The 72,089-nt window shown below is 35.3% G+C and overlaps 2 protein-coding genes and 1 non-coding gene across 4 annotated transcripts; 1 reads left to right on the plus strand and 2 right to left on the minus strand.

Annotated features, from left to right (window-relative positions):
* Positions 1-24,844: 24,844 nt before the first annotated feature.
* LOC148584890 (uncharacterized) lies at positions 24,845-26,374 on the minus strand. Its single transcript, XM_088517557.1, has 3 exons — positions 26,203-26,374; positions 25,565-25,875; positions 24,845-25,462 (listed from the first exon to the last, which is right to left on the minus strand). Exons 1-3 carry the CDS (start codon positions 26,372-26,374, stop codon positions 24,845-24,847), a joined length of 1,101 nt encoding a protein of 366 aa, XP_088373683.1.
* Positions 26,375-32,378: 6,004 nt separating this feature from the next.
* On the minus strand, positions 32,379-32,486 carry LOC132188879 (small nucleolar RNA R71). Its single transcript, XR_009440939.2, has one exon. It is a non-coding gene; the product is annotated as a small nucleolar RNA R71 (small nucleolar RNA).
* A 29,165-nt stretch (positions 32,487-61,651) lies between these two features.
* LOC132187171 (uncharacterized) lies at positions 61,652-71,988 on the plus strand. 2 transcript variants are annotated; one of them, XR_015912701.1, is made up of 5 exons: positions 61,652-61,756; positions 63,013-63,279; positions 67,279-67,430; positions 71,145-71,402; positions 71,635-71,719. XR_015912701.1 is itself a non-coding variant. In XM_059601382.1 (5 exons), the coding sequence occupies exons 2-5, from the start codon at positions 63,020-63,022 to the stop codon at positions 71,800-71,802; spliced, it is 717 nt and encodes a 238-aa protein (XP_059457365.1). In that variant the 5' UTR covers positions 61,652-61,756; positions 63,013-63,019; the 3' UTR covers positions 71,803-71,988. The 2 variants fall into 2 exon arrangements, 1 of the variants encoding a protein (XP_059457365.1); XM_059601382.1 differs by having other exon boundaries at positions 71,145-71,281; positions 71,635-71,988.
* The last annotated feature ends 101 nt before the right edge of the window (positions 71,989-72,089 follow it).

The raw sequence follows: 72,089 nt of genomic DNA on the forward strand, positions 1-72,089 counted from the left end.
AAATTATAGTTGATTGACAACAATTGCAGAAAACCCTAAAATTACATACTTTAAGGACAATTATACCAGGCCCATGATTCTTAAAGCATTTACAAATTACAAGCAACTTCAAATTAAAGAAAAAAAATTAAGGAAAAAATATAAAAAAGCCATTCAAACTAACACTCGTTTGCGATAGAGTCTCATAATGTTCAAAAGGTACTAAAATAGCTCATCAAACTACTAAAGTGTGTTAAAAAGGTCCCATCTGTTTTTGTATTCCTATAATACCCCTAATCTTTTAAAAACTAAAAAAAAAAATTAATAAAATAAAAAATAAACTAAACTATTTTTTAAACAAAAAATAAATTAAAAAAAAAAAAGAAAAAAAAAACAAGGGGTGAATATATATATATATTTGGAATGAATAAAAAATTACTCACTATTGTTGGCTTAAATTACAAATAGCTCGTGTGGTATAAAAAATAGGGATAAATGAAAAATCAAACCTTGTGGTTGGCTCAATTGGCAGCCACCCCTTTCCCCATTTTTTTTTTTAATTTTTTTTTTTGAAAAATTAAATTTTTAGTTACTTATTTTATATTTTAGTTTTTAAAAGATTTGGGGTATTATAGGAATATAAAAGAAGATGGGACCTTTTTGACACACTTTAGTAATTTGATGAGCTACTTTAGTACCTTTTAATTTTAAACATTATGAGGCTCTATCGCAAACGGTTGTTAGTTTATGGGGTTTTTTTTTTTTATATTTTTCCCAAAAATTAGATTACAAACAGAAAAGAAAATGAACAAAGAGAACAACAAGATTACATAAATGACCAAAATGCAAAATACAACTAAAATTACAACTTCATCTAAAGAGACTACAGTCTTGCACCAATCGCCCACACAACACTACATTCAATGAAAAAAGGTGTTAAATATTTGTAACTCCCTTGCAAGTTGTCAAGGGAGCTTTATCACATAAGATTTAGAAATTACAAATTTCACATGGACTTTCTAATGATTCTTCAAATATCAACTCAGTAAAAACAAGGCAGGGCAGAATGAACATAAGTTGAAGCTTGAGCTAATTCATATAGGATATAGCTAAACACACATATAACAAAGATGAAATTGTATACATCAAATTATAATAAAGGGTTAAATACATTTTTGCCCTCTGTGGTTTAACAACTTTATTTTTTGCCTCCTAAAGTTTAGTTTTTATCACAGAAGGTACCTCGGGTATACATAAAGACCGAGATGGTACTTCCGTCTAAATCCCGTTTAAAATTTGACGAAAAGTCACGTCAGCAACATTAATTGACACGTGTCCATATACCTAATTAAAAAAAATTAAATTAAAAACGTTAAAAAATTAAATTTAATTAAAAAAAAAAATTGGTGGTGGTTGTAGCCACCCTCTTTGGCCATTTGGGGGGATGGCCGGCCGGATTGCCACCCCCACGGCCCATTGGCTCCGCCACCCCCAAACCCATTGGTGGCTCAGCCACCCCATATGGCCAAGCAGGTGGTCGAGCCACCCCCAAATGGCCGGATTGGGGGTGGCCGAAACCACCTCCAATGGGTTTGCGGGTGGTTTCGGCCACCCCTATTTGGCCCCTTAGGGATGGCCGAACCACCCCCATGGGCCGTAGGGGTGGCTCACCACCCTCAATCCGACCAGATGGGGAAGGCCCAGCCACCCCCATGGCCAAAGGGGTGGCTACGACCACCCCAAATTTTTTTTTTTAATTTAATGTTTTTAATTTTTAATTATGAATATGAACACATATCGATTTTTTAATGGTGTTGACGTGGCTTTCCGTCAAATTTTGGACAGAATTTAGACAGAGGTATTATCTCCGTTTTTATGTAAATCCAAGGTACCTCCTGTGACAAATACTAAACCCTAGGGGGAAAAAAAAAAAAAAAAAATTGTTAAACCACATGAGACAAAACTGTATTTAACCCTATAATAAAATATGCTGTAAAGTGTGATGTACATGAAAGCAATAGATGGTTTTTTATTTTTTATTTTTTTAAACTAGGCTTTGCATATGCTTGAGCAAAACCACCAAATCATAATCCTCGGAGTGTAATAAATTATTGGAAGCAAATCATAAGATTAAGAACCAGGGAAATTGGGAAAATATGTACTCAAATGTTCAAAACTCAAAAAATAATAGAATCAAGTTAATCAACCAAAACTACTAATTATAAACTACCTATCAGCAGCATAAAGAATAGTGTATGATAAACGACAAACAAATAGACATGGAATTACAAAATGAATTAGTAGGTATAAAAATAATTTTCTAGAGTAGTAGCATAAAGAACTAAATATTATCCCAATAAGCACAGTTTTTAGAGATATTTAGGCAATATAAAATGCAGAAACTTAAAAATACCAAACTAGCAAGCGCAAAAATGTTGCAGCTTTTAATGAAGGTTCTTAGTCAAGGGATATGCACTACACACATAAAAACAAAAAATTGTTAGACAATTTTACTCACTTGCATTTAGTTAGTCAAAGATCAAAGTTCTTTGACCTTTAATAAACGAGTCAAGGGAAGTTCAAATAAACAAATTTTTGTTGAAAACTATAAAATGAAAATGAAAAAAAAAAATATTACCTCAACTCCAAGTCTCCATGCATTAACTACTTGCTTTTAAATACATGTTGTCCAAGTTTCCAACAAAAGTATAATACAACACTTAAAAATAAAACATAGTAATCAAATTTCATACTTAATAAAGAAAAGGAGACTGAATCAAAAAATGTAGTAATCAAATTACATACTTAGTAAAGAAAAGGAGACAGAATTAGTTCAAAATACAACTACCTGTCTGAATCTGGTGAGTGTTTGTCACTTTATTTTAAACGAAGTCATTTCGAACTCTAAAATTGCACCGTCCAATTGGAATAAGATCTTTTTATTTTTTACTTTTTATTTTCGAAAACTTTACTTACCTCATGATAAATAGGCACTTTTGCAATTATATTTTCAAAGTTTATAAATTTATAATGTCGGTACCTCATGTTTTAACTCTTTATTAATTACACCCTCTATTATGATTGTGGTAAATTCCTAATAGAGGACACCAAAATACCCATGTTTTGAAAAAAGAAAAAATTGCAATGGGCAGCCAGGGATGTAATTAAGTGAAGTTTCTAAAACCAATTAAAATAAAAAAAATAGCGGTGGGTTGAATGTTTTTAAAAAATAATTATTTAATTAAAGTAATTTTGTATTTATATAAGTTTTACATAAATATATAGAAAATTTTACTTTTTTTTTTTTTTTTTTTAACATGTCCTCACAAGGGAAGGGGGAGGGAGAATTCAAACTAGTGATTACCGTTTCATGAAGCATGGACTACAACCGATTGAACTACCCTTAGGGACAAGAAAATTTTACTTGTTTACTATTTGATTTACCCCTAAACCATATCGATACAGTGTAATTAATATGGATTAAAATATGGAATACCGACATTGTAAATTTTTAATTGCAAAAGTGCATAATACATCAAGGGTAAGTTTTTTTATTTTTTTTTTATTTTTTTATTTTTATTTACAATAAATCCTCCATATTTTTAAGTGAACAGTAGAGGAGCTATTTCATTATGACACTATATTTAATAAAGTCCAAAGTATATGATGCTCCCATGTAAATTTTCAAGATCCTCCAGGAAAATATCAATTCAATTTTTCCATCTCTAAATGGTATGTTGTAGATGGATATATAACTTAATTTCAATTAATTATTTGATAGCTATAATTACCTTATAATAATCATTTTCGGAATAGCAAACATTTCCCATTTCAAATTCTGAATGTCATATTATAAAGATAGGAAAAGATTTATTAGACGATGCTTAATTGTCATGGTTACAAGTTGCATTATAACGCCAAAGATAATAAGAGAATACATGCTAATTATTCTTCTTGCAATTGTTGTAGCAATCTTCCACATAACCTTTCACATAAGCTTCCACTTTATCTTCGTCTTTATCTCCATCTACCAAATATAAACGATGAATATAATTTGATAATACAAAGAAGAAAAATTGATTTTTTTCATGTTTTTTTCGGTCTCTCGTCAATTTCCATATAAGAGACGGACAAATCCAACATTAAATTTGTAGGTGAGAGCTCCACATATTCAATGGTAGATTTATAAAAGAGATAGGTTATAGATGAATATATAACATGTATTTAGAAAGAAATTTATAGATGAGAAATATTTGTTTTCATTCTCCGGCACATCTCTTGTCCATCTCTATATATATAAGAAATGTGCAAAAGACCCAATTGAATGATGAAATTCTATCATTTCTCTTTTATATATATATATATATATATATATATATATATATATATATATATATAAATACTTGAGAAGATGCGTGAAAATTCTAAAACGACTCCAAACGACACCTATTCAAATGTCTAGGTGATTCACAAATATTAAGCGGAATAAGATCTGACCTAACAATTAATAATCAACCAAATACAGATATGTAATGAAAAACAAGAACACAGATATTTGGTTACGAAGAGGAAACCATTTAGAGAACTCTCTAAATATAAAACCTCTCTGGGGCAGCCAAACCCAGGAAATCAATCCACTATAAGAAGAATAAGGAATACAAGAAGAATTACAAAACCTTTGCAATTTACTCTTCCTTGTACACGACAAGCGACCCACTTAATTTCTACCGCAGTAGCCCTTTCCAGAACATCTGGCACAATTCTTCTATAAGATTTTCTTTCACAGGAACTCCGATTGGCTTCACGTATTTAATCCTTACTCACAAAAACTAGAACAATATCTCTCTTTAAGCTCTCTGTATTTGCTCTCAAAATACGTACCAATATTAGGTAAAACCTATTGTTTAAATAGAGAAAAAACTAACAAATTAGCAGCCATGTCCGGACAAGGATAAGTGGGTGTCCGGACATGGCTAGGGTTACATATGCGCAACCTAGTGATGTCTGGACAGGCCATATAAAATGGGCTTTCTGGAAATTGGGTCCCGACCCAGCTTCTGGTGGTCCGGACCTCTCCTTCAAAACACGGTTGCTGGAAATTGGGTTCGGACCCAGCTTCTGGTGGTCCGGACATGCATTCTGGAAATACTGTCCAGTTTTGATCAACAGCTCTGATCGATGGGCGTTTGTGGTCCGATTGAGCTAAAATTTTGCAAGGACATTCATGACACATGAATCTACATTATGAACGATGGAGATTGGATTCTGAGCACTCTATATTAGTGTTTGAGCCTATGAACAGTAGCCTCTGCATTTTGAAACTGAATTAAGCCAACACAAGAACTAACAAACTCCCCCTTTGGCAATTCAGTGACAAAACCAAAATGCCGAGCCAATCCCATTATCTCCCCATATTTACTCCCCCTTTTTGTCACAGAATGACAAGAGGTCTTAATGTTTCCCGAAACACTTCACAAAATACATCAAGGCATATGTGGAACAAGAATACGTAAATAAAACTCATGAAAAAAATGACGTAGAATGCAAGATCATAAAGAAATATCAGCAAAACTTCCCCACAATGGATGACTCAATTATCAACAAGAAACTGGAAAAGCAAAAACATGTTTCTCCCCTTCAAAGGTCAAATGAACACACATGATATATACATCAATGACTCTTGTATTGCATAATGAATATCCCAAACATGCTCCAAATATGCAAAATATACGTGAGACTAGAAATGGCAAGAAACTCATATTGCTTAACCCAAGCAAAGAAAAATGTTCCATTTAACCCATGCTTGTGTGGTGTGTGTGTAAGCCATCCAAAGAGAAAAATTTTCAACTTACAAAATGAGGAGAAAATTTCACCACCATGAGATTTTGACAAGTATATCAAATCAAAAGTCAAACCTTATCATACTAGGGCCTAACCACTCTCATCCTATACATTTCTCTTTGTAATACATTTTGCACAAGTTTGACACAGTGAAATAAATTCCTTTTGAAATATGATCTTTTGATTTTATTTGTTTCACTATCTTGTTTATTTTTCTCTTTGAGAAAGTGTCCTTAAACTTTTGGTGCTTATCACAAAAGAGAAAACATAAATTTTTAAGCCCTAGGTTCAATTAGCATATGGTCAATTTGAAAAATATGACTAGTCAAAAACCTCATATGGTTACCTAACAGACCTCACAAATAAAGTGAAACAAAACCTCAATTTAAGCTTAAATGTGCACAAGTGATAAATCATAGGCAAAATGTACCACATAAGCTCAAGTTTTAGGTAACCACAAACATAAGTTCATTGACACAAATTTTCATCACATGCATATTAAGAACATTCCAAGACGCAAGGAATTAAATCCATAAAAAGCAACATGAGAAATTAATGGACTATCTAAGTGCATAAGACAAAAGAAAGAAAAGAAAACAATCAAAGTAACATATTTTTGTCTTTTTGAAATTTTTCACAAAAGAAATGTACATAAACGAAAACAAATGCAAAACAAACAAAAATGCAATGCATAAAGAAAAAACAACATGCTTGAATTGAGATTACAACAGGCAATACATGAATGTCCTTTAGCATTAAACTTTCATCACATCTTATAGGTCCCACTACAAAATAATGATTTGGTTTAATAACTACTTCTAGGTCTTCACAAGACATTACACATTCATGAACACTTGATTAGCAAGTAGACCAAAATCTTGGTGGTCCGCACACAACATCTCATCTATAAGCCTTTCAAAGATCATAACATATGAATTTCTTGAAAAGTCCTTTATGAATATGCCTTATAACAAGAATCTCCAAACAAACGTGTATACACTCTTCACACAAAAAGTGTAACAACAAAAAAATTGCAATGCATAAACTAGAAAGCGAAAAACAAAAAAAAAATGCAAAGCAAAGAAAAACAACATGCTCTAGGATTTTCAAAAATAAGTAAAACAACAATTCCTAGACATGTTATTTACTCACCTAAATTTAGGTGAGATCACTACCACTCCCCCTCAATGGATGAATGGTATCAACCTTCTTAATCCAAACTTTCTTCATATTGGGGACAAATGTACAACTCTTATCCAAATCATTTAACTGGGTGATAACACCCCTTAGCATGTTGAATAATTCCTCACGACTATTCCTAGAACGAAAATAATCTCTTTTTGACTCATGATTATTCAACTAAAAACAATTAGGGCGAATATGCCCAATGTTACTACAATGATGACATGTAGGAATGAACCTTTGAGAAGGTTGGTTCCTTGCAAGGTAAACAAAGTTGGAGTTGCTTCTAGGTAAAAAGTGCTCAACAAAAGAGTACTTACCTTTCTTACCCTTCTTACCTCTTGAGGTCGCAGTGGCTGTTTTCTTCTTTTTCTTTAAGACTTCTTTTCCTCTTCTTCTTGAGGAGTGAACAGCAACTAGCTTATCTTTATCCAATGGCTCTTTCAAGTTTTTTTGTTTCAACAAAAACTTTCTTGGAAGAAGAAGCAAGGTTAGAGGAATGAGCAATAATCTTGTCAAGATCAATCCCAGGTCTATCACAAGTAGATTTTTGGGCATGCAAAATTTTGTCAAGATTATCATTAGAGAATTTTTCCAATAGCTTTTTGGACTCCTTTAATTCATTCTCTAATGACTCAACTTTATTAGCAAGATCATGATTTTCAGATTTCAATGTTTTACACAAATCAAGAGAATCGTTCAATTCACCAATTAGCTCATCTTTATCATGTTCAGCCTCTCTGAGTTTCTTTAGATTCTTGGAATGAATAACTTGTAGCTCAGAGAATTTCACAAACAACAAATTATAAGCCTCCTGAAGATCAATTTCATTATCAGAATCATAATCAGAATAATACTATTTATCAGAAGACATAATAGTTTCAAAACAATCAAGAGTTTGGGACATCTAGAAAGTATATAGGATCACACTCAGGAATTTAATCCTTTGATAGAGTGAACCCGCTCTGATACCAATTGAAAATTCTAAAATGACTCCAAACGACACATATTCAAATGTCTAGGTGATTCACACATATTAAGCGGAATAAGATCTGACTTAATAATTAATAATCAACCAAATACAGATATGTAATGAAAAACAAGAACACAGATATTTGGTTACGAAGAGGAAACCATTTAGAGAATTCTCTAAATGTAAAACTTCTCTAGGGCAATCAAACCCAAGAAATCAATCCACTATAAGAAGAATAAGGAATACAAAAAGAATTACAAAACCTTTGCAATTTACTCTTCCTTGTACACGACAAGCGACCCACTTGACTTCTACCGCAGTAGCCCTTTTTAGAACATCTAGCACAATTCTTCTATAAGATTTCCTTTCACCGAAACTCCGATTGGCTTCACGTATTTAATCTTTACTCACAAAAACTAGAACAATATCTCTCTCTAAGCTCTCTATATTTGCTCTCAAAATACGTACCTATATTAGGCACAACCTATTGTTTAAATAGAGAAAAAACTAACAAATCAGCAGCCATGTCCGGACAGCGATAAGTGGGTGTCCGGACATGGCTAGGGTTACATATGTGTAACCTAGTGATGTCCGGAGATCCAAGTCTTGTGTCCGAACAGGCCATATAAAATGTGCTTTCTGGAAATTGGGTCCGGACCTAGCTTCTGGCGGTTCGGACCTCCCCTTCAAAACACGGTTGCTGGTAATTGGGTCCGGACCCAGCTTTTGGCGGTCCGGACATTCATTCTGGAAATGCTGTCCAGTCTTGATCAACAGTTCCGATCGATGGGCGTTTGTGGTCTGATTGAGCTGAAATTTTGCAGGGACGTTCATGACACATGAATCTACGTTATAAACGGTGGAGATTGGATTCTGAGCATTCTATATTAGTGTTTGAGCCTATAAACAGTAGTCTCTGGATTTTGGAATTGAATTAAGCCAACACAAGAACTAACAATGCGTATTGAGTGTGTACAATCAGAGGTACAATTATAAAGGATATTTGAAGGAGATTCTATACATTTTAGCGTACAAAGATCAGAGCAAAGCAAGTATAGTAGATGACTCTTCTTCTTCTCAAGAAAACACTCAGCACCACACTTTACCGTGCAGGGAGAGTCATCATCGGCTTGTGCAACAACAAGCACAAGCATGATTAGCACTATCATCATCACTATAACTCTTATCATCTTAACTCCTTCTATCACTCCAAAATCTCTCTCTCTCTCTCTCTCTCTCTCTATATATATATATATATATTGAAACTATTGTGATTTAGAAGTTGAGTACAACATCACCATTTAATTTATAGACTTGAAACACTTAATTTGTCATCAATGAATGGACATAAAAATGAGTATTGAAGTTTTGGCAATCTATACAAATTCCATTAATCTATACACGCTTAGATCTTCTTGCCTTTTAGTAAATATCCAATATTGAAGATGTTGGCATAATTGTATAAAATAGTAATTATCTATGAGAATTCGAGAAACACATTAATTAAAAGGACTTTAAACCCACATCAATATATCATGGCCAGCTTAAAATAATCTAATTAAGATTTTGTTTGTTCCGATTGAAAATATTTGTCATAGAAAAATATTTTTAGTGAAATCATTTTTCAAGAAAATGCTTTACGCACGCTAAAATCATTTTATATGGCATTTGACGCATATGGCTACTTTTAAGTTATCTGATGAGACCAAGCGTTTGTGGCAGGCCAAGAATGTACTACTTACTTTCTATGGTCCTATAGAACATGGAGTAGATTAAGTAGTTTCGTGGGAAAAAGGTTCAAGGTATATTTTCCAAGATTCGTCCAGGAAGCCAAAGCTCGATTGTATGCCGCTAAATTTGCTAAGTAGTCCAAATTTGTTGTGTATCTCATGCCGAATGAAGTAATCAAGAAAGCCCTTATACGAATGTTAATGGCATGCTTTGACATCAGAAATTTCACACAACTACGGGAGAATTTCTGACTCAACAATCAGCACTGAACTACTTGACTCCTTGGTAAGTACATCAGCAAGTTGGCCATATATAGACACATAAGGTGTACAAATCTATCCGCTCTCCAACTTTTCTTTGATGAAGTGTCTATCAATTTCAATGTGTTTTTTTTTTCGATCATGCTGTACCAGATTATGAGCTATGCTGATTGCGGACTTATTATCACAACAGAGTCTCATCGGACCATCCTATTTAATCTTCATAGCGGCTTGAATAACATGCCACATTTTTAGTAAGTGGTATTTTTCAAGAATTTTGATGCCTAGAAATGGCATAAATTCTATAATTTGAGAATTTACAATTTCAAATAAATTATAGGGGATCCTAATCCGTTTTCGGTGAGTGTTTGTGACTTTATTTGAAACGAAGTCATTTCGAACTCTAAAATTGCACCGTCCAATTGGAATAAGATCTTTTTATTTTTTTTATTTTTTATTTTTGAAAACTTTACTTACCTCATGATAAATAGGCATTTTTGCAATTATAATTTCAAAGTTTATAAATTTATAATATCGGTACCTCATGTTTTAACTCTTTGTTAATTGCACCCTCTATTATGATTGTGGTAAATTCCTAACAGAGGACACCAAAATACCCATGTTTTGAAAAAAAAAAAAAATTGCAATGGGCAGCTTGGGATGTAATAAAGGGAAGTCTCTAAAACCAATTCAGTGTGTATCTTGCGTACCTCTGAAGTGAGGTCTTTTATAGTTGGTCATACTGGTGCAGCCATGATGATCGAGCAGAGCCGAGAGAGTTAATATTCGTGTCCCCTATCATTACGATTGGTATGAAACCATTGTCGTCGTTAGTAGGATTCCGAGGATAGCTCGTAACTGTCAAGAGTCTTTTAAGAATGAATCATAACCGTCCCGATGATCTTGCCATGTGTGAGATGTTCATGTAGTCGGAGCATATCCTAATTGTGATGGATGCATCTGGACGTTAAGTGTAGGAGGTTCATTGTGGTAGAGCAGCTGGTCTTTGGTTTAGCATAGATCGACCGAGAGTGTATGAAACGGCACCGCATCTGTTGTTCTATATTGGGTCACATCCATAAAGCCCATTTGGGTGTATTGGGCTTTCTGGGGATGTTGGGTCCTTGGCTCATGGGTTCAAGTGATGGATTTATGTGTAATAATTAGCACCATCATCATCATCACTATAACTTTCCTCATCTCAATTCCTTCATATTCACTCCAAAATCTCTCTATCTATCAATCAAAACTATAACGAATTTAGAAGTTGAGTACAACATCATGATTTATACACTTGGAACACTTTGTCATGAAAGTGGGAATAAATGAGCATTCAAGCTTTAGTCATCTATAGAAATTTCATTAATCTCTACACAACTAGTTTAGTCTGTTTAGTGCTCTAACCTTATGGTATTTAGTAAATATCCAATAAAGATGTTGCCAAAATTGTATGAAATAGTAAATGCTAGAGAATGAGTTTAAAATAACCTTAAACCCATGTCATGGCTTAAAATTATCTACTTAAGTAATTCTTCATAAAAGCAAATTTAGTTGAGTTGTCACCACAGCTGCTAGAGAAAATTGTGTTGAGGTTGTTTTATGATAAGCTATAGCTTCTACATGTAACTTATTATTTTTATTTATTATATCTCTTCCATTAAAAAATACAGTTTCAATTTTTTCTTGTCATAAAAAACCCTAGAGAACCATTCTAGGAGGAAGAAAAAGCATTCTTCCCCCCTCCCCCAACTTTTCCCATTTCTGAATAATATAATGTTGTGTCTAATGATGCTCAGGTTCTATAGCTATTCATGTTTGTCTTTTCTTTAGATTTGCTTTCAGCAGCGATCTACAAGGTAAATTTTTTTCGATTTCTTTGTGTTTCGATTCCCTATAGTCGTTTTCTAAGGTTTTCTTTATACAAAAACTTCAGAGTAGCGATCAAAGATCTTTGGTTTGTCTTTTGTTTTCTCTTTGATTCTTTTCCTTGAGCAAATTTCTAAACAATGGTGGAGGAATTATCAGATATATGGAAGAATTGTCACTTATGGTAGAGCAGCAAAGGACGTTGTGTTTGGGAATGCGCACAACGGAAATGGAAAAGGCAAGGAAATCACTGTCTAGTTGAGAATTGAAAGTTCTAATGGATGGGGCAGTGGCCAGGGATGTGATTTGCTGAAACATGCTGCAAATCTGAAAACTCATTGGGACTTTGACATTCAAAGAGTTAAACAAAGCATAGATCATATTTGGATGGAAGACACTTCTCATTGTATTTTATGAAATTGTTTTGTTAGAGAAACACTCTCTATTTTTATGATATGAATAAAGAAGAAGCATTGTTAACAAAAAAAAAAAAAAAACTTGGACTCTAGGCTGTGTGAAGTGGACATGGGAGTTCTTTTAGAGATTATTTTCAAATCCCTATAAAATTATGCCATATTGAGAACAGGCAAAAAAATAAAAATAAAATAAAATAAAAAATAATAAATAAAAGTTTCATAACTTTCTATTTCTCTCTCCACATCTTAGTCCATAATGGACTTTTAAAAATAAAAAATAAATAGAAATTAAGAGAAATTATGTCACAACCTTGGCGTTTTCGAACCTTTTGACGATAATGAATAAATTCATGAATGTAACGGAGATTAAAGGAATAAAGAAATAGATATATGATTTTAAGGGTGGTTCAATATTAAACATTTACGTCTACTACTAGGGTAAAGTCCTATAGTGCAACATTGTACTCTTATTGATTGATTTGCTTGTGTATAAAGCTTACAAAGGATTTAAAATGTTTAAATCCAATCTAATCTTAATCAAATCCATTCATTTAGGATAATTTAATCTCATCAAATCCCAAAATTTAGAGTGATCCAAATATACTCTAACAATGAAGATCTCATTTTTCAATTTGATAAAATACTTTGAGTATTTATAAATTGAGATCGTTAGTATTTTTGGTTAGGCCCAGTCAAGACCGTGGTTGGAACGTGCTTAGCCATGGCTGGGTGACATAGCGGAAGACTTGGTAATAACAATTAAAAGCGTCTGCATCTTTTAAAAAAAGATAAAACAAGCCCGCATGCTTAAGAACGATAAACTCTGCAAAGCGTTTGAAAGAAAATTCTCTGATTTGATAATGATGAATTTTACATTACAAACTAACATATTTATAGAAGAGAAATACTTACAAAGAAAGTAAATCTACTTCTAGCAGTGAAAGTGAACATAATCTTAGTAGCGAACTGAAATAAAGTCTTATTAATTATAAAATAAAATAAACTTTCCTTAGCCTTTAGTGGAGTCACGTTCTACATCACTGGGCTAGGTGATATATATAGCACTCAGCACCTTTTCTTTTTTTTCTTTTTTTTTTTTTTTTTTTTTTTTTAATTTTTGATTTTTTTTTTAATTTAAGGGATATAGTTGTTTTTCATATAGTTTCTCCTGCGGATCTAGTTCGGTTTTGACAATGCCTCTTTTTCAATATTTTTTTTGAGGTTCCTAAGGGATAGCTCAAATGGCTACAGACCATGTCCCATGAAATAAAGGTCTTTAATTCGAATCTCTCTCCCCTTTTTGTGTGAACATGTCAAAAAAAAAAAAAAAAAAAATCGTTTTGGCAGTTGCTCCTGCTTTCTAGTGAGAGTTTGAAAATGATTGAAGGACCTTTTGAAGTTCGTCCCTCATTATGAAGAGTTGAGGGACCTTCGAGATTCGTGACTCTTCCCTTACCCCTTTTGCTTTAGTTTTTGCTTCTGCGGCTCATTTCTTGACTTTGTTCATGATACAGAGGACTGAGTCATTTTTTATACCAATTTTTTTATTATTTGTTTGTATTTGTATGCTTTGTATTTCATTTTTTGGCCTTTTGTTGATGAGTCTATTTTGCAGAAAATACTAATGGCCGCTTAGATTTATGAAATTACTCATGAATGGCCGCAGAAAATACTCACAGGTTTAATTTCATGAAATTGAAAACTAGTAAAAATATGAGGAGATTGTGACATATTTTCATTAAATTTAACTACTTGCAAGCTCGTAAAGATTTGTTTTCTACCTAAATATAATGGTCGATCAAACTCCAAATCTCAAACTCATTTTCCCAAAAAAAACCATGCGTAGGTAATCCCGATAATCTATATTGTGGATTTATGAATACAGTGGATATATGTTTTAATTTATAAAATTGATGTATGCCTTACAAAAGATTTGCTGGAAAAAATTTAGAGATTTTATGTATTAAAAATCTTTTTCTTCCCCAACAATTTTATCAAACAATCAAAATTTTAATCTCTTTTTTGAATAATTTGACTATTCAACTATTCTTGTAAACAAGCTCAAGCTATTGAAAAATTGATAGACCTCACATTTGATGATTCATCTAACTTAGAACTCGGAAAGGCAAACACTTGATGAGTCTACGTTATAATTATAACGTTGGGTTGAACCCTTGATTATAATTCATCCACACACACACACACACACACATATATATATATATGGGCCCCTTTGCATGTCTTAATAGGTACCTTACTCACTATATATGATCAATTTCTCATGTAAATTTTCACGATCCTCCATGAAAATATCGATTCAATTTTTTAATGTCCAAATTCTTGGGGCTTCAACGACTAGTATTTTGTGGATGGATAAATAAGTTAGTCTCAATTAATTATTTGTTAGTCATAATTACCTTATGATCAATTCCAAAATTGCAAATATTTCCCACTTCAAATTCATAATGTCATATTATAAAGGTCCGAAAAGATTTATTAGACAATGCTTGTCGTCAAAGGTTACAAGATGCGTTAATTATAACTATATAACCAAAGATATATAATAAGAAAATATAGCCCCCACAATATTATTGAAAACATAAACTGGTCTTTATATGAATTTCACTCTTCTTTGTTTTATTGCAAATACATGCTAATTAATAATTCTTCTTGCAATTGTTGTAGCAAGTTTCCACATAAGTTTCCACTTTATGATCTGCATCTGCCAAATATAAAACACAGAATGAATATCATTTGATAATAGAGAAAATTTTATAGATATGGGAGCCAATAGTTTCTAAATATATATACCTGAGTTTAAATTGGTGGGCATTGATTGTGCACAACCGAAGGTGCAATTATAAACGACATCTTGAAGAGAAATCCTGCATTTTAGCATACAAAGATCAAAGCAAAGCAGATATTGCCGACGATTCTTCCTCTTCTGAAGAAAGCACTTAGCAGCACACTTTGGAACACATTGACGTTTAGGTTCTTGTGGTGCTGGTGGTGCTGGCGGAGGGGGAGGATTAGCATCTTGTGCCACAACAAGCACAAGCATGATTAGCACCGTCATCATCACTATAACTCTCCTCATCTTAATTCTTTCAATCACTCCAAAATCTCTCTCTCTCTATTGAAACTATAATGATTTAGAAGTTGAGTACAACATCATGATTTATAGACTTGGAACACTTTGTCATGAATGAGTGGGCATAAATGAGCATTCAAGTTTTGGTCATCTATAGAAATTCCATTAATCTCTACACAACTAGTTGAGTGTTCTAATTAACCTTATGGCATTTAGTAAATTAAATATCCAATGAAGATGTTGCAAGAATTCTATGAAATGGTAATTCTCTATGAGAATTTGAAAAACACATTAATTAAAAGGGTTAAATACCTCATACCCCCTAGGGTTTGCCAACTTTTTTTTTTCCTTCCTAGAGTTTCATTTTTATCACAGGACCCCCCTGGGGTTTTGATGAAGGACCAATTTAGTCCAGCCGTTAGTTGACCGTTAAGACTGACACGTCGAACAATCAGATGTTGACACGTGGCATTTATTTATTTTTTTTAATTTTTTTAAAAATGTATTTTTTTTTAAAAAAAAAAAGGAAAAAACTGGGGGTGGCCGAGCCACCCCCAAGGCTCCATGGGGTGGCCAAGCCACCCCCAGTGGGTACTGGGGGTGGTTTCGGCCACCCCCTTGGAGCCCAAGGGGGTGGCCGAGCCACCCCCAAATGGCCAAGGGGGTGGCCGAGTTTTTTCCTTTTCTTTTTTTTCTTTTTTTTTTTAATTAAAAAAAAATTAAATAGGTGCCACGTGTCAACATCTGATTGGTCCACGTGTCAGTCTTAACGGTCAACTAACGGATGGACTAAATTGGTCCTTTATCAAAATTCCAGGAGGGTCCTGTGATAAAAATGAAACCCCAAGGGAAAAAAAATAAAGTTGGTAAACCCTAAGCGGGTTTGAGGTACTTAACCCTAATTAAAATAACCTAAACCCATATCATGACTTAAAATTATCTACTTAAGTTATACTTAATTCTTTGAGATAAAATCAAATTTAGTTGAGCTGTCACCAAAGTTGCTAGAGAAGATTGAGTTGTGGTTGTTTTGTGATAAGCTATATATAGAGTCTACATTTAACTTTTATTATTATTATTATTATTATTATATCTCTTCCATTAAAGAATATAGTTTCAATTAACTTCCACTAAAATCCTAACTGGAATGGACAATTATTCTTGTGGTTATTCACTTAGTCATCTCTAGCACCCACAATATCATAATTATTAAATTAAATTAAAGCTCTTATGTGACATGTGAGTCACCTTAAATCTCCTAATTGAGACATGTCTCACATTCTATACTACATTATTAGACAAATATTCTCACTTTTTATTTATTTTTATCAATTTTTTCTCTCTCTTCTTTATTGGTCTTCACAATTCCACCCACATGAAGTTATGCAGGACCACGTGACTTCCCTTAACACAATCTGGTTTTACACAAAAGATGGGAGACGTGATTACACATGTCTAGACTGTGGAATGTTGCGCCTTGCCAGATGACCCATGCTGCTACAGTAACATGAGAAATTGACAACATTTTTTTTTACCCTCATTTACAGTAGCCATGATATGAATCTTTTGTCCGTTGCAAACTGTCAAATCTTCCCCTTTTATTTCTTTTTCTTTCTTCTCTTTGCTTCTTATTTATTTATTCTTGTTTTTCCTCTATTTTACTCCTACACAGAAAATGATTCTATCTCTCCAAATAATTATTAGATTTTTCTTCCTCCTCTTTACTCCTCTCTACATAATCTTTCTATCTCAGATTTTTTTTTTCCTCCTCTATCATCCACTCTATAGAATCCTTCTCTCTTTCTCTCTCTCTCCCTTGTTCTCTTCTCCAGATCAATTTCTCTTTCTATTTGAACCTTAAAACCTATTGAAAGAACAATATCGCAAAATAAAGTTCAAGCAGAAGTTGGACTTACCACAATGATTGTCACTCCAGTTCTCAAATTTGCAACTATGAGACATAAACAGCCAAACTCTCCACAACTCCCAAATCTGCAGGTCCCAAATTCACAGAATGATAAAGGGCTTAGGAAAGATGGGCATGGGAAAGATGTATATTACTGGTATTGTTGAAACTATGTTAAATATATATGGATATTTTTGACAACTTCATATTTTCATAAACCTAAACTGCGGTACACCTTTTCATTTGAAAGTGCGATTGACAAAAAGCCTTGTTTTTAAGCTTTTGGCTAAACGTGGTTTTGGGCTTTTTAGACCCTTAAAAGTGCTTTTATTTTTTTTTTTGTCAAACGAGTATTTTTTTTTTTCTTCAAACAGACTTTTAGAGTATTAAATGCACTTTTAGGTTCTTTAAACACGCATCCAAACATGCACTTAATGCTTTGATTAAAACAAATTGTTATGTGCCTATCAGCGTATGTCTATTTATTATTCCATTACGTTATTATTCAAGATTCTGTTAAGTGTTAACAATTGCTCTCTGATTACTTAATGCTTTGATTAAAATAAATTGCTATGTACCTATCAGCCTATGTCTATCTATTATTCCATTATGGTATTACTCAAATTTATGTTATTGATTGTTTAAAACCAGCCATGCTCTTTGTTTTTATTTATTTATTTATTTATTTTTAAGTAGCCATGCTCTTTGCTAGTGAACAATTAACATAATAGAATCTTCCATGTGTTTAGTCTTTGTTTCCTGATAAGTGCTAAAATATATATAATTTACATATGTTAGGCTCTTAGTTTTTTTTTTGTTTTTTTTTTTTCTTATGTTTTTAGGGTTTTTGAAGAAAATCAAGTGTTTCCAACAAGTTTCAAACTTAAAAGACAAATTGGGAGAAAGCTGGAAGCCATAGGATCGATCGTAGCCCAATCTAGGCTCGAGCGCAAGATAGCCAGAATCGAGCGCACCAGCGCTCAATCACATATCAAGCCAAGCGAAAGCACGGCATGCGCTCAAGTACACAACACAAGGATCGATCGCAGAAGTGCGATCGAGCGCACTAACCTGCGATCGAGCGCACTCGCTCGGCCCAGATGTGGAAAGAGTCCTTTTACACTTTAGTTTAGGTTTCTTTTATTATCCTACTTGTACTAGGAAATAAACTTACAATTTTGCTAGGGCTTCTAGGATTTTTCAAAGCCTATAAATAGACCTCTAAACCTCTAGGAAAAAGTGTGGAGAAGCAGACACAAGCTCTGGAAAAGAACTGAAGGCTAGATCAAGAGGAGTTTGGGTTTTTCTTCTCTTCCCCTTTTATTTTTGTTATGTAGTTTTGTATTTTAACTAGGGCTAATTTGAAGCCATAATCATGTCTCTTTAGAGCATTCTCAACAGCTTCCCTCTCATTTTCCTTAAATTTAGGGAACAAAACTACTTTTTGCTTCCTTACTCAAATACACTCCACAATAGCTTCCCTTTATATTTCCCTATAACATTAAAATATTATTTTGTTTACTTTCTTTTTGTTTTTATATTTATTTATTTTTCATAGGAAAGTGTGAGAGGAGAGAGAATGTCCTTTTATGATTATAATAAACCATGTGGATTGCTATAGTTGAACCAAATACATTGGATTCAACTGTAGTAATCCTAATGTACATGGAAGACAAAGGGCAACTGCTGTAGATGAGTTTTTGTGATTTTTTTTTTTTTTTCATTTTCCCTATGTGTAAGGAAAGGAAGCAACTTTAGGGTAGCTGCTGAGAATGCTCTAACGGGTTGCAATATTGGTGCCTTTACTACAATTATCTTTTGGGTGTTTAATTGGATTACTTCTTGTTTACTTGAATTCTTCATATGAATGTGTTTGATCATATGCATCTGTTTGGATTTATGTTATTTAAGTCAATTTGGATGGCCAAGTCCTGGGCTTAATAAAGTGACAAAAGAACCCAATCACAAGTTCTTGGGCTAATCAACATGGGGAACCGGGAGTAGATACCATGCCCTAGGTATTGTGTGGTTGTCGATTTCTATGGATTTATGCTTCCTTAAAGAACAACTTAGTAGATACCATGCTAAATCCTTTGGGGAAGAAAATAACTAAAGTAGACACCATGCCTAGTTTGTTGTTTAGGGAATCAATAACTTAAAGAGTAGATACCATGCCCTTAGGTTGACAAACATTGGATATCTAAAGATAATTGGAATATTGGTATATTGTTAATCTTATTTGAGTATGGTTGGCGGTGGATTTCAAAACCCTAATCCTTTTTAGTTTTGATATTTCTTTTACTTTATTTCTTTAGTTGAATTCAATCTATGACAGTTGAGTTATTTCCAATATTTAAATAGGAAATTACATTCTAAGCATAATTTACCAATCCTCGTGGGAAGGATCTCGTATTTGCCTGTTATACTATCGTTTTGATCTTGTGCACTTGCGAGTAAAACGTACCGGATATTCGCCTATTAATTTAGGTGAATATTTGGCACAACAAGTTTTTGCCGCCGTTGCTGAAGATTGTGTTAAATTGTGTTAAATTGTGTTTAGAATTATTTTTCCTTTAGTTTATTTTAATTTCAATCTACTTTATTTTATTTTCTCTGTTTTTGTTTAATTTTAATCTCTGTTTATTTTATTTTCTTTGTTTATGTTTATTTTTTTAAATCCACTTTTTTTTTTTTTGTGTTTTTAATTTTTCTCTATTTCTTTCCGCAAGTCTGTTCTAATTTGCGGCAATGCGATCGAGCGCAGGTTCACGGCAATCGAGCGCACCACTGCCAGACAGTAGTATTGATGCTGTTGTAGCCGCTATTCTATTTTCATCTACAGCAGTGCGATCGAGAGCATGTCTTCAGCAATCGAGCTCACCACTGCCAAACTATTTCTGTTTTGCTGCAGTGAGACCTAAAACCCAATCGGAGGAATCGAGCGTACCAATGCGATCAATTGCATGTCCTCTGCGATCGAGGGCACCTCCAGGCAGTAGTACTGAAGCTGCTTAAAATTTCGAATCTGATTGGTTTCTTTTTCATGCAGGGTCGTCAATCTCTGCACTTGAGCCCTCCAATAGGCCAAGGTACATGATCTCCTTCTACGTTCTATTATCTCCATTGTTGTCAATTTTTATTCTTTGAACACTTGTCATGGAATGGGGTGCCTCTCAAGAGCGTTAAGTTTACTTCTTTAGCCAGACTGTTGATAGTATCTTTAGTGCTATCATTCTAGATGTGGTATTTTTGTGTCCAAAAATATCAATTAAAAATAACCACTCGCAATAGGACGAATCTTTGTAGGATACGGCTATATTGAGGGTGTCGAACCTCAAGGACTGCAGGGGTTTAATTATCAAAATTTGAAATATTAAAATTAACTTAATTAAAAGAGAGTGATTTGTTTGTGTGAATTTAAAGTGCATAAAGTAAACGGAAATAAAGGAAGTAAATATATGAGAGAGAGAGTAGGGTATTGATTTCACTACTATCCGCACATTAATGGTTAACCATATTTAATTCCAGCAATTCTTTCTACGCATGTTATAATTAAGAAAACATATGAAAATAAATTCATGCAATCAACGGAATAATAGCATAACCCATCTTCGGTTGGCACGAATCGTCTACCTAAATTACACTAAACTAAGGTGTAGTACGATCCGTCTTTCCTAGGTATGGTCTATCTAACCCAATTGATTACATGCCAATTAAGAACCATTGTATAACCATCATTCTTATAATCACAGAAAATAAGAATGATTTGAGTTCAATAATAGTAAAATAATTTCTAAGACAAGATAAGAATTTTACTAATATTGAATTGGAATTAAAAACAATTGCATTTAAGATGAAGAACAGAAATCAATTGTAGCAATCCTCAGAGTTATAAAATCAACATGCATAAATTGAAAAACTATAAATTAAATACAATCAAACCATTGTGCTTGGAAAGGGTTACATTAGTACCCCACAATTGGGTTTAGCCACTCATGATCTTCTAAGCTTCACAAACAATTTACTGAAATTTTAACTCTAGAAAGTGGTGTATCTGTTTACAATGTTTAGAGCCTTATTTATAGGGATTAGGAGAACCCTAAAACCCTAGAAATCCTCAGAAAGTCGGAAGTCAGTCTCCTAGTCCAATTGGGAGACTGAAAACCAAGTCCATGCTGGAAAAGGATCGCCGCCGTGCTGTACACGCCCGAGTGCACTCGATCCAAGGTCTTGTGCGCTCGAGTGCAATGCGCTCGAGCTTAACTGTTGTGCGCACGAGCGCAGGCATGCACTCGATCCCAGGCCGCAGACGCTCGAGCGTAGTGCGCTCGATCCCAAGAGTGCTGCGATCGATCCTAGATCCAGAATGCTCAACTTGTTGTCCTTTTAAGCCCGATTTCCAATGGCTTGTCAAATGTGACCTGAAACACAAAAACAAAACAAAATCAAACAAATAACAATGCTAAGGAATTAACATATGTAAATTAAGGGGCTTGAATGTGCAACATTCGACGCTTAACACACCCCCCAACTTACATATTGCTAGTCCCTTAGCAATACAAAACGAGAAAATAAACTGAAAACAAAAAGATAAATCTAGCTTTCGTGGGATGTACGGTTGGATTTAGCGTATGCAACAAGCCTTTTAAACTCCTAGGAGTTCCCTAGAGGACGAGTGAAGTCTCGTGAGGGTTTTCCAGGAATGATACCCACAAACATTTTCTAACCATGTAATTCCTAAGAATGCAATATCATGACCATCATGGTTCTCAGTCATTAACAGGCTTAATGAAACAAACACCATCTTCACAATTTTAGGAAATTACAACTTAGCTTCAATCATGGCAATTATGAGATATTATAGAATTCAACTAGTGTATGTGAACTCAACACATAGTCATGGGATTTCAAAACTACCTCAATCATGCATGGATCAATACTCAAAATTCATTAGACTCCCCATCGGATAAAACAACCAAGGCAACAATTTCCTTTTTTTTTTTTTTTTTTTAAGCTCACTTAGCTCCCTTAAGCTTTCTGATTGACCCATGTATTGAGCGGTAAGCCAATGACTCCCAAACCATATGGTTTTAGGGCATTAGGTGTAAAGACACCCCTAAGGACTTACTAACTCGAGTCAAAAAGGCTACAAAGGTAAGCTACTTTTCTTTTTCTTTTTTTTCTTTTTTTTCTTTCAATCAAACCAAACTTCTCACTTTTTGACGTGAACACTCACTGCTTAGTGAGGCAAGAGGTCCGGTTACTTGGTGGAAAGTTTAAAATGATTATTTTCTGTTTTTCTTTTTCTTTCTTTTTTTTGCATAAATTTATGCCAAGGTCATTTTCCCAATAAGTTGCCCAACTATATTCCGAATATTAAAACCAGACATTATTGATTCTAGATTTTATGCCCCCACAGACTACATGCTAGAGTGTGTGTGAAAATCAAATTGAAACAAGTAATATTTCATGCTGCCAATGAGAGTAACACAATTTTAATTCCTTAATCAAGTGATCATGTGTTGGTCATATTAAGCCCATCAACGAATTTCAAATCACAACAGGAAAATCAATTGCATGCTCAGAATTAACATGTATGCCCACACCTCCCAACGTAAAATGCACAATGTCCTCAGTGTGTGGAAAAGAACAGTAAAATAGGTCAAGGGACAGAAGTACCTGACCTATCACTGTGGCGCAGAAGAAGATACCCCTGAAGCAGGCGGCAGCCGTGCTAAAATAGCGCGCAACAATTCTTGCTGGGCTTCAAATCTTTCATTTGCCCGGCTCCTGTCCTCCGCCCTCTGGGTAGCAAGCTCAGATCAGAGCTCCCGCAGTTCTTTCTGGAGTGACTCATAGTGTGACATGGTCAGAGTGACAGTCGCTGCCGCTCCCTCTCTGGTACCAGCTCAACTGCAGATGGCTCATCATGTGTAGGCCCAGCAACCTCCCTGACGACCTCAGCTGCTGCGGGCTCCCGACGTCGTCTCGGCATGTGGGAATAGCTCTGGTTCCACTGGATTAGGCCGAACTGAGGGTGAGCAGAAATTGGCCCATCAGCGGGTGTACCCTCAATGCCTCGCGTTTGAAGGATCTGGGTGAGGAGAAAAGGGAAGGAAAGTCCCCATGAAGACGACGACCCCTGAGTGCACCTCACAATCGCCCCGTCCCAAAACTTGTGTATCTGATCCCAAATGAGCTGAGGGATGAAAATTCAAAAGCCTCTCTGAAAGGCATAGAGGGCCGCAAGGCAGGGGCCGCGCCTCTGAGTCTTATGTCCAAAGGGACACACATTCCGCTGCAAAATGAAGTCCACAAACCATAAGCGGGAAGGTAGCAGGACTTTGCTTGTACAGTTGCGGAGGTCATCGGTGTAACGGCCGCGGCAGAAGTCATCCACAATAAATTGCAGTGTGAGGTCGGGCGGCAGGTTTGAGTACCGAGGGGAGCCATCTCAAGCCAAAATGTCAGGTGGGCAATCATGAGAACATTGCAAAGCAGCAGCAATGTCGTCGGTGGTCAGCTCAACGTCCATGCCCGCCACCGATGAAGAGAGGATGCCCGGTCGAGTACAGTCAAAGGTGAGATGGGCATAAAATTCCCGGACCATGCCTTCGTAAGCAACGGGGCTGATTGGCTGGAACAGTGCGGTGAGGCCGCGTCGTTGACATTCTTTGACCGCCCACTTTGTTGCTTGGAGGCTTCGGAAGACGGTGTCGATGGCAAATGTGGTTTCCAAGATGAGCTTTTGTTGCTTCCCATGGCGAGGTAACGGCTGGGATGGGGCCTCGAGGGTGGTTTCCTGAGTAGGGGAAGACTGGGAAGTGGAACCGGGGGCCGGAAGCATGATTGGGCTTCGTTGAGGCTATTTGTCAAACACTTGGTGGGCACTTCAAAATGAGAGTGGTAAAGAACCACCCCACTCGACTGCCCAACCCCCTACAAAAGAAGAAAATACCAACCCAAAGCAGTCCGTTTACCCACGGACTGCGATTTCCACAAAAAATTGAAAGAAAATGGGGACGGGGAGGTGTTTGGGAGAATGGGAAATGTAAGAGAGAAAAGTGGTCGGAGAGGGAGAAAGAGAGTGGGGGAAGGTCGGTGGTGGTGGCTTGTGGTTGTGCGGCGGCCGTAGGGGGTACAGCGGCGGTGAGGTGGCATGTGGTGGAGGTTCGGTGGTGGGTGAGGGTAGTGTTGGGTTGCTGCACGAAGTGGGTGCGTGGGGGATGTGGCGCTTGGAGGAGGAATCGGGGAAAAGAAAAGGGGGTGTGACCTAAAAAGGTCACGTGAGACCCCTAAACGTGTGTGCTCGAGCGGCACTAGCGTACGCTCGATCGCACTTGTGCAGAGGGTGAAGTGGATGGGCGGGAGTACGCTCGAGCATTCCTAAAGGTGCGCTCGAGCGTACTCGTGCAAGTGTGTGTCTGTGTAGAGCGTCTGCGCTCGATCCCACTCATGGTGGGCTCGAGTGCAGGCCCGTGCTCTAGGATCGAGTGCACAGTGGGTGCGCTCGAGCCCAAGGGTCTAGTGCCTTAATTAAAAGAAATAGACGGGATCCGTCAAATCGACGGATTCCACGTCTGTACCTGGCTCGAAATTCTAGATGCAGGGCTTCAACCTTTGACCATTGACCTTGAACAGAGTGCCATCCTTTGGGTCCCGCAATTCGACGACGCCATGGGGCAATACCGAGGTGACTACGAATGGGCCGTCCCATCTAGAGCAGAGCTTCCTAGGGAAAAGTCGGAGTTTGGAATTGAAGAGCCATACTTTCTGGTCCCGTACAAATGTCTTGGGCAAGATATGTTTGTCATGAAAAGCCTTAGTCCGCTCCTTATAAAGGCAAGCACTATCATAGGCATTTCGCCGCAACTCCTCCAACTCTGTCAACTGAAGTTTCCGGTAGGGCCTGGTTGCTTTCATGTCGAAATTGAACTGCTTGATTGCCCAAAGAGCCTTGTGTTCTAATTCCACAGGGAGGTGGCACGCCTTGCCATATACCAGCCGATAAGGTGACATTCCAATGGGGGTTTTGTAAGCTGTGTGGTAGGCCCATAATGCATCATTGAGGCGCAAGGACCAATCCTTTCGGTCGGGCCTAACCGTCTTCTCTAGAATATGCTTCATCTCCCGGTTAGAAACTTCCACTTCGCCACTTGTTTGAGGATGGTAAGGAGTGGCTATCTTATGTGTGACAGAGTACTTGAGAAGCAAGGCCTTGAAAAACCGGTTGCAAAAATGTCTACCTCCATCACTGATGATAGCCCAAGGAGTACCAAATCTGCTGAAAATGTTGGCTTGGAGGAACTTCACCACAACCTTGTGATCATTGGTCTTTGTGGCAATGGCTCCTACCCACTTAGAAACATAGTCCACTCCTACCAAAATATACTCATATCCACAAGATGGTGGGAAGGGTCCCATGAAGTCGATTCCCCTGACATCAAAAATCTCAACAATAAGGATAGAGTTCAATGGCATCATGTCCCTATGAGACATAGATCCTAGGCGTTGACATCTCTCACAAGCTCGGCAGAATTCATAGGCATCTTTGAACAAGGTGGGCCATGTGAATCCGCTTTGTAGAACCTTGGCTGCTATCTTCTTGGCACTGAAATGCCCTCCACATGCTAGAGAATGACAAAAAGTGAGAATGCTAGAAAATTCACTCTCAGGGACACAACGTCGGATGATCTAATCAGCACAATATTTGAACAACTCTGGATCTTCCCAAAAATAAAATTGAACTTGCTTGAAAAAGCAATCCTTATCTTGCTTAGACCAATGAGAAGGAATCCGTCCGGTGGCTAAATAATTGACAATATCGGCATACCACGGTGGATTTTTCGGAGTGATTTCAAGTAGCTGCTCGTCTGGGAACGAATCATGAACAGGAACCGGATGTGGTGTCTAAAATAGGATTCGTGACAGATGGTCGGCAACAACATTCTCAGTACCCTTCTTGTCCCGAATCTCAATATCAAATTCTTGTAGAAGTAATATCCAACAGATCAATCGGGGCTTTGTTTCCTTCTTGGCCAGCAAATGTCGCAAAGCAGCATGATCTGAAAAAATGATAACCTTCGATCCCAGAAGATATGAGCGAAACTTATCAAGAGCAAAGACCATAGCTAGCAATTCTTTCTCGGTGGTTGTGTAATTGACTTGAGCATCCATGAGAGTCTTGCTAGCATAATAATTGACTTGAGCATACTTACAGTACCCTTTTTCACACAAATTTTTGTATCAGCAGTTCTCATAAAGGGTCTTCCTAAAATGATGGGTAAGGGCAATGGCATAGGAGATTCTTTCATATCCAATACAATAAAATCAGCAGGTAAAATAAATTCTCCTACCTTTAGCAAGACATCCTCAAGTATACCTCTTGGTCTTTTGATGCGTCTGTCTACCAATTGCAAGGTGATAGAAGTTGGTTGAAGCTCCCTCAAACCTAGGGTCTTAGATATAGTGTATTGCAGCAAATTGACCTCTGCTCCTAGATCCAGCAATGCATGCTCAAAAAGATGGTCTCCTATCCTGCAAGGAATGGTAAAACTACCTAGATCTTTTCGCTTCGGTGTTAGTTTTCTTAACAACACCGCACTTACCTCCTCTGTTAAAGCCACTGTCTCATGCTCCTGAAACTTCCTTTTATGAGTGCAACAATCCTTTAAAAATTTAGCATATGAGGGAATTTGTTTAATTGCATCTAACAAAGGAATGTTAATCTCTACTTTCCTCAAGGTCTCACAAATGTAAAGAAGTTGTTTTTCTTTCTTTGGCTTTACTAACCTTTGAGGGAAGGGTGGTGCATTCACCTTCTCCATTTTAGTTACCTTGGATGTTGAGGCTTCATCTGGAGATGCTTGAGCTGTCTCTTCAGTTCCTATGACCTTGCCATTTCTGAGTGTTGTGACAGCTTTCAATTGTTGGTGATCGCCTGGAATAGGTATTGTTTGGGATGAAAATTCACTCTGCTTTCTTTCACTCGGCTCCTTAGCCATTTGCCCCATTTGTACTTCCAGTCTTTGAATAGCTTGCTCGTTCTTTGCATTAGCTTCTTGTTGCGCAAGCATAAATTGTTGTACCAGACTTTCCAAGTCATTCTTCTTCGGCTCCTAAACTGGTTGGGCTGCATGTTGGGGACACCTCCGCTGCCCTTGAGGGTTTAGAGCATTCTGATTGTTACTCTATGAGAAATTGGGGTGGTTGCGCCACCCTGGATTGTAGGTGTTGGAGTATGGATTGTTCTTGGGAGGATAACTGTTTTATCCCACATAGTTCGCCTCTTCTTAATCTGCAAATGGAGACAAAGGACAAGTCTCATTGGTGTGATCAAAATGAGAACATATGGCACATACCTGGAGTTGTGCGTCTTGTTGACTAGGTGAGATGTTTTGAGCAGTCATGGCTTTGACAATCATATCTAACTTTCTTTCCATAGTAGCCATCTAATTTGGAGATCCACCATTTAGGTTCACTTCATACATGCCTTTACTTTTTACTCCTCGTCTTCCTCTGGAACAAAATTGTTGGGAGTGCTCACTTAGTGTTTCTAAGAGCTCCATGGCTTCCTCACTGCTCTTTTCCGTAAGTGCGCCTCCACAAGCTGAATCAATCATCCATTTGTTAGTGTCATCTAACCCTTCATAAAATATTTGCATCTGGTCATCTTGAGGGATGTTGTGATGTGGGTACTTCACAAGCAGCGCATTGAAGTGGTCCCATGCCTCAAAGAAAAGATCTTCATCTCTCTGTTGGAACGTTTGAAGTTCCCTTTTAAGTTGCTTTGTCTTTTGAGCTGGGAAAACCTTCTTTAGGAACTTAGTGGCTAACTCTTCCCAAGTATGGATGGAATATGCAAGCAAGGAATTATACCACAATTTAGCTTTATCTTTCAAAGGAAAAGGAAAGATGACTAACCTGAGTCTCTCCAGAGTTAGGCCCTGTATGTGCTGAATCTTACATAGATCAAAGAATTCCTTAAGATGCAAGTTAGGATCATCAGTAGCTGTGCCCCTGAAGTGAGTCAATGCATTGAGTATCTGTGGGGATATATAATAATTGCCTTCCACCTCTAGTTGATAGGCTATGTATGATGGCTGGTTAAGGTTTTTTGGGAAGAAAGCCTGTTTCATGGGTCTTCGCACTGGTGGTGGATTCGCCTCTAGTGGTCTTTCCACTAGTGGTGGGTTCTCCTGCAGATCTTCCATTGTTTCCCCAACTTCTTCCTCTTCTTCTATGTCGGAGTTGTCTCTACGCCTTTGTCGAATTGTCTGCTCAATTTCGGGATCGAGTGGAAGGATGGTTGAATCTTAAGATCGTCGACCTTGCATAAGTTTAATTGCCTCTACAGTCACAGCAGCTTCAGTGCTGCTGTCTAGATGCTCCCTAGAACTGTGCTCGATCACAGGTTAGTGCACTTGATCACATTATGTTCGATCACACTTGGCCTCCACTCTATCACAGTAACAAAATGTAGGTGCCGCAAACTGAAACAAAATAGAAAACAGAAAAATAAGAAAAACGGAAAATATTTTTGATTTTTGATAAAAACAGAATTCAAAATTAAAAATTAAAATAACAAAACTAAAGGAAAATAATTCTAAACAAAATTTTCCGCAATCTTCGGCAACGGCACCAAAAACTTGTTGTACAAATATCTACCTAAATTAATAGGCAAATAATTATACGTTTTACTCGCAGGTACACAAAATTAATATTGTAGTATATGATGCAAGTACGAGATTATTCCCATGAGGATTGCTAAATTTTACTTAAAATAAATTCCGTAAGTAAAACAAAACAAAAATTAATTTTGAGTTGATAATAATAAAGAGGTAGGGCTTTAATATCCACCATTAATCATGCTTATATAATATAACAATATGCCAATGCTTTGTCCCCAAGGGATAGCTTAATAGGCTGGAGACCACGTCTTATAAAGCGGAGGTCACTAGTTCGAATCCCCCTCCCCCTCTTGTGTGGACATGTCAAAAAAAAAAAAATGCCAATGCTGTGATCATGTTATACATACCTAATGTTTGTCAACCTAAGGGCATGGGTGCATACTCCTTAAGCTATATATTTTCCTAAGCAACGAGTTAGGCATGAGTGTATGCTCTAACTTTTTTATTTTTTAAAGGATTTAGCATGAGTGTATACTAAGTTGTTCTTTAAGAAAGCATTAATTTATGGAAATCGACAAAGGCTCCAATATTGAAATATTAAATAAACATAATTAGGGCTTCAATCTAGCCCTACTAAGTAATTTAGTTACACATGAGTTTGATGTTAAACATCTTCATAAAATAAAATAAAAAGGAAAAGAATAAACCTGAAACTTGAACAGCTCCAATTTTTCTCCTTGGAAATTGTGTGTCTATTCTAAAGATTTAAGGGTCTATTTATAGGCCTTAGAAATACTTTAGAAACCCTAAAAAATGTAGGGTTTGAGCCCTAGTTCGCACAAAGCTTCAAAACCCTAAAATCAACACTTTCCGTAAAAGAGCTGCGGCTGGCTTGCTCCTCACGCACGGGTGTGCTCGATCGCATCCCGTGTGAGATCAATCGCAGGACTGTGATCGATCATCTGTGTTGGGCGCTCGATCGCAGGTGCGATCGAGGCTGCTTCTTGTGCGCACAAGCGCACGCCTTGAGCTTGTATTGGTCCTTCCCTATAGTGCGCTCGATCGCAACTCCATTGTGATCGATCGCACTACCAAAGCCTCCAGCTTTTCCCAAAATAGCTCTTTAAGCCCAAAACTTCTAAAATTGCTTATTTTCCTTCCAAAAGCCCACAAAAACAAAGAAAGCACATAAAAGAACTAAAATGACATAAATTAATCAAAACTAAGGAATTAACAAATATAAGTTAAGGGCTAAAATATGAATATTTTAGCACTTAATAGAATCCTATTCTGATTTGTACTAGGATTGCTTCCTAATTTGACTAGGAGATTGAAGTATGATTTTTCTTGGATTCCTAGGGCTTCTAGGGTTTGTTTTTTCTCTATAAATAAACCCCTAAGCTTCAAGAAAGGGGAGGAGGCTACAGGGGCTGCATAGTCCTAAATTTCACACATTTTCTCTCTTTTAGCTTAGTTTTTCTTTAGGTTTAGGATTTATTTTCCATAGTCATGTGTAACTAAATTCTCAAGTAAGAGTGGAGCCTCACTAATGAAGAGCAACAATGTTTTATGTAAGTTAATATTATCCTATTTTATTGAGTTTTAATATTTCAATTCAATTAGTAGGATGATTCTTGGATATCTCTTATGATTTACGGATACATTTGATGATTTGAGATAGTTTCATTTAATTAATTGCTTGGGTTTTAATTTTTAAAAATATTGGATATTCGTGTTTCGTTCTACGGATACATTTGATGATTTAGTTTAAATTGGATATATTTTGTTATTTACGGATATATCTAATGATTTAATTTAAATGGGATATCTTCTGTGATTAGGGCAAAGAACGGATTTAGTGAATGATTTAATTAATCTTTGAAGCATAGTAGAACATATATAAAAGATTCTTACTGTGAGAACTTCGTATGATATTGATGATAAGTGCTAAAATATTCATATTTTAGCCCCTTAATTTACATTTGTTAATTTCTTAGTTTTATTAGTTTGTACAATTTTACTTCCTTTTTGTGTTCTATGTCTTTTTATAGGTTTTTGAGGAAAATGAAGCAATTCTAGAAGTATCGGGTTTAAAGAACAAAATTGGGAAAAGCTAGATGTTTTGGACCAAGACCAAGTATTTAGGTTCAGCACTCGAGTGCACCACACCTAGGCTCGAGCGCATCCGCACTCGAGTGCCCAACAACAGAGATCGATCACAGGTGTGCAATAGAGCACACTACGCCTGCGATCGAGCACACTCGTGCCCTGGAGAAAAAATCAAAGGCAGTCAGGACTCCTTTTCCTTTCCAAACTTGGATTTTCAAGTCCTAGTTGTAATAGGACCTAAACTCTGAATTTCCTAGGATTACTAGGGCTTCTAGGACTCTCCTAAGCCCTATAAATAGACCTCTAAGCCTCACAACTCAAGACACCATTTAATAAACAAATTTTTATATGCTTGTTTGGAAAGGAGAATTTGGAGGCTACTTCTAGGAGCAGTTTTCAGTTCTTTCTTTTCTCTTTATTTGAATTATGTGTAACTAAATACTTTACTAGGGCTAGATTGAAGCCCTAATTATGTTTCTCTAATATTTCAATATTGGCACCTTTGTAATCATCATATTGTGATGCTTAACTTGATTAATTCTTGTTTTATCGAATTCCTCATATGAATGTGCCTGATCAACATATGCATGTGGTGTAGATTAGTTATTTAAGTCAATTTGGATGATCGAGTCCTAGGCTTAATAGAGTGACAAAAGAATCTCCTCACGGGCTCTAGGGTTAATCAACATGGAAAACCGGGAGTAGACACCCATGCCCTAGGTTCCATGTGCTTGTTGATTTCCACAGATTTATGCACAGGGTGTATTGAGTGCACTGCTTCAGGGCAACAAGCGCAAAGTCAGACAGCCGCTCTGAAGATGCTGTGTTTTCTTTTCTGTTTTGCAATTTTTCCCGAGTGCAATCGAGCGGAATCGAGCGGCCTACCCTGTGCTATTGAGCACACTACCAGATAGTAGCTAGGTTCCAGCACTTCGGGCCGTTTGTGAGTTCTTACTTTTATTTTTGTTTTTGTTTTTTGTTATTTAATTTTCTTTTTTGTTTTAATCATGCTGGGAGACAATACACCCCTGGTGCAAAGAACTATGAAAAGTTCATTCAGTCCCTAAATCCTCGACCAGCGATCCTGCATTAATTTCCAGCCCATTGTGTAGAGCAGTTACAGTTTATCTCCGTAGCTGCTCAGTATGGGTCCACACTATCAAATGCACACCTACAGAGGACCCATATCGGCATATACAGGAATTCTTTAATCTCTGCAAGACTCAGAATGTCCAAGGTTTAGCTCTAGAAGAAATTAGGTTAATCCTCTTTCCTTTTTCTTTAAAAGATAATGCTAAGTTATGGTACAATTCTTTGGCTGCAGGTTCTATTCGTAACTGGGATGAGATGGCCACAAAGTTCTTAAAGAAGTTTTTCCCAACCCAAAAGACAAGGCAATTAAGAAGGAAAATTCTGACTTCCCAACAAAAAGATAGAGACCTTTTCTTCGAAGCAAGGGAGCACTTTAATGAGCTACTTGTCAGATGCCCTCATCACAATTTATTTCAAGACGATTAGGTACTAGTATTCTATGAGGGTTTAAATGATCCTAACAAGAGCCTTGTAGATTTATCTTGTGGTGGCATGTTAATGGAAAAAAGCAGCGAGGAAGCCATAGAACTATTTGAGACCATAAGTGAGAACTCCCAACAATTACCATCTAAAGGGAGACAAGGGCTCAAAGGAAAAGGCATACATGAAGAGAGCACTAATGGTGGAATTCAAGCTCAAATGGCTGCCATGGAGAAAAAGCTAGACATGCTCGTGAAAGCCATGACTAATCATAGCATTGTTCCTATTCAACAAGTTACACAAATCAAGGTATGTGCCATATGTTCCCATATTGACCACACCACTGAGACTTGTCCCATGTCTTCAGTTGCAAATCAGGAGTCATCTCCCATTAATTTGTCCCAACACTATCATGAAGAAGAGCCCTCTCCCATTAATTGGCCTCAACAATGCCAGGAAGAAGAGTGTCAAAGTCAGTTTGTTGCCAACCCTAATGGATACTACATGGAGGATAAGTGCACTTACTATCATGAGCAAGAGATCACCACATTGAGGAATGAAGAAGTATTTGAAATTCAAGTGGAAGAGAGGAAGGACGAGCAAACTGCAGTTCGACAAGAACCACATCGGGAAAAAGAAGAAAGCACTGAGACTTCGTCAACTTCAGCTCCTATTCCTAAATTACCAAGAGTCCAAGAGAGAAGTCTGCTGGGATTATATGATGAGCAAATTGAGGACAGCAGGATAGAAAATCTCCCTGAGTATTCTTCTTATTTTATTCCAACTCATAATTCCCTTCCTGATGAGAAACTGTTTGAGAAGACTCAGAATGTTCTACCCTGATCTATAGACATTTGGAATCACCCTCCAATAGGAAGAATTCATTCTTTGGTGCAAGAGAAGAAAAGACTGGTGCTTCAAGTTTAAAACTAGACAATAGTCTGGCAAAAGACATTAAACTTAGCGCTCATTGGAGGCACCCCACAGCATATCCTTTTTATTTCTTTGTTTGTTTATTTGTTTTATTTTTATTTTTATTTTGTTTTTGTTTTCCATGGTTACTTTTAGTGTTTTGCTATTCATGAACAAGTGTGCTTGCATTCAAGTTTGGGGGTGTGCTATGAGCCATGCTATTCTAGATAGTTTCGTCCATCTCCCAAGTAAGATCTTTCTATGTTATACAGATATTGGAGACAATGTGTAATTTAAGTTTAGGGGTATAGGGGACGTTTACATACACTTTGTCCCATATATATATATATATATATATATATTTATATTTATATTTAAATGCATGTTCATGTTTGTCTTAAAACTTTGGTTGATCAGAAAGAATTGTGATTTGATTTCATTGGTGAGCTTAAAATTTTGAACACATGATCTGATGATAGCATTTTTAAGTGTGGTTACTTGCTTTTGGCATCTGAGAATTCACCTGTTTAATCTTATCCGACACAAACACATTAGCACATAATTTGTGAGGTATGTTATGAAAGTGTAATGTGTGTGTGTATATATATATATATATATATATATATATATATATATATATATATATATATATATATATATATATATATATATGTCTTGAATGAAACTGGATGACAAAAGGTGAAGAATTTTGATTTGGTTAATGTCATGGTTAGTTTGGTTTCGTAACCTTTTTTACTCGAGTTAATAAGTCCTTAGGGGTGTCTTTACACCTAATGCCCTAAAATCAATATATATATATATATATATATATATATATATATATATATATATATATATATATATATATGTCTTGAATGAAACTGGATGACAAAAGGTGAAGAATTTTGATTTGGTTAATGTCATGGTTAGTTTGCTTTCGTAACCTTTTTTACTCGAGTTAATAAGTCCTTAGGGGTGTCTTTACACCTAATGCCCTAAAATGATCTGATTTGGGAATCATTGACTTAACACTTTTTACATGGGTCAATTAGAAAGCTTAAGGGAACCAAACATTACACAACCTAACTAAAAGGAAGTAGCAAGTTATGCCATAGTTATTCATTCTGATGAGGATTTTAATGAACTCTGAGATATTGATACACTGCACATTGAAAATAATAGGAAACTTCATATTTATGTACTAGTTCACTTTACACTGTTTCGAACTTGTTATGCCTTAGCCTGTCTTTTGTAAGTAATTAGACTTTAAAATTTCAATTCATTTAGAAGATTGAGTTTATCTTTTTATACTTGTTAATGAATGAAAATCTTGATTTTGAGTGATACTTTAATTTTTGGATAACATGAACTTTGCATAATGTTTGTGGGTAACATTCATGGAAAACCCTCACAAAAGTTCACTCGTCCTCTAGGCAATGCATAAAGGTTTAAAAGGCTTGTTGCATACGCTAAATGCAATCGTATATCCCACGAAAGATCGATTTATCTTTTTCTTTTATGTTTTGTCATTTTGTTTTTAGTTTCGTATTTCTAAGGAATTAGCAATATGTAAGTTTGGGGGTATGATAAGTGCTAAAAAATTCATATTTTAGCTCATTAATTTACATTTGTTAATTTGTCAATTTTGTTAGTTCGTGCAATTTTACATATTTTTTGTGTTTAATGTCTTTTTATAGGTTTTTGAGGAAAAGGAAACAATTTTGGAAGTATCGGGCTTAAAGGACAAAATTGGGAAAAGCTAGAAGTTTTGGACCAAGAGCAAGTATTCTAGTTTAGCACTCGAGCGCACCACAACTAGGCTCGAGCGCATCCGCGCTCAAGCGCCCAACAATAGAGATCGATCACAGGTGTGCGATAGAGCACACTACGCCTGCGATCGAGCGCACTCGTGCGCTGAAGGAAAAATCAAACGCAGCCAGAACTCCTTTTCCTTTCCCAACTTGGATTTCCAAGTCCTAGTTGTAATAGGACCTAAACTCCAAATTTCTTAGGATTACTAGGGCTTCTAGGACTCCCCTAAGCCCTATAAATAGACCTTAAAGCCTCACAACTCAAGACACCATTCAATAGACAAATTTTTATATGCTTGCTTTGAGAGGGGAATTTGGAGGTTACTTCTTGGAGTGGTTTTCAGTTTTTTCTTTTCTCTTTATTTGAATTATGTGTAACTAAATACTTTAGTAGGGCTAGATTGAAGCCCTAATTATGTTTTTTTAATATTTCAATATTGGCGCCTTTGTAATAATCATATTGTGATGCCTATCTTGATCAATTCCTGTTTTATCGAATTCCTCATACGAATGTACCTGATCAACATATGCATGTAGTATAGATTAGTTATTTAAGTCAATTTGGATGATCAAGTCCTGGGCTTAATAGAGTGACAAAAGAATCTACTCACGGGTTCTTGGGTTAATCAACATGAAAAACCGGGAGTAGACACCCATGCCCTAGGTTCCATATGTTTGTCGATTTCCACAGATTTATGATTTCTTAAAGAACAACTTAGTAAACACTCATGTTAAATCCTTTAAGAAAGAAAAGAATTAAAGTAGACACTCAGGCCTAATTCGTTGCTTAGGGAAATCAATAGCTTAAGGAGTAGACACCCATGCCCTTAGGTTAGCAAACATTAGGTATTCTTGATATGATTGGAACATTGGCATATTGTTATATTATTGAGTATGATTAGTGGTGGATATCAAAGCCCTACCTTTTCATTTATCTTTAGTTATTTTCATAATATCAATTTCTTGACAATTTTGGTATTTTAATTTAGAAAATTAATTCAAAGCAAAATCAACAATCCTTGTGGCAATGATCACGTATTTACTGCACTATACTATCGTTTAATCTTGTGCATTTGCGAGTAAAACGTAGCAAATATTATTTGTTAATTTGGGTAGTATTTGTCACAACAATTGGAGAATATGTTGCTATGATTTGGTGGGTGTGGATTCCAAAACCTTAGTACTTTACCTTTTGATTAATTTTACTTTATTTATTTTATGTTATATTTACAATTCAAAAATCAAATCTTTTTCGGAACTAGGTTAGAATTTAATTGATTTAGATATAATTTCTTTTCATAAACATAATTCCAAGTGGGTTCAACCTTGCACTTGCAACACTATATTGCAAAACGATTCGTGCACTTGTGGATATATTAAAATTTTCACAACACCGTTAATCTTATCCTCCGCGTGAGTGATTGAATATCAATCGTCAAATGAACTCAATTAGGGGAAGCCTACAAAGATTCTGACACACCATATAAATCCTTTGTGATCAAATGCTTCACATCTGTTTATTGTGTCAAATACCCACCTAAATTAATAGGCAAATACTTGGTACGTTTTACTCGCAAGTACACAAGATTAAACGATAGTATAGTGCAACAAGTACGAGAACGATCCCATGACGATTGTTGATTTTATTTAAAATTAATTAAAATATCAAAATTGTCACGAGATTGATATTATGAAAAAGAAACAAAAAGATATAAAGATAAAATAAAGGTAGGGCTTTGATATCCACCACTAATTATGTTCAACTAATATAACAATATGCCAATGATCCAATCATATTGTGAATACCTAATGTTTGCCAACCTAAGGGCATGGGTGTATACTCCTTAAGCTATTGATTTCCCTAAGCAACGAGTTAGGCATGGGTGTATACTCTAACTCTTTTCTTTCTCAAAGGATTTAGCATGGGTGTATACTAAGTTGTTCTTTAAGAAAGCATGAATATATGGAAATCGACAAACACACGGAACCTAGGGCATGGGTGTATACTCCCAGTTTTCCATGTTGATTAACCCAAAAATCCGATGTGGATTTCTTTTGTTACTCTCATTAAACCCAGGACTCGGTCATCCAAATTGATTTAATTAACTAATCCATACCACATGCATATAATGGCCAATCACATACATATAAGGAATTCAAGAAAACAGGAATTAATCAAGTTAAGCAACACAATATGGTTATCACAAAGGCGCCAATATTGAAATATTAAATAAGCATAATTAGAGCTTCAATCTAGCCCTTCTTAAGAGTTAGTTACACATAATGAAAATAAAACTAAAAAGAAAAGGGAAAGAAAGAACAGAAAGGTAGTCTCCAATTCCTCTCCCCAAAGTTGTGTCTTTTCTAGCTTGATTATTCTCAAGGGTTAGAGGTCTATTTATAGGGCTTTAGAAGTCCTTGTTATTCTAGTAAACCTAGAAAATTCATAGGGTTTTAGTCCTATTACAAGTGGGACTTGAAAAACCCTAATATGGAAGGAAAGTGAGTCTGGCCGCAGCTGATGTGCCACCAGCACACAGGTGCGCTCAATTGCAGGATTGCGATTGATCCTATGTATGCAGCGCTCGATCGTAGATGCTGCATCACTGCTTGTCTTCTCTGGTAGTGCACTCGATCGCAGGTTCCCTGCGCTCGATCGCACTATCAAGGACTCCAATTTTTCCCAATTTTCAATCTTTGAGCCCAAATCTTCCAGATTTACTTCCTTTTCTTCAAAATCCTACAAAAGCATGGAAAACACATAAAAGAACTAAAATAGCATACATTAACCATAATTAAGGAATTAACACATATAAGTTTAAGGACTAAAATATGAATATTTTGGCATTTAACACTATCATCCATTACATGCATCCAACGGCTTATATTTCATCAAAAACATTGGACAGCTGAGACAGCCCCCATGCATATCGAGACTCCAAACACCATGTCAGTCTCGTAAACCGTGTGCATGTCGGGAAGATCGCCGAGACTGAATTTATCCTCCGCATATGTGAGATGGTGAAACCAGTTCCATGTGAGCACATTAAATGATTTTGATCGTTCATTTTTATCTTTATTTTCTCATTCAATTCAAAACATTCGATTAGTGAGCTCATGGTGTCATGTGGAACACCATATAACTCTCACGTTTAGAATGGCTTACAGCTGTATTCCAATAAATGATTTTAACTGTATTTTGATCTCTTGTGATCTTGACCGTTCAAATCCAATGGGCACAGATTAAATCAAATTAAATCAAACGGATAAAATTCTAAGATGAAATATTTCAAATTTCAAATAATAAGAATAATCTAGTATGTGTAATTTAATGTGAGCTCACATCTTAGTTATCCACTAAATGATCTAAGCTGTTAAACTTAAATACAAAATTGTATCAATTAAATCCTAACCGTTTAATTAGCTCAAGTACTCAACAAACCGTGCGTGTGTAGTACCCCATCAAAACTCTAAAACAAACCATTTTTAAGTAAATAGGTTTAAAATTTGTAGTATTATTTAGCATTATTTAGTATTAATCACACACTAATCAATAGTATTATCATATGTTAAAACAGTTAAATTGTTAATACTTAACACCATTAAATCATTTGATCCAAAAAAAAAAAAAAAAAACTATTAAGGCATTAACAATGTTAGTCGTTAGTTGATATCATAAATTAAAAAATTAAAAAATAAGCAATGTAAACATTAATAAAGCAAATAAATTACTCACTTGACTTAGTGTATATAAATAATAAAATATATATAATATACTAACTTACTAGTTACTAAGTTACTAACTATTATTCTAATAGGTTTTTTTTAAAAAAAAAAAACAATAAGTAGTTAATAGTTAATAACTTAATATCTAAATATAGTATATGTAATTATATGTCAAGTTCTTAAAATTGAATTATAATATTTTAATGTAAGTTATAACGTCACACACTATTAAGTTATTAACTAACAAACAAGTAACATAGTTAGTTAATGTCAATTGTCACACACTATTATCAAATAATGTCAATATGTCACATACTAATCACTATTATTATATAACCTATAGTATTATTTAGAATTTTACTTAATATGTTAAATTGTTAATACTTAACACCATTAAATCATTTGATCCAAAAAAAAAAACTATCAAGGCATTCACAATGTTAGACGTTAGTTGATTCCATAAATTAAAAAATTAAAAAATAATGTAAAAATTAATAAGTCATTAATAAATTACTCACTTGCCTTACTGTATACAAATAATACAATATATATAAAATATAATAACTGACTAAGTTACTAACTAGTAGTCTAATAGTACTAATTAATAGTTAATAATTTAATATCTAAATATTATATATGTAGTAATTAATAATTTAATGTTAAATTCTTTAAAATTAAACTATAATAATTTGTATATAACGGCAAACACTGTTAACTAACAGACAAGTAACATAGTTAGTTAATGTCAATTGTCACAGACTCACACTATTATCATATAATGTAATTATTTCACACACTAATCACTATTAGTCTATTATCATATAACATATATTATTATTTAGTTATCATGTTAAATTGTTCACACTTAACACTATTATACAGTTTACACTTAATTAAGTGTCCAACCACTAAGTCAAAGTGTCACACACACACACACTAAGTGCCCAACCACTTATCAACCCCTTGGGCTTATACGCTTAATTAATACTTAATAGAATTATAGAAATTTCAAATTTGTATACTTGTATTAGTTTTATACACTAACAAGTAACATTGTTCATAGACATAGTTACATTTACATATTAAATTTGTAATTAATATTAATATATAATAAATCATATATGATATACGTAATCATTTATATAGTTGTTATACTATATGATCATATGATCACAATTTATGACATATGATCTAAATTCAAGTTATTAACTTTTTACTTACAAATTGTGATTATAATTTATAAGAAACACATTAGTTACTTAATTAATAATCACTTAATCAAAAAATTTATGAATAATGTTGTGCAAATTTATTTAACTCGCAAGTGCACGAATCGTTTGTAGTTTAATGGATTGCAAGTGCGAGGTCGATCCCACAGAGAATTGTATTTTTGAAAGAGTAATTTAAATCTAAATTAATTAAATCCTAATCTAGTTCCAAAAGGATTTTGATTTTGGTTTTAAAAATTAAAAGACAAACATAAACTAATTAAAATAAGCTAAGAAATAAAATACTAATGTTTGGGAATTCACACTCACCGAATCATAACAACATACTTCCATGTTTATCAATATTAATCTAAAGTTCTCACAATTAAAATCTTATATATGTTTTACTATGCTTGAACAGTTAATCAAAACCATCTCATGTATCCATTTATTGCACAGATTACAAAAGGAATCCAATATCAATTAAATCATCAGATATATCCGTAAATCACAAAAGACATCCAATCTTAATTGAAACACTAAATGTATCCGTAGAACAAATCACAAAGGATATCCAATTATTTAGGCAAATAAAATTAAGCAATCAATTATGTGAAATTATCTTAAATCATCAAGTGTATCCTTGAATCACAAAAGATATCCAAGAATCACTCCACACATTGAAAAGAAGTAAACCAATTGAAATATTAAACCCAATAAAATCAGATAAATAAAGACTTACATGAAAGTATTGATGTTCTTCATCGGTGAGGCTTCATCCCCAACCTTAGTTGGGAATTTAGCTCCACTTAAAAATAAAACATAAATATAAAGAAAACCTAAACTAAAAAGAGAAAAACTGTAGAACTTTGCTCTCTCGAATTCTCTCCTCTTTGTTATCCACAATTTCCTCACTCTCAAGTGTGATGGTGACTTGGACATGCTCATGATAAGAATTTTCAGAATCATCCTCATCAATCATGTAGTGCCTTTCAGCCATCAACTGACTTTGAATCTCTTCTTCCTATATTCCGTTGAAGTCAGGAACTAGGTGACCGATCTGTCATTCTATCTTGGTCATGGCCTGTTTAAGTTCTTGTATGTCTCTGTTGTTAGCCATGTTGAAATTCCTCATCTCCTGTATGGCTTGATTAGTGAAACCTTTTAGCTCTTGTATATCTTGGGAATGGCTCATGGTAGTATTCTTCATATCTTGTATGTTCTTATCCATTGATTGCATGAATGCTTTCATCATGTCTTCTAGTAATGACTGTGGTGCAAGACTTGAGTGGTAGACTGATAAATAGGAGGTCGAGCTTGATGATCGAACTACGGATATTCTGAATGGTGCAATTCATCAAATTGGTGAGCAGAATTTCCTGTAGCCTAAGCTGACCATGAGAAATTAGATTGATTGCTCCAATCCAAGTTGTAATAATTGGAATTTGAATCAAACCCTGCACTGGAGAAATTTCTATTCATTTGTTCATATGAAAAATTAGATCTAGCTACTCTGATTTGATCAAATATGTCCCATAAGTAGTTGATCTCAGCTCGCAGATTTGGACAATTGTTTTCCTTATGATAAGGATTGAAACAATATGAACATGATTTATGTGGGTAAAAATTTTGAGTGTAGTTGGTAGGAGCTAGTGTCCTATAACTAGGAGAAGCATGTTGTACAGAAAAATTATTACAAAAATTCATACTTCACCCTCACTCTATTAGCATGCAAATTTCTCAAATAAAACATTAACCATTTTTTTTTAATATAAAATAAACTAAAAAAAAAAAAGACTAACTAACAAAAAAATAAAATAAAACTAAAATTTAAAAACTCACAAAAAGGACCAAAAATAAATTTTTGGTAAAAATCTACAGAACTGCTGCAGTTGCTGCCTTTGCTGTGAGTGCGCTCGATCGCACTTGAGTGAAGATGCGGCAGTTAACGAGTGAAGGTGCGCTTGAGCTTGCTGCCTTGGCCACGAATGCGCTTGATCGTAGCAGGGCTGTAATCGATCGCACTAGCAAGGGCATGCGGAAGGTGGTTGCGGCTGAACTGTAACACAAACAAAACAACAAAGAAACAAAAAAAAAAATTCCTTTTTTTTAGTAACAAAGTTAAACAAAACAAATTGCAGAAAAATAAAATCCTAGTTATAACTAGTAGAAGAATAAAACTAATTTAAGCATCAATTGTTTTCAAAAATTGAACAATTCCCCGGCAACGGGGCCAAAAACTTGTTGTGCAAATTTATTTAACTCGCAAGTGTAGGAATTGTTTGTAGTTTAATGGATTGCAAGTGCAAGGTCGATCCCACAGAGAATTGTATTTTTGAAAGAGCAATTTAAATCTAAACTAATTAAATCCTAATCTAGTTCCAAAAGGGTTTTGATTTTGGTTTTAAAAATTAAAAGACAAACATAAACTAAGAGATAAAATACTAAGGTTTGGGAATTCACAGTTACCGAATCATAACAACATACTTCCATGTTTATCAATATTAATTTGAAGTTCTCACAATTAAAATCTTAGATATGTTTAACTATGCTTCAACAGTTAATCAAAACCATCTCATGTATCCATTCATTGCACAAATCCCAAAAGGAATCCAATATCAATTAAATCATCAGATGTATCCGTAAATCACAAAAGATATCTAATCTTAATTGAAACACCAAATGTATCCATAGAACAAATCACAAGGGATATCCAATTATTTAGGCAAATAAAATCAAGCAATTAATTATGTGCAATTATCTTAAATCATCAAGTGTATCCTTGAATCACAAAAGATATCCAAGAATCACTCCACACATTGAAAAAAAGTAAAATAATTGAAATATTAAATCCAATAAAAATAGATAAATAAAGACTTACATGAAAGTATTGATGTTCTTCATCGGTGAGGCTTCATCCCCAACCTTAGTTGGGAATTTAGCTCCACATAAAAATAAAACCTACATCTAAAGAAAACCTAAACTAAAAAGAGTAAAACTGTATAATTTTTGTCTCTAAAATTCTCTCTTTTCTTGAATGCAAAGAGGTCTATTTATAGGCTTAGAGAAGTCCTAGAAGACCTATTAAACCTAGATAATTCGGAGGTCTGTCTCCCAGTCAAAATAGAAGTCTGAAATCGGAATAGGATTCGTCCAAATTTATATCCTTTAATTGCGGGGCGATTTTCGCATAGTAACCGTCCGAATTATGAAAATCCTATTTCACAACGAATTGTAGTATTTTGAGTTAAGTTTCCAATGCCACTTGAATCACTTCAATTTAATATTTGACCAGAAAGTTATAGTCAAAATACTGAGACATGTGCAGAATCTGAATTCGAATCCAATCCGAAATCTTATCCAATCTGAACTTTAATCCGATTTAACCTTTTCTTGGATTTGGTTAAACTTAACCACATCATCTAGGTCTTCTCAAAGTATGCTTTCTTCCAAACTTTGCATTTTTTCCTTTAAAGTTATAGTTTTTCTTCAATGACCTACAAAATACTAAAAACACAAAACATTAAATAACGACCCAACTAAAGGATTAACTAATATAAATAAAGGGGTCCAAGTATGCAATATTTGGCACTTATCAAATGACATCACGTAAGTCTGGTCTGGTCAGTTGTTAAACAAGTCGAGCTCGCGAGCCGAGTGATAAATGGGTCGAACTCAGGAGCCTTAAATGAGCCGGAAGATTCACGACTTAAATGAGTCGAACTCGTGAGCTCTAAATGAGCTGGACGAGCCGAGCAATTTACGACTAAAACGAGTCGAACTCACGAGCCCCCATCGAGTTTAATCGAGCGAGCAAAGTATGTATCACTAATTAATCGAGCGGGTTTCAATACAATGTCAATCTCGAGTTCGGGTCTAGTTTAACCGAGCAGGTATCGAGTGAGCTGTATCGGCTCATTTATAGCCATAATCACAACCTCTTCGTGCTTCAGAAATATGATGGGCTGAAACTGCCAACTGAGATGAATTTCCATCATGAGGGATTCTGGATACAAATGCACAATATTCCGATGGGATGCATGTCGAGGGAAGTTGGGAGATGTCTTGGGGAGTGGGTGGGAGAGATAGAGAGGATAGATATGAATGCAAATAGGCTGGGATGGGGAAAATACTTGAAGGTTGATATAATCAAACCTTTGGCTCATGGAGAGTGCTGAACTTACAATCCAAGAAGGGCTTCCAAGGTTTTGCTTCCATTGTGGGGTTATACAACATGATGTGTGATCTTGGACGACATTTACCAATATTTTCGATGAAAACCAAAATAGGAAGAAAAAAAATGAAAAATAATATTGGAGCAATATCATTTGATCAGAATTTAGCCAGTTTTCAAACAATAGATACAAAAGAAAAGATTTTAACGATTTACGCTGATTGTCAATTATATTTGATTTTCTATTTTATATTAGGATTTTATTTGTAGAATATTTTATTTGATTAAGACTTTATTTCCTTTCCTTACTAGGATTAGATTTACTTTGATTATTTCTTTTCCTTATTAGGATTAAGTTTACTATTGCTACTAGGATTATGTTTTCTTTCTCTGCAAGTATTTCTCTTCTATATATATGTAAGTTTGTTGATGTAAAACATAGACTCAATTAATTATTATCAAGTCAGAGAATTTCTTTCAAATACCCTGCAGAGTTTATCTTTCTTCTAAGCATGTGGGTTTGTTTTATCTTTTTGGTCATAAGACGCGGACGCTTCTAATTATTGTTATTAAGTCTTCCGCTACGTTAGTTGGTATCAGAGCAAGTTTTATCCTAATCATGGCCAATCAGTGCAATGGCGACGAACTTCTCCAACAATGCTGCTTGTAGGGGAAAGGTTCTTTCAAAAGCCGAATTCATAGGGTATCCGAATCAGCGTTATCTAGATTCGATGGCCAACTTGTACTACAATAACATCTTCTATAACAACTCCATTTGTGAGAGAGAGCTTGTTTCAAGAGCCAAATTTTAGGAGTTCTAGCAAGAGACACAACAAGTGTTACACAACCTAAAAAACGTTGTCATTAGATTGATGGGGAATCTCGTTCAGTTTTCTTATGTTGAGAGGTTATTTGATGATGACGTAAGTTACATTCAGCCTGTCCATAACCATATTCATGAATCTCCAAATAGGCACTCCGCCTATGAAGAGAATATTAATTATGGTAAAAAAGATGTGGAGGCTGCTAATTTGGTTGAAAAAATGGAGTTGCTGTTAGAGAAAAAATATTTACAAGCACAACCATTGGTTCCAACTACTGCACCTAGAGGCAGACGCACGTTAAGAGGTGGGGATTCCATGGCAACCCCAAACATTTGTAAGACCCTTTTAAAAAAATAATAAAATAATAAAATCACAATTCCAGTGTAATGGCCCTGGCAAAATTTGAAAATTCACCCCTATAAGTTTTTTCTTTTCTCTACTATACAAGAAAGGACTACTATATCAAATAATAATAATAATAATAATAATAATAATAATAACAATAATTAATTACAAAAACAAATTAAAAAAAAAAAAAAAAAAAAAAAAAAAGTAGTAATAATAAACCCCTTACAAAGTAAAACTCACAACCGTGTACCTTTAAAAAATTAAAAAAATAAAATAAAATAAAAGCCGATAAAAAAATAAAATAAAAATTATTTCTTTGCTTTCGTCTCCAAGATGCAATCGGCAATACCATCATGTCAATCAAAATTTACACACACACACTGCACAAGGGAAAAGGGGGCCGAACACCATAATCTATCTCACATCCACCATCTAACCGTCGATTTAGTGTACATCCACCATTGGCCATCCACCTTCTACCCACCACCAGAGGCAATAGTGCATGTGCATCATGAATTTCTTCTCTTCTCTGTAGAATTTAATCTAATTTATGCTTTGAGATTTGGGGCTTTTCTGAAACACCATTTTTTTTTTTGGAAGAAATTTGAGCATGTGGGAAGAGAAACACTAAAAGAATGTCATATTTTGTCATCCATGTTATATTTTTGCTAAGCAATCAACAAGCCGTCCGAAATCAAATGCATTTACAGTGAAAGGTTTTAACAATTGAAAAAAGATAAATGATTGAGCGAATTGTCCTTTAATGGGGATGCCAAATTTTTCATTTTTGTTGATGAAGCTTGGGATGAGTCAAAAAGGGAACAAATGGCAATTATTTTGAGGTTTGTTGATAAAGATGGTTTTATCAGGGAGAGATTCTTTCATATTGTCCGTGTCAAATATACTACTGCATTAACTTTAAAAAACGAGATATGTAATGTCCTTTCTCATTACGACTTTCCAATTGAGAATATTCGAGGTCAGGGATATGATGGAGCTAGTAATATGCATAGTGAATGGAATGGGGTACAAGCTTTATTTCTTAGAGAATCTCCCTATGCATATTATGTGCATTGCTTTGCTCATAAGCTACAATTAGCTTTAGTTGCAGCATCTAGAGAAGCAAAATATATTTATTAGTTCTTTGTCCATTTGACTTCTATTATCAATATTGTTGTTGGTTCTTCAAAACGCCATGATGAATTTCAGTCTTTTCAAGTTGTTGAGATTGAAAGTATGACTGCTGCTACTGAAATCGAGACAGGAAGGGGGGCAAACCAAATTGGTACTTTGCAACGACCTGGAGATACTAGATGGTCTTCTTATTTTCAATATGCTTGTAGCTTGATAAGATTGTTTTGTCCAACTTGCTTAGTTCTTAAGAGAATCTCAAATGAAGGAATCAACTATGCTCAACGTGGTGATGCTGAGGCGGCTTATATGGTATTAACCTCATTTGAATTTGTTTTAATTTTGCATTTGATGAAACATATTATGGGATTTACTAATTATCTTTGCCAAGCTTTGCAACAAAATTCCCAGGACATTTTAAATGTTATAAATGTAGTTTCAACTACAAAATTACTTCTTTAGAAGTTGAGAAATGAAGAGTGTGAGCCTTTTCTTGATATTGTTAAATCATTTTATGAAAAAAAAAATTAAATTGATGTCCCTAACTTGAATGCTCATTAAACTAGAGCTCGAGGCAAATCCCGTTGCCAAGATGAAGAATCTTTTATGACAATAGAGCATCATTTTAGAATTGATATATTTACTGCTGCAGTAGATTTTCAATTGCAAGAACTGAATAATAGATTTAATGAGGATGCAGTGGAACTTCTTATTCTTAGCAATGCTTTAAGCTCTACAGATGCATACAAATCATTTAAGATTGATGATATATGCAACTTAGCTAAGAAGCTTTATCCTCAAGATTTCACTGAGCAAGAAAAAATCTATTTGAGATTTCAATTGCATCATTATCAGCTTGATACGCCAAAACATTCAGATTTTCAAAATATGTCCACTTTATCTGAGTTATGCAGAGTATTGGCAATTTCGGGAAAGTCAAAGATCTATAATTTGATTGACAGGTTGACTCTACCTGTTTCTACCATCACCATTGAACGAGCATTTTTTGCAATAAAACTTGTACAAACTAGATTGCGTAGTAAAATGGAGGATGAGTTTCTAATAGATCATTTGGTCATTTATATTGAGAAAGAAATTGCTAAGGATTTCACTACAGAGATGATAATGAATGAATTTTATTTTATGAAAGATCGTTGTTGAGCATAATTCCAAGGACATACAGAGTTCTTTTATGGATTTTTTTTTTTTTTTTTTTTTTTGGTACATGTTTATAGTAGATTGCAATACTTTTGTATTTGGAAGGGAAGTTCCTTTTAAGGATGATTCTATAGATATGTAACTTTTGTATACAGTTATCACTTATGCCTTCGTATGAAATTAAGTTTAAGATTTGTCTGTCTTGTTTTACATAAATACGTGTTTTACATAAATACAGATATACAAAATATATATATATATATATATATATATATATATATATATATATATATAAATTCTTTGTTCCACTCCTGACTGCACTAGTGGAAGAACATCAACCACCTTCTCCATCACAATTAGTGCAACTCATCATAATCACCACACACAAAAAAAAAAAAAAAAAAAAAAAAAATGGAAGATCAACATAGAGTCATTTGAAGAAAACAATGAAGTTAAAGATAACACCCAAGAAAAAATTGTTCGAGAAATTTTTATGGAATGAGATGAAAAGGAAAAGTCTTGTCTTGAAGTTATCTAGGTAAATTTCTCCAAGTACCTTTCTTCGGAAAAGCCAAGCATGCCATGTCCCAAAGAAAACTCGATGGCGAGTTTTTTTCAAGTGTGGATGTCTCATGTAGGAAGACATTTATCAATATTTTCGGTGAAATCGAAAATAGGAAAAAAGTCAAAAATAATATTTGAGCAACGTCATTTGATCATAATTTTACCGGTTCTGAGACAATGGAAGTACAAAATGAAATATTGTAATGATTCTCGTTGATTGTCAATTATATTTGATTTTTTTATTTTTTATTAAGATTTTATTTTATTTTATTTGTAGAGTATTTTTTTTTTATTAAGACTTTATTTCCTTTCCATACTAGGATTAGATTTACTTTAATTATTTATTTTCCTTATTTGTATTAGGTATACTATTGCTACTAGGATTATTTTCCTTATTACTTTCTCTGCAAGAGTATATATATATATATATATATATATATATATATATATATATATATATATATATATATATAAGTTTGTTGATGTAAAACACAGAATCGATTGAATTATTATCAAGTCACATAATTTCTCTTTAACACTTTGCGAAGTTTATCTTTCTTTTAAGCATATGAGCTTGTTTTATCTTTTTGGTTAGAAGAGGCAAACACTTTTGATTGTTGCAACTAAGCCTCCAGCTACTTCAGTGCGAAAGGAAGTACATCGAAGATTGAAAGGCTTCTCAATGGGGATGATAAGCCAACACAATATGAATCTTGTTTGAGGGCTGGTTCAGCATTCAATCTAGGAGAGGCCGTGGGTGTTGAACCTTAAGGAAAAAAATATCAACAATAAAATTACCACTCGCAATAAGACAAATCCTTGTGGAGTTAGGGCTATATAGAGGGTTTCGAACCTCAAGGACTGCATGGGTGTTGTTATCAAGCTTTTCAAGATTAAATATAACTCAATTTAAAAGATGATTGATTTGATTTTTTATTATACCTAAATGCATAAAAAAGAGAATAAATGATTGATTGATAAGAAAGAGAATAAGGAGTTGATTTCACCACTAATTGCATAACAATGGTCAATCATAAATTAATAAAGAAAATTCATACTATGCATGATATAGGCGTCTCACTCGAGTAGTCAAGAAAATACCATAATTAAGAAATAAGTATAATCCATCTTCGGTTGGCACAGACCGTCTTCCCTAGGTATGGACTATCAAATATCTTAATAAGTTATACACAATCAATGAATCAGCATAACTCATATTCGGGTCATACGAATTGTCTACATAAATTACACTAAGCTAGGGTGTAGAGTAATTCGTCTTCTCTAGGCATAGCCTATCAAATCCTATTGATAATGTGTCAATTAAAACCATTGTATAATAATTATTCATATAATCACAGAAAATATGAAAAATTGAGTTCAATCAATATAAAAAGCTTTGTAAGACAAGAAAAGAACTTCATAATGATTGAATATAAAATTAAGATCAATTCTCACAGTTATACAACCATCATGCATATAGAAAAAACCAATTTAAAATACAATTAAACCATTGTTACTTGAAAAGTACTAAATCAACACCCTATTACGAATTTAGTTGCTCATGGTGGTGTCGGGATGGCCTCTTGCCATGTTCATCTTCTCTTCAACTCTTCAAACCTGCAAGAAGATATTTTCTATCTAAAAATAAGCACACCTCTCTTCAAGGCTTAGAGGCCTATTTATAGGGTGTAAAACAAACTTAAAAGCCCTAAAAATCCTAGAAAAACCATAATTTAGTCTCCTAGTCGGATTAGGAGACCTAAAAAAGCTTTCCTTATCAATTTCAGTATCTTTCGGACTTTTCAGCACCAGTGTGTTCGAGCCCACTTGTGGTGCGCTCGAGCCCACTTATGCACGTAGGCTGAGGTGCACTCGATCCCACTTATGGTGCACTCGAGCGTACTTACGCGCACATGGGTTGATTTGCGCTCTTATATTGCGGGTCGATTTTGGCATAGAAAACATCTAAATTAGAAAAATTGTATTTCGCAATGATTTGTATTATTTTGAGTTAGCTTTTCACTGTCACTAATGTCATCTTAATCCGATACTTGAGCAGAAAGTTATGGTCAAATTACTGAGACATGATTGGTTAGGCTTAACCACATCTTCTAGGTCTTTTCAAAGTGTGCTTTAAGCCCAAAATCAGTGAAATTTCTTGTATCTTTATTAAACATCTGAAAACACTAAAAAAAAAAACACAAAATCAAATAAATAATAATGATAAGAAATTAACATATGTGAGTTAAGGGGTTTGACTATGCAACATTCGGTGCTTATTAGATATGGTGTCCAAAACTCCAATTGATTGCGTAATGTTCTGATTGTTATTATAGAACAATGAACATATACACTTATATTATTGCATGTCATATATGTGAGATTGTGTATTATCCAATTATATGCATGTGAGATCCTTAAGATGCATTATATTTGAGTGATGGTGTGCGTATCACAAAAGATCACCAAATTCGAATTGAGTTTATACAAGTGAATTGTCGAACGATTTATTCATACAAGCCTAGTCTAGTAGGTTTGTCTCTTTTATTTGCGATTGGTTTGGTTCCAGGCAATATTGGAAATACTTCTTAGAAAAAAAAAGAAGAAGAAGAAATCTTGGACCATTCTTTGTAAATATCTCCAATTAGACAAGCACATGCTTGTTTCCATGTATCTTTATGTTTGATAATAAAAAATGTAATTCTTTATGTGATAGTTAATATTAACAACTCCATATATATATATATATATCAAATTGAATTATAGGGGTTTAAACCATTAGCATGGATTTATTTTCCAATATGTGCAGTTTCCGAACGGGGTGAACTGTACGTTCTCTAATATGCTTCTGATATTCAATATGCGTTTCTTGATGCTTCCACGATCGTTGCAAAATAACAAAAAATAGACAAATGAGCCTACTAGGTGTGTTGGGGGGGTCTCACTCTGATGCCTAAGTGTAACGCCCTGTGGAAATCAATTATCTAGTAATTGACTCCATGGTTTGTCTCCCAGCCTTATCCCTCACAAAAGAAGACTCAGGGATCATAACATTTCCTAAGAGAGAGACTGCAACGGAAGACTTATAACCACAGGATAGAGATTGCAATAACTTAAAACCACAATCGCAATAACCAGAGTAATAAGAAAGCATAATAACATAGATAGATCTCCAAATGTATCAGTCAGAGACTGGTCATCATAATAATTCAGACCATAAATAATTGTTCTGGAATAAAATCAACGCCTAATTTTAAATAAAGCTAACATGATAACAATTTTTATCATCTCTAACTGGATGAATCCTTCATCGTCCCACATGGACTTCAGCCATACTGGGTCTAAGTCCTCAAAGATGACCCATATCAAATCCTTCGCCACCACAAGTTGGCTGTCCAAATTCAAGCTCTACTAAGCTAACTAAACCATGCAATTTATACGTAATGGAGGGGGGAAAATATAATGGGTAAATCTAAAGACTTAGTGAGTAAAAATGTACATGGTACGTATGCCATTTAATAATGAACTCCGTTTAGTAAAAAATATGCAGCATTTTGGTATGACAGTTATTCATGAATGTAGTATAGATATACTACATGCTATAATCATATGAATCAATGATAATTGAACTGTATGGTCTACCCAAGATATTACCCCTTCTCAACAAGGTTAGTGCTGTCCCAAGGGACTTGTAATACAATGTCGGTGTCCTGACCATTGTATGCTACCATCCATAACACTAGCAACCCAACCGAGTCTAACCTCGAGTGGCTACGCTACTAATGGTATACGTCATGTAATGACTCGCCAGTTAAAGCTGCGTCAGTCACGAAATAACCATTGGATCCAAGACCCATATATCACATCCACACACACATTTGACCATAGTATTAGCATGTATAGTAAGCCCATGGCCGTTATCCCACACAATGGTGGAGAGACGTGGGGGTGACCTAGGGGCGGGCACCCCTGGTAAAAAAAAAATTAAAAATTGAAAAAACTCCTGTCCTCCAGGCTGGCTCCAACGCTAAACAAAAAAAAAAAAAAAAAAAAAAACTATCTTACCCTAAGTCGACAATCGCCTAGAAAAAGGAAAGAGAAAAACTCTTAAGTTGGAGAGTTGGAGTGCGCTGCCGCTAGGGGTGTAAACGAGCCGAGCTTGAGCGAGCTTCCCTTGTTCAGGCTTGGCTCGTTTAAATTTTAGTCGAGCTCAAGGGCGAGCCAAAAAAATCGAGCTCGAGCTAATAATAAGTCGAGCCGAGCTAGCTCGTAAGCTGGCTCTTATATTTAATGTTTTTGTTTTTTTTTTAAAAAATTAACTTCAAGTTCTCTTAAACGGCTTAAGAAGTTAGTTAGCATATGAGTATTTGCTTAACCTGGCTAGTCGAGTATGGAGCCTGAGTCAATACAGCAAGGCATTTGGTTTCAAAAAAAGAGGATATGCATAATTTTATAGATAAGCAAACCTGGAGATTAATGTTTTCTTAACAATGTAGGACAAATTAACATGTTGCATTCAGACTGCATTGGGACAACGTCTCTACAAAAACTATTTTTTCAACGTCTCTCTCTCAATCCCCCTCACCAGTCACAACGCATCTTCCACCTGAACTCTCATTTCCCACTCTCTCACTCTCGCTCATCAAACAGGTAGTGATAGTGTTTGGGTCTGTATGATTCTTCAATAGTTTATGCCTTTTGCAATCTCCCTCAATAGTTTCTGCTTGATTCTTCGTCTTTTCGTTTGGGTCTACTCTAATTGAATCGAGGTCTTTTTAATGATTGCTCTCTCTCTCTCTCTTTGATCACAAAGGGTTTAGAATTTTTCATTCTCTAATGCTTAAATATAAATGCAATTTTAAGATTTTAATAATCATGAGATTTATAATTAATTATGTATTACTTAGTTTATATATATATATATATATATATATACACACACACACGAGCTTATACGAGCTTACTCACGAGCCTAGCCGAGTCGAGCCGAGCTTGCTTCGTTTAATATTCGAGCTAGGATTTGTGTCCATGAAGTGCTTCATTTAATATTCGAGTCGAGCACGAGCCGAGCTTATGCGAGCCGAGCCCGAGCTTATGCGAGCCGAGCCCAAGCTTGCTCGCGAGACGCTTCGCTCACTTAACAGCCCTAGCTGCCGCAGAGTTCTTCAAGATAGTGACTCAGTGAGACGGATCAAACTCCTACTGTGACTCTGTGTCCCTGTGAGTATATGAATATCATTATTCTTCTGCAGTTGTATAACTTGTATTGTATATTTCATATTTGATTTCTTAGAAGTTAGAAAAGTGAAGATAAGAGGATTGATTTGAGGAAGATAACAAATATTTAATTTTTAATTTTTTGGTTTGTTGCGCCCTTCACTCAGTTCAGTGTATTTGTGCTATTGAGGAGAACTGAAATCAGTGTGTCACATGCGTGTTTGATGTTTCTCTCATTCTCTGTGCATTGTCAATGACTCAATTGTCCCTCTTTGGCTGTAGCTTGTTTCGGTTTCTTCATTTCCTGGTTTCATATTACCAAAAAAAAAAAAAAATCAAGAAATTTAATGTTTATTTATCAATATCTGGCATTTTCCTGTCATAACCCAAGTACCCAACCGAGTAAGTTGAGAGTAAAGTTTAAAGTTTATAATTAAAGCCATTAAGGCCTTAATTTTTCTTGGTTATGACTGGGCCCTTAATTTGTCTTGGTTATAATTTAAGCTTTTTAATTTGGATATATCTCTCATTTTCATCATTTTGTTTATCTTATTCTAAAACAATATTGTTATTATTTTTTTTTTTTTGTAAGGTGTGTCTTACTCTGGGATTTTGTCAAGCATCAACGAGTTTCAGAAGAAATATTGCCAATCTCAGGTTTGTTCCTTTTATTATTTATTTTAGGCTAATAGCTATCGGAATATGCTACTGATTTTATTATAATATCATTAGAGTATGTTTCATTAGCCATGAATTGTTTAGTGTGAGAAGTATTCAAACTAATAGATAAATAATTTTTCAGATTTTTCAAAAATCTTATATTACATCATGGGCAAGTCAAAAACAATTGATGCATTTTTTAAGAAAAAAAGATATTGATTCAAATTCTAAATTGTCTTCATCGACATCCAATCCTCAAACTTTAGCTCATGAGCAACACCCTTCTAAGATGCTTTTTGTGATACATATATTGTGGTATAATTTTTTTTTTTTTTTTTTACAATATTTACCATATTATAATAAAAATATAATATATAAAGAGAAAAAAAATTATTTTATCATTATATTTTATTATTTTATTGACGTCCCTGGTAGAATGAATTCCTGGATCCGCCATTGATCCCGCACGTACCGGTGTACCATATCATACGATACAATTAGTCTTATCCATATTTTACATGCTTGCTCTTACAATTTCTTCATGTTCGTTATCTTGTTAAGTAGCACATTTTCACAAAATGTAGAGTTCATAACATAGACAAAATATATTTCTAAGGGTTGTAAAAATGCATGTTTGGTACAAAAAATAGTTATACAATGTGGGAAAAATAACGGCTAGTATCATGTGAGTTTGTACTCACCCAGGTCGCATAAATCCTCTAAAAATCCCTCTGGTTGTTCTAAGTTCTCCAAATATGTGAAAAGCCTAACATTAGTCCTTAGTCCAAGCTAAAACGAACCTAAATCCTAGAACTTTGAAAACAGAGGCTATGGAACGATTGGGCAAAATGGCGTACACCCCTTAAAACACTTATGGGCGAACGTTTGGGCTCGAGGCCGAGCATTCGGCCAAAGGGTTTCAAGTGTAACTTAATTTGGTCCAATAATCTCCTAAGTAGTCCTAAACTAGTTCCAAGGCTACAAAAGGGTTTCTAAAACATTTTAACCCAAAAAAACATCACCATGCAATAAGAATATGTTTAATGGAAAGGAAACGCTCAAAATAAGATTAAGACCTATGCTTCTAGATTTCTAATAAATAAGCTACTATAAAGATACAAGGTTACCAAAACAACCTAAGAAAATACTAGAGAGAGATGATTACCTGTAATAGCCCAACAAAACACCGTTTTAAAAGGGTAAAGATTTCTTGCTTAAACGGTTAATGTTTCCTTAAAAAAAAAAAAAAAAAAAAAAAAAAAAACCTTAAACCAGAGACCTAAACCTTTTCCAAATAACCCAAACCCCTTGATACTTTTTGAAGCAAAAATCCCCAAAATACCCACTGGCCGAGCACTCACTAGGGGACCACGTGAGCACTCGCTCTTGACCTAGGTGTGAACACTCGCCTAGCGACCACATGAGTGCTTGCTTAACAGTCTTCAACCCATTGGGAAAAACCCAATCATATGCTTGAACCTTTTTACCCATTGTTTAAATAGTACCCGAGCGCTCGCTCAACAATACACGAGAGCTCGTTGCCACCTCCGAAAAGCATTTTTAACCCATTATCTACTTTTGCAAACAATGGCATGCCCCAATCCCCTATATAAAGCCCACATTCGACCTTTAGCCCCCTCCTACACTAGAAAAACCCTAAATCCTAGAGTGAGGAGTGATTTTGAGAAAGGACGAGATTTTGAGGAGTTTGCCATCTTCAAAGGTAACCTATTGTCCATTTTCCATAACCCTCATGTTCTTCTTACTGTTTTCATAAGTATTTCAAATTCTAGAGATGCATTGTTAAGGTTATGTGCCTATTTCTTAAAAAGAGGGAGAAATGTTTTCAAATGGCTTTAAACACCTCTTTGATTCCTTGTATTACATGATGATGTGTTTTCTTACGATACATGTGTCCATTATCAACTTAGGAGGAGAAGTACCAACCCATAGCTTTAGATAGAAGCCCAAAACACATTTTGGGAGTTTCTGGCTGAGTCTTAATCCTCTGACCGAACGCTCGCCCTAAGGAGTGAGCGCTCGCCCAGAGAGCAAGGCACACACCCTTAGCTCAAAATATGGTACGAAGATTTTAGTAGCCCTTTTCGTTAGATCGAACCTCGTAGAGTTTTCTAGTACTGCTTATAACGATGAGTCAAGTTTCGTTATAGCAGGGATTCATGATGTTAGAGGATTCGAGCGAGCACACGAGGTAAGTAAACACTTACGAATACTTTCCTTAAAAACATGCGATACGTCAGCTAACTAAGCACGCATATGATATGAGCATGCTTATATTTTTGTACAACTTGGTAATTTCTTTAATAACTGGTTGATAAGATGCATTGGATGACATGGTACACCGGTATGTGCGGTATCATAGCCATGGGCTTTTTATAAACTTAATTCTATGGTCAAATGTGTGTGTGGTTATATGGGTCTTGGATCCAATGGTTATTTCATAACAGGCGCAGCCTTAACAGGCGAGTCACTACGGGACATACATCATTAGTAGTATGGGCCACCTGAGGTTGGACTCAGTCAGGTTGCTAATGTTATGGACAGCAGCATACAATGGTCGGGGCACCGGCATTGTATTACAGGTCCCTCAGGACAGAGCCAACCGTGCTGAAAATGGATAATATCTCTAGTAAACCGTATATGATAGTTATGACTTATAAATCATTAGTTTTCTGCATTAAAATACTTAGGCAATTGCCGTCGGGAGTACACCACATTTTATCAACCAAACAATATTTTAAAGGTATATTAACGGAGACAATACCTCTTTTAAATATTTACTAAAATTGCACGTTTATTTCTGCTTCATAATAATAGGCTCATGTCATACTTTATCACGGGATTTACTTACTAAGTCGTTAGATTTATGCCGTTATTACTCTTATAGGGAGTCTGTTTCTAGAACTCAAGAGTGGTACAATTGCCACTACAGACTTTGCTTACAAAAGATCTTCATGATGATTAATAGAGTTTTCAGATTGATTTCCCCTTCCTATGCATTAAATCTGATAATGCTTAGAGGGGCGGTTTTCCATTTAGCCACCAATTAGTTTAAGTGGGATAATTGCCAGTAATCCTGCCAGATTGGTCAGGGCCAGTTTTGGGGACATTACACTACCTCCACGCAGTAAGACTCTTTAAGAAGTTCCTCCTCCTTCCTCAAGAACACCAAGAAAATCTCTCACAACCTCACAACAATACTTAAGCAGGGTTTCTCTAAGGCTCAGAGGGTAGAATAAGTTGGTGAAGGGCATGGGAGGGGATATTTATATGGTAGGGAAAGCTGTGAGCTCTTCAAAAGCATGCTTGCAGTGCATGAGCGTTCGGTACTATTGTGCCGAACGTTTGTGTACTATTTTACCTAATGGTTTTAGGGTTGTAGTCATACACCCGGGCAATAACCAGTGGTCAACCAAAATTCAATGAACGTTCGGGCAAGTCCACACATAAGCGTTCGTGTACTTTTGTAGGCGAACGTTTGGGTGATCCCCATATGAGTGTTTGGTCAAAAAGTCCAAAATTCTCAAAACGACCCTCCACGTACTCCTAGTAACCCAAAATTTCAATTAACCCTTTAACCAAGCTATTTTAGCCTAGTTAATTATTTGGGTCACTACACTAAGTCAGTTTCTTGAAGAATTTGTATGCCTAAAGCACAAGATTATAGTATGAGGTTTATACCAGGTTTATGAGCCTATTTATATGCAAAGAAGTGAAATTAGAACTAGATTAGGTTTTCTACTTTAACTTGGCTTGAGAGTATTGAGAGTTTGATTTGGACCCGAGCTCTTACTTCAAGTTGACTTAGAGTAGGATTGTTAGACTAGATTCTTCAAGAAGAGTCCCAAATGGAACCAAATTGTGATTCCAACTTGGAGTAGGAATCTAATTCAAATTCTTCGGGATAAGACTCAATCCCAGAATATCAGAAGTTTGAGACCCAGCAACACCCTTTCTAGAATCAAGGGATAAAGATCCCTATGCCTTCCATGATGAAGTGAATGTCCGACTATCTCGGAAAATGCTTGTCATGGGGCTTGAATGTAATGGATGAAGTCTCGGGATGTGTTTGATCCTAAGACCCAATCTTGATGCGCCAACCTATGTCCTCTCAGGATGTACCTAGCCTGGGAGTAACCCAGTGATTATTCTTCATGTCTTCATGGGGCATGCCCATTCTGGTAGAGGCCCATCGCTATTCAGGCCTAAAATTGGTAGATTTGTGTGCCAGACATGACCCTAAAGCCATGACCCTTCTAATGGGCCGATTAGGTAGCATTATTCCCAACACAATAAGTTTTTAGTTAATAACTTTACAACTTTGCAAAATTGTCAATAAAGTCAAACCTCTCACTGATGTTTATATATCACTTACTATTCTTGGTTCTAGTAAACATATCGAGATATTTGGATTGGCATTTTTCTTATGCTTAGCTTAATAATGGTCTCTTCTTTAACTTGATTTGTTTCTTTGATGATTGTATTATTTTGGTATATATAAAAAATTATCAATGTACTTTCTAATGAATTTTACGGATAAAAATGTCTGTTTCACAATGTTTATAAATTTTTCATCTATGTTTTAATAACATATGAGCAAAAATGAAGTATATATCAAAATATTAGGAAAAATAAATAGAGTAAGGACTATTTTTTTACTTTTTTTTATTTTATCCTTTAAAAACTTATGTGCCTTTTAAAATCATTATTAAATTATATACTTCTTAATAGTGACAGCAAGTCTAGTGAAAGTGAGGTGGAGGTGGGTCATCAATTTTTTTTCTTTTTCTTTTTCTTTTTCTTTTTTTAAAAGTATATTCTTATTATTTATGATATATTTAGGGGTGTAAACGAGCCGAGCCTGAAGGAGGTTCCCTTCTTCGGGCTCAACTCATTTAAATATTACTCAAGCTCAAGCCAAGCTCAAGTACGAGCCAAAAAAATAACTCGAACTCATAATAAGTCGAGTTGAGACGAGCATAATTAATGGATTTTTTTAATAAATTTAAAATTCGAGTACTCTTAAACGTAGGGGTGTAAAAAACTACTGGGAAATCGGGGAACCGGTTGGAAAAAACTGGTAATCGGGTGGGATTCCAGTTTTTGGCACCCGGGTATAACTGGGTAACCGGATGCATATATATATATATAATAATATATATCGGATCTCGAATACTAGAACCAGATCTCGGATTGCAAGCTTTCAAGAAGAGAAAGAATGAGTTACTACTTACTACAACCAGCAACAGTCCCCCTGTCGGTGTTCCTCCCCTGCAAGGTCACCCCTCCGATTAAATCTTTGTAAATTCTTCTTTTGTGTCGATATAAATTTGTGGGTTTTGTGTGTTTTTTATTTTTGTTTGTTGGATCTGACTCTCGATCGAATCTTTGTTTCTTTGTGGGTTTTATGTGAACAGGTTATTCGCTAGACAGATATCCCAAGGACGCATATCCGCCACCGGGATATCCTGCTCAGGGATATCCTCCAGTAGGATACCTTCCCCAGCAGGGATATCCTCAGCAAGCGTATCCTCCGGCCTACACCCTAAAATAAGCCCAAAATACAAATTTTCTTAAAAACCGGTTACCCGATCCAAATAACCGGATACCAGCCGAAATCAGCCGGTTATTGTATAACCAGTTAATCGGGAACCGGCTACCCAGTTTCAGTTTTCCAAAATTAATAACTGGTAACCCGGTTTCGGTTCTCGGTTTTGGCCAATAACCGAAAACCGGGACCAGGTTGACACCCCTACTTAAACGGCTCAAGAAGTCAGCTTGCATATGACATTTGCTTAGCCTTGCTAGCCGAGTATAGAGTCTGAGTCAATACAGTACGACACTTGGTTTCGAAAATAGAGAATATGCATCCTTTTATAGATAAGCAAACTTGGGGATTGATGTTTTCTTAGTAATGTGGCCATGTGGGACAAGTTAACCTGTTATATTCAGACTGCAATGGGACAACGCCCCCTACAAAAAAACATTTTTTCAACGTCTCTCTCTCAATCTCCCTCACAAGTCACAGCTCATTTTCCACCCCAACTCTCATTTCCCACTCTCTCACTCTCGCTCACCAAATTTTTCTTAAAAAAATTATATACATATATTTGTTATATATGTGTGTGTGTGTATATATTAATTAAAATAAGTTATATAGTATATTTGTTATTATTGAGTAATATTGATTGTATATTGTTAGTTACTTAATAAAAAAATAAGTTGAGCCTAATATGCGAGTCGAGCCTTATACGAGCTTGCTCATGAGCGCGCTCACGAGTCGAGCTTGCTTCATTCAATATTTGAGCCATGATTTGTGTTCACGAAACGTCTCATTTAATAATCAAGTCGAGCTTAAACAAGCTGATCTTGAGTTCGCTCGCGAACACCTCTAGATATATACAAATTTTTAGTAGTTTGAAAGAAAAATTACTTTGAAGGACATTACAAATTAACTATTTGATGAAAGGGCATGAATACTTTTCCGAAATTACCAAGAATATATTAATCCTTGAATTTGTTAAAATAAATAAATAATCAAATTGAAGCAATGAAAAATGGACACAATTTCCCAGTTTGGAGGAAATTTTCTCCAACTTATTTTAATAAGTGGTAAATATTATTCAACATTTGGATTTCTACAAAATTAATGTTTAGATTCCTAGATTAATAGAATGACTCTTTTATATATATATATATATATATATATATATATATATATATAGGTTAAATACCTCAAACCCCCTTAGGATTTAGCAACTTTATTTTTTCCCCCCTGGGGTTTCACTTTTATCACAGGACTCCTCTGGGGTTTTGATAAAGACCAATTTAGTCCATTCGTTAGTTGACCGTTAAGACTGACACGTGGACCAATCAGATGTTGACACGTATCACCTATTTAATTTTTTTTTCTTTTTTTTTTTAATTAACAAAAAAAATGTATTTTTAAAAAAAAAAAAAAAAAGAAAAAAAAAAGTAAAAAACTGGGGGTGGCCGATCGCCCAGATGGGGGTGGCCTGGCCACCCCCAGTTTTTTCCTTTTTTTTTTTTTTTTTTTTAAAAAAAAAAAAAAAATACATTTTTTTTGTTAATTTAAAAAAAAAAATTAAATAGGTGCCACGTGTCAACATCTGATTGGTCCACGTGTCAGTCTTAACGGTCAACTAACGAATGGACTAAATTGGTCTTTTATCAAAACTCCAGGAGGGTCCTGCGATAAAAGTGAAACCCCAAGGAGGAAAAAATAAAGTTGCTAAACCTTAGGAGGGTTTGAGGTATTTAACCCTATATATATATATATATATATATATATATATATATATATATATATATGATGGCACTTGTGAGGTAGGTCGAAATTTTTTTGAGGAAATTTTTGTCTGTAAAAAATATGTATTTTGAAATAGAAAAAAAAGCACAAGCCACAAACACACAACCCACGTCAGACGCCCTGAACTGCAGACCCTCTTCCTCCCCGTTTCAAACTCTCAACAGAGGTTCTCTCAGGTATGGGGTTGAGTTTTCTACTTCAGTTATTGTCTTTCCCAGTTGTTTTTCTCGTTAAAACTCAGTTTGTGCCATTTCCTTCATAATAGTTGAAAGAAAGTCATATGTGCTTTCACTTCTTTTTCCCTTCTTCGTGTAAACTTTTCTTTGTGTTACTTTGATGGGTTTTTCTTTTGTTGGTGACTTCTTTGGCGTTTTGTGTGGAAAATTGGCAAAATTTGGATTGACTCGATCAAACTTAAGATGGGTTCTTTGTAATTCTGTTTAAATTCAGGAGCATCGGTGTTTTATATTCATATTTAACTAGAACGGAGGTTATGTTAGTCCAGCTAACAAGTCAATTTACTCTTTCTTGTATACAGTTTTCTCCTTCACAGCCAAACCGATATAAAGAAAATGTCACTTGAAATTAATTACTTTTATAAGCTAAATATGAGATCTTTTGTAGAATGAGTTAATCTAGTATACATTTAATATGTTAATCCTGTCTGCTTGAAATGAAAAGAAAAATCCAATAGCTTGACAATTGGAGATTCTACCAAAGACTTTAATGGTGCGTTAGTTTGATATGTTTCAAATTAAACACTTGAAACTAACCTATTGCTGGAAATTGCTTTTCTTTTTCTTTTTTTCTAAAAAAGAAAAAAATCTTATTTCGGTTGGGATTATGGGTTAGTTAAGTTGACAGCATTGATACACTTGGGGCCTTATGAAGCTTTCAAAAGGAAATTTATAGAAATTTAGTTATATAATCATTCTTGTGGAACTTTGTAAAATCCATGATTGTTTTTCTTTTTAGGAGATAGTTTGATATGTTGCAAATTAAACACTTGAAATATAACCTATTGTTGGAAATTACTTTCTTTTTTAAAAAAAAAAAATTCTTATTTCGGTTGGGATTATGGGTTAGTTAAGTTGATATAATTGGGGCCTTATGAAGCTTTCGAAAGGAAATTTAGTTATATTGCGGAACTTTGTAAAATCCATGATTGTTTTTCTTTTTACCTTGTTATTCATTTATGCTGAAAGCTTATTCCCATTTTGGTAAACATGGAAACTCTATTTATTCTTCTTTTTGTCCTTTTTAAAATAGTTCTCAAACTTTTTCTTTCACATCATGCCTAGCGTCCTAATTGGATAAAAGCATTCACCCCCTTTCTAAAATGAACTTGCGGTACAAACTTTCCATTGGGCACATTGATGTTTTTTTTTTTTTTTTGTCAAATGCTTTTCACACTTTCGCTCTTTCTTTGCAGAATTCTAATGACAGATAACAGTATCAGTGATGATGACACGATAACATCAGTTGATAATTCAGTTGAAAAGCTTCCTGATCATCTCCTGATAGAAATTTTCATTCGAGTTCCTGTCTCAGATTGGGCACATATATCATGTGTGAAAAAGCAATGGGCCAATTTGTTTCGTGGAGAATGCTTGTGGCAAGCTGCTCTAATCAAGACTTATCCTTTGGCTATCCAAGCTAAAAGGTGGCCTGGACCTATCCCTCGAGGATTAAGCCAAAGGTAGAGTGTAGTCCCTTTATTTTCTGGTATTCATATAATTTTAATTTCTCAGAAATTCTCGGAGCAACGTTTAGTTTATAGTTTCATGGCTTGGAGAAAGGCTATGCAAATTGATGGAAATTGATTATTACCTTCTAAAGGAAATGATCTTTCTGATATTTTGATGTGCGGCTTAGAAATTATTTGGGCAATCATTTAGAGCCTTTAGGCTTAGCTTTATTATCTTTACATCTTTGATAGATAGAGCCTGATTGGTCAAATTTTGATTGAAGTTCTGCAAATGATAACTAAAAATGAGTCGCAGTATAATAATATCATTTCCTGATATTTTGATGTGCGGCTTAGGAATTATTTGGGCAATCATTTAGAGCCTTTAGGCTTAGCTTTATTATCTTTACATCTTTGATAGATAGAGCCTGATTGGTCAAATTTTGATTGAAGTTCTGCAACTGATAACTAAAAATGAGTCGCAGTATAATAACAGTATATATATATATATATATATATATATATATATATATATATTTGTTAAGTATAACATTTCAGGAAACATAATTATAAAAAGTATGCAAAGATTGTTTCCCCTGGTTGATATCAAGTTAAGTGGATGTTTTTCTCTTCAATATCAGAAGCCTACGTTTCATAATACATGTACTTTACAATATACATATGCCCATTACATTAGCTGACCCGCTACTTATGAAGTGGAATGAATTCTTTATAAAACGTCCACACCTTTAGCTGTTTGTGATGCATTTGGCATATTCCTCTGTTGTGCATCATTTATCAGACCCTGCATTCCTGTAGTAAGATGAATTGCAACAGATTAAAAAATACATTTCAGGATCTTACTCAGCATCAAAACTATAAATATTAATTTGGGTATATTCTGGCTGATAACAAGCTGTAAACTAAAATCAGCTTTGTTATACTAGAAAGGTAGATGAGAAAAATGGGAGTTAGTGAAGAGCAGGGTAGATCAGTCTAGCCATCAGAGGGTTCTTAGGCGTCAGAACTACAAGAAAGATGCATGACACATCAAACAAAGCAGCAGTTTGGTCAATATTTCTTTAGCTACAGCAAATATCAATACATAACTTGTAGGACCTTATCAACTAACATATGGACCAAATTTCTCCTGGTAAACTAAACTTGGCCCAAGAGTAAATTCAAGACCCACAAACTGAGCCAAGTTAAAAAATAATCCCACAAAATAAACCCAAACATGGACCAGCCTAAACTCAAAAAATCCGCGGTATTGACTACAGCTCCTTAAGCTAGTTCCTGACATTTGCCCAATAACTATGTCAACACTCGGATGGTTTTTTTAAAATGCCCACAAATTATTTTTCCTTTTTAATAATTCGAAGTGCTACTACTATGCTTTATAACATGATTGCAGTGGAATTTTGGCTATAATTTTTAATTTTACTTTTTTGGTAAATTAACAACATCAAATACATTAACGAGAGCATCGAAGGTAAGTACCATTACATTCCCATAATCATAAACATATAGTTCATAGGTCAATGATCACAACAAATGTAATCCGAAATATATCTCACTACATATCCATCATCAAAATAGTGAATAGATTCATTATATCACAAAAAGGCACTAAGTGCCATCCACCGTCTAGATAGTCATGCTAAAATCCTCCAAGAAACTATATATGCTAATCATATAAATTCAAGTAGTCTTGTTTACCTCCTATTCCTCTTGTCGAACCTCTAATTATGTACCTGTAAAACAACGTTTTACAGGTGGAAGGGGTAATTCCACGACTTAGTAAGCAAACGTTACTTGCAAGCCGTATATGAAATGAGCCCTTGTTAGAAAACACATGAATAAAATGTTTTCATGCAATGACTTCCATAAAGAGGTAATCAATGCATAAAAAGTATTCCTGCTGATCCTTCGATATTGCAAGGTAACATAATTTATAAATGCAAGACATGAATTAGGACATTTTCCATTTATGTGTAAAATCCACGGTCATATATATGTATAACTCTTTTCCTTGGCTGTACCCGTACAATTAAGTATTAACCACCGTACGATTAAAGTTGGTGCTTCCCGTAGGACCTCATGGTACACCCTCGTGGCTGCAGGAAATGCACTACGTACCGCATATCCTAGTGGATCGACCCAGGCTCTCCTTGGGTGGCTCACTCAACCTAGGATACACCTAAAATAGCCCCACACCGTATGTAGTTGCGTCGGCTATATATATACACTTATACATTATCATCATAACTATTCTCCTTGGCTGTACCCATACAATTAACCACCATACGGTTAAAGTTGTTGCTTCCCGTAGGACCTCATGGTACACCCCCATGGCTGTGGGAAATACACAATGTACTGCATATCCTAGTTGATTGACCAAGGCTCTCCTTGGGTGGCTCACTCAGCCTAGGATACAGCTAAAGTAGCCTCACACCATATGTTGTTGCCTTGGCTACATGTATATAGCACGAACAACGTGGATCCAATATAAACATAAAAACGCCTTAGGTTCAAACTCTTATATCATAAAATGACACATGTTTACGCAATAACATTTCATAACGTCATCATACATATAACTTCGTAACATTTCATAACATAGTCCACATACCCCTGTTTTCTTCATTACGTGATATAGTAAAGATTGCAAAGCATCTAGGGCTCATAGCATGTAGAAAATATAACATTTCATGCTTGCATAAAAGTTCCCATTTTCCCTTTGCAAATTTTCATGCAATTAAATCCTTGTCTACTTTCGCATGAGTTTACTTTGAGCATTAAGTTTCTCAGCAACTCCTCCTCTATAATAATCGGTTCAGTTGTCTGCAAATTTATCCTATAGTTAGTTGGGCTCATAAATGTAAAACCCTAATTTTTCCTCCTAATAACCATCCTCTACCTAAAGTCGCCCTAAATCCCCTTTAGTGTCGAATGTAGTGCATATGTCCTATAAGTCTTCATTCCCCCATTATTCTCTCTCTGATTTTTTTTTTTTTTTGGTCCTATTTGAATGGGGGTTCAAACAAAACTAGGAACGGGGTGCTCTAAGTTATCTCATTTAGATGGCTATTGATCGAGCCTTCGAACGAGATTCCTTGATTTAATCTCATTCGAACGAGGCTACTATTCATCGTCTTTCCCAATTTCTCTTTGCCAAAGCTTCAATGTTTCCCTCACTTTTCACCTCTTCCACTTTTTCCACCTTTTCACCTAAACACTACATATCACACACACACACAACCCCAACTTCGAAATAACAAACTCATGCACCAAAATCAACCATAACTTCAAGGAAATGAGAGACAAGGTCAAGAGTTTACCCTTTGAAGCTTGATCTTTCTCTCCTCCTAGATCCAAAAGCCTCTCTCTCTCTCTCTCTCTTTCTCTCTCTCTCTCTTTCTCTATGTGTGGTTCGGATGAGAATGAAGGGGGCGGTTGCATGCCCTTAAAACCCTATACTCCAATTTTCGTCTTTTGTTTATGTTTGTTTTGCATGAAATTCAGTCTCATTCGGACAAGATTCTTTTAAACACGAGACACATGTCTTATCCTTAACTCTTTTGAACGTGGGTTAGTCCCATTATAACGGGACCTCCCAATGTGAAATTTTCACCAAGTCCTAACATTCCCTTTGCTGTAGTAGCCCCTTGCCTAAGAACCCACATTAGTTATTAATTTATTTTATTCACTTCCTTTAATCCTTCTTTAAGCATCTTGCTGAACCCCAAGTTTTAAATTTAATTTTTATGTTTTTGAAGCAGGGTGTTACATTTTTCCTCTCACAGCTTTTACAGCCCTTCAGGACTTATTGCTTGCATTGTCATCCCTTTTTTTTAGTAACATATAATCTGTCTTTGGACCTATCATATGAAATTGAAATTCTCTCTTATATTGGTTTCAATAGCATTTAGTAGGTTTCCTCTTTAACTCACCAAAAGTATATTATTATAAGCTTACTGGCATTCTAATGGTCTCAATGAATGCCTTCAGGAGATTTACAGCTTTATACATTAGCAAACACATCTTTTCTCTGGAAGGTGAGATAGACGAGCTTGTTGGGCACACTTATCTATTTTTGAAAGAGCAACTTGAACTTTCCACTATGCCACCTCCTTCAGGGGTACTTCATGGAACCATAATTGGTGTGTTCTCTGCTCTCACTTACTTATTTTCTTGCTTGCAACCCTAATGAATTTCTAACTGAATAAGTGATTTATCATTATTTATGAGTTTGGTGGAGTGCCAATTCCTATCTCAAATTTCATAGGTAGAAGGTCATATAAACATCTTAAAGGCTGTCACTTGCTTTTGTGTTACAGACACATGTCAACAATTTTTGTTCCATGTAATTTGAAGGCACTTGCTTGTGCCTTTCATATATTCATCGTGTTGTATTTCCGGTGTATTTAGTCTAAGATGTGTTGGCATATTCTTTAGACAAAAACATTAAGGCCCCGTTTGGTTAGCGAAATGGGTATTCCATTAGGAAAATGAATAGGTATTACTGGGAATAGAAGATGTTGGAATAAAATAATTATTTCAATTCTTTAGTTTGGTAATAACACACATGGTCTAACTGGAATTGAATCAAAATTACTAAAAAACCCCACATTATTTTAATTTTTTCTTTTTCAATTCATATTAGAAAATAAAAAAATAAATAAACCTAAAAAATGGGTGGCTGGCCACCCACAAAACCTGCCGGGGGTGGTCACACCACCCCTGGTGCCATTGGGGGTGGCTGCACGAGCTCCGGGGGTGGCTGTAGCCACCCCAAGATGCCACGGGGGTGGTCCACCACCCCCGGACGCCTCGGAGGTAGTCTCGTGAATATATATATATATATATATATGGGTGTTTGTGTAAAATGTATTGAGGGAAATAGCTATTCCTCTCATTTTTTAGAGGAATAGCTATTCCTGTGTGCAAGGGATTAGTGATTCCCACGGGAATAACTATTCCCAAAAAATAAAAGACCATTACCAAACAAAAGAATGACTATTCCAAAGGAATAGCCGTTCCATTCCAGAGGTCTATTCCGCAAACCAAACGGGCTCTAAGTTTAGGTCTAAGTTTAAGTTAAATGAATTGTGTCATGTTTCATTGAAGCCTTTCTACAAGGTTGTGAATACATCATCACATGAAATGATCTTTAAAATACGTTTTTTTATAGGTAGTCAAAGAAATATCATAAAAAAAAAAAGCGTAAGGCACTCCTAAGCATACATGAAGTATACAAAAAGGACACCCAAAAAAAAAGAACGAAGAAAACACTTACAAAAACCCAACAAGAATCACCAAGAGCTTCACAATAGAAACCCTAACCCCACAAAAACTCTGGGCTACATTACATCACAGCAAGAGCCCTCTTGACTTTACCCCGGCTAGAACCAACTCCCCTAGCATCAAAGTTGATCGAGCACTCTAAATTCTTAAGATCCCTTCTCCCTTTTGGTTTAGAAGTAGAGATTGAAACCGCTTGACGCTGTCCCTCATCAACTAAAGTCAAGAAATCTAGAAAACCCTTCTCATCCACCTGTAAGAGATCCCCCTAGTATGATAACACGATCTTGCATCTTGCATTGCCTCAGGGTAATCTACAACCCCCACCTTAAGATCATCCCCCTTCAAAGATTCACCCACCTCAGAGACAAAAGAATGTTGCTGAGCCCTCCAACACATACCCGACAAAAACTGTGGGGAACACCCAATTACCATTGAAAACATAAGAAACGACCTAGACGGTAGCAATGAGTACAGACGGCCACCCACAGACAAACCACCAGGAGGGGCACAAAACCCCAGCATCTTCTCACGCACAAGACCATCCCATTGATTTGAGGGAGCAAACCCACCCACGCTAGAGGAAGACGATGGACCCAACCCAACGCCACCAACCGAAGGTTGGGGAACCGAAGGACTCTGGACCACACTAGAAGTGCTCGGGATAAGGAAGGCTCATCGAAGAAAACTTATCGAAGAGGATTTCCTGACCGCACCCCTTACAAACGCCGGCACAAACTAGGCAACAGCCTCAACCAACGGCGAAGAAAGAAAACCCTACGAAGTAACCAGCGGAGCACTGATCACCGCCACAGCCTTGAACAACAAGTTCTCATCCAGCTGCACTCCTCTACTGTCCTTCGACTTCTGAGAGTTCTGCAATGGCTTGGGTTCTAGCGGAATCAAAGTAGCTCAGACCCCTTCACCCAACACAGCCGACCTTGAAGAAGAGCCACCGATGTCACCAAAGTACGCCAGACCACTCCCATCATTTGCCTGAAACAGGTCCAACTCCGACGAGGCGCACTGATCCTTAAAATATTAGGACGGTGAGTGGCTTAGATATCCGGATGATTCAAGGAGGTTAGATTGGACCTTACCTAAACCCGAGGTCTTTATGTTGGGGGAAGTTTTTAAATGGTTTAAAAATATTTTTAAATTATGCAATTTTTTAAGAATTATTGAAGATTGTTAATTCTCGTTTGAATGGTGTTGCTGAGTTGATGTGGCTGATTGCACCATGGGAAGCCCGTGGTGTAAAACTGTGCATGTCACAAAATGTATTGTGGAATGATCACTTGAAGCTCTCATTCGAAGGACAGATCAAAACAATTGCGTGAGAAGATCATTTAAAAAAATCATTGTTCAAATGCTCCCAAGTCCGATTCAAACGAGTGGTGCATCTTTCGAGAAACTGATTTTTTAGGGTTTTTTTTATTTGTCTATAAAAATGTCATTTTCTCACAACTTTAGTCGTTGACAGGAAATTCCTAAGACCTTAAAGAGCACAAGCCTTTTGTGAATCATTATCTTGTTCTTGAGTGAGGAAACTAAAAACCACTTGTTTTAAGTAAAATCTTGAGAAAACTTGAGAGAAAAAGATGTTTTACAATGAACATTTTTAGCTCGAGTTCTATTGTGTGAGTGCTATAAAAATCTCTATTAGAGTTCCCTTCAACAGACCACCTGAGATATTGAGATCAAATTCTTCGTCACTGCATGTGAAAAGTCTGGAGGAGTCTAAAGACATTGTATGGATAACGGGTGTGGGAAGAACCACAACATGGATTTGACGCGTGATATCAATGAACAAAAGACAAGAATCGTGGTAATTTGATCATTGAATAAGAGTGAATTGAACAAAACAAGTCTCGTAGAGTTCGGGTTTGTTTGTAAATCTATGTAATAGTTTTATAATTCTTATATATATCTTTTACTACTAATATTGTTTTGAGCTGGACTACGTTATGTAGTTTTTCCTGTTTGGGCTTTCCACGTAAAAAAATTTTGTTTTCAATTAGTGATGCTTTTTACAGTACGTTTTTCATGTCATTGTGTTTTGTGATTTAACATATTGATCATATTTTCAATAATCTAGAATTAAAGTTGGATTTTGCTTCACATGTTTTCTAATCGACATTGTTTAACTAGTGCAATACATATGTGAATGTTGATTTTCACTTGAAATTTCTTTGTACTGTTACGTGAATTTTTTGAATAGGACCTATTCACCCCTCTTTAGGTTTAGTAGATTGCATATTAGATTTTTCACTCTGTAAATGTACTCATTTTTTTAATTTTGTTGCTTTGCATGTTTTTCTCTTATCAAATCCATCATCTTGTTTATTCCGTGGCGTTGGTGAGGGTATGTGAGGTTTTGTGGAAAATATGTTGGACCAAATCCATAAGAGAAATTTGGTCGTCGTGCTTAATCAATTGAACTACTAAAACTGCATATAGGTTTTATATCTAGATTGATGATTCAATAGTCATTAGTTTCTTGGTGGAGTGCCCATAACCTGAGTGTCCTCGGTACCCACTAACTAGATCTTACTAAATTTGTGTTTTGGCAGATCAATTTATTGCTTGTGGGAAATCAAGTGACATGGCCCATGAGCTTGCTTCACAGATCTGGTTGGCTGCTCTTGACAGTTTGGAGGAAAATGAGCACACGTTTTGTTTGCTTAAAACTCTTGCACAAGAGGGTGATGTAAGCTACACCATTCAGAAGTTTGTCGTTAATAATTATACCTAAGGAAACTACTCTAGAGATACTGGGAGATTTCATGAATACAGCCACATAAAGACATGTAGACGCATCTAGTTTACATGTATGTTTATGTATGTATAGAGAGAGAGAAAGAGAGAGAGAAAGAGAGAGGATCCCTTTTGCCCATTAAGAAGCTGATGTTTAGATTAAATGCTCTCATGCCTTCTAAAATGGACAAATTTTCTGTTGTGTTTGCTACGATGTTATTTTTCCGGTGCGCCGTGTATTTCTTTTGTTGCCATTCTTCCCATATTGACGTTGATTACCCATTTGCCTACCTCTACTACTTGCAGGTTTTTCTTCCATATCCTTACTCTAGATCAACCAAAGTCCAATGGAGGGTGTTTGAAAAGCTCTTCACTGATTTCCGCGACTGCTTTAGTCATGTAGATTATTATGATGTATTGGCATGTGCCAAGAACAAGTTTCAGGCGATACCATCTGCTTGGTTAGGTTACTAGCCCATTTGAAATGCGTATCTTGAACCACAGCAAGTATCTGTACATATGATTGTAACTGTTGCCTTGGACCTAGCTAAGTTGTGAAAATCCCTATACAATGTAAGAGTAAAAAGAAACTGTATATTTCTTCTGTATTTCTGTGCTGTTGCCAATTGCTTTTGAGGAAAATAAGAGAAATGAAATTGAAACAGAATGATATTTTGCTTTCCAAATTATCACTCATATGTCACTTACTCTCACAAACTTGAAGTTCATATATTTTGGATCCTATTTTGAAGTTGTGATAT

Source organism: Corylus avellana, chromosome 6, assembly GCF_965113065.1.
Source record: "Corylus avellana chromosome 6, dhCorAvel1.hap1.2, whole genome shotgun sequence".
Lineage (NCBI taxonomy): Eukaryota > Viridiplantae > Streptophyta > Magnoliopsida > Fagales > Betulaceae > Corylus > Corylus avellana.

What these genes read in the sequence shown, in the direction of transcription:
- LOC148584890 (XM_088517557.1), bottom strand. Translation starts at nt 26,374, where the DNA reads ATGGTCTTTGCTCTTGATAAGTTTCGCTCATATCTTCTGGGATCGAAG. An exon ending in TGAGATTCGGGACAAGAAGG is followed by an intron (nt 25,876 to 26,202) that starts GTACTGAGAATG and finishes GTCATTCTCTAG; the next exon opens with CATGTGGAGGGCATTTCAGT. An exon ending in CAAAGACCAATGATCACAAG is followed by an intron (nt 25,463 to 25,564) that starts GTTGTGGTGAAG and finishes CGGTTTTTCAAG; the next exon opens with GCCTTGCTTCTCAAGTACTC.
- LOC132187171 (XM_059601382.1), top strand. Translation starts at nt 63,020, where the DNA reads ATGACAGATAACAGTATCAGTGATGATGACACGATAACATCAGTTGAT. An exon ending in CCTCGAGGATTAAGCCAAAG is followed by an intron (nt 63,280 to 67,278) that starts GTAGAGTGTAGT and finishes GAATGCCTTCAG; the next exon opens with GAGATTTACAGCTTTATACA. An exon ending in ACTTCATGGAACCATAATTG is followed by an intron (nt 67,431 to 71,144) that starts GTGTGTTCTCTG and finishes GTGTTTTGGCAG; the next exon opens with ATCAATTTATTGCTTGTGGG.